This window comes from Porites lutea (genome assembly GCF_958299795.1).
Source record: "Porites lutea chromosome 5 unlocalized genomic scaffold, jaPorLute2.1 SUPER_5_unloc_2, whole genome shotgun sequence".
In the NCBI taxonomy this organism is placed as follows: Eukaryota; Metazoa; Cnidaria; class Anthozoa; order Scleractinia; family Poritidae; genus Porites; species Porites lutea.
In genome coordinates, this window is record NW_027332289.1 from 73,267 (window position 1) to 145,355 (window position 72,089).

Here is a 72,089-nt window from a genome sequence, read left to right on the forward strand (position 1 = left end):
GGTCACTGTTGACTCTCAGCTGAAGTGATTTCCCTAAATCAAGAGCTTTTCAGAATTGACTTTACACGGCCCAGGACGACGTCTCCCAACATTGCAAAATCGCTAGAACACTGTTGTCCAATCTACTAAATGTCGTAAAGCACAACCTTACAGTAATACTACAGTGCCTTATTAACGCTTGTATGTTCGTGGACTGCCGTAAAATCTAGTCGGTCACTGAGTCCCGCCATTTTCAGTAGGAATGGGCCGTCCTCTGACGAAGTCGCCAGTCACCCGATAAAGTCATACTTCACAGGGCAGGGATGGCAGATTTCTCGTATTGACGCCAATGATGATCGCGCAATCTATTATTAGAGTGTTATTTTATAATTTCAGGAAAGGCCGATAGGATTTAACTAAATAAAATCTCCAGCAGATGTACTTAGTGACGTGATGTTTCCTATTAAATTGTCTTTTATAAAGCCGAGAGCAGTCGATGGAGGGGATCGAGAACAAAACGAACTTCATTTTCTTTTAATGCTTTGTAATTATAAAGAAGTTAATTTCGGTCCATTTGAGAGCTACTGTGTGATATAAGTTGGATTATTGAAAAGATGATAGAGGTGGTGGTACTCTTTTTGAATTATAGCGTTGGTTCTTTTATATCCCCTTCATCAGTTACGTTATACTTTCATCACTTGTCCAAGTCTTATTATAAAGCTCTGCAAGTATCGATTTCATTTTCGTATTTGCCACTTTCGCGATTGAAAAGGAGATGAACTGGAATTGGTCATCAACGAAGATATATGCAAAGCTTCCCCCTTTAGCTGAAAGATTTGGGTCAAACTTATGTGTCAGGAAATAATCCTTCATGATACTCCTCCGTATTTCTTGTATATGTTCAGCGTCTAAAACAAAAATTTTGAAGTTAAGTAAATAGTAAAAATAAAACTACTTCTTCTTCTTCTTCTTCTTCTTCTTCTTCTTCTTCTTCTTCTTCTACTACTACTATTACTACCACTACTACTACTACTACTACTACTACTACTACTACTACTACTACTACTACTACTACTACTACTACTACTACTACTACTACTGAAATACTGCTGCTACTACTACCACTACTACTACCACTACTGCTAACGATGGTGATGATGAATAAGGAAAGGAATGATTACTGGGCAAGCTAAGAATGATTTGTCTTATGATTAAAATCGTATAACTAAAGAACCAAATGAATCAGATTTGGCAATGGTATGGGGTTCTATCAGTGAAGACAGTACTCTTGATACCTACCTAAAAAGTTTTTGAGCCAAAAATACAGATAATTTAATTGTAAGAGAAACTGGCAGGGTTCTTCACCAGATAAAGTTATAGACTTCAGTGGTAAAAAGGAAAACAGTTCTGGAGATTAAATTTCCTTTCATGGAATTCAAACTAATTCTTTACCAAAATGTGTGTGTCCACCATATCCCGCGAATCATGTTGGAAAAAGTTCTGCACACCCACTCAAGGATGTCACTATGTTCTTTGGACTCCTAATGGCACCAAAGGTTTTCTTGTTGAAAGAGATGACAGTTACACAGAATTGCTTTTAAATTATCTCTACAAATTGACCCATTTTGTCCATGTTTGTGTTGTTTACTGGCCTCTCATCGCGGTCTTTATTAACACTATTCTCTATTCAAAATGATATGGACAATAAGTTGTATGCCTGTGGCATCTTTATTGATTTAAAGAAAGCATTCGATACAATAAATCATGAAATTCTTCTGCAGAATTGTATCATTATGGGATAAGAGGGATAGTCAACGACTGATTCTTCTCTTATCTTAAATTGCGTTCATAGACAACAAATGTTGGCCCCCGTAGTTCTGGAAAGGCTCCCACGGATTGCGGCTTTCCTCATGGTTCTGTTCTGGGGCCTCTACTTTTGTTGCATATAATAAATATCACAAACTATTCGGATAAGCTCAAGTTTTATTTATTTGCTCATGACACCATAATCTTGTGAAGTAATAACAACCTTAAATCCCTAGAAATAGAGGTGAATGTTGAGTTAAACAAACTCTGCGAATGGTTGACAGCGAAGAAACTAACTAATATTTTCTAAGAAATCTAATTATGTGATATTTCGAAATCACCAACGATAGATATTTTTGACAACGATAAAATGTCATATTCACTATTAGAATGTAAAGATTATGTAAAGTTTCTTGGTATAATTATTGACCAGAAACTTAACTGGAAAGTTCATATTGATCTAATTGCTCTAAAAATGAGCAAGACCATTGGCATGATAGCTAAACTGAGACACTTGGTACCCCTTGTACCCCTTTTAATTTTATTATTGTTAAGTTATATCAGTCTCTTATTTTCCCTTACCTCACCTATGGAATTAGCTCGTGAGGTCAAGCGTCATAGCCAACATTGGATAAGCTTCTTCTCGTTCAGACGCGGGCTATACGGTTGATAAACTTTTCTCGAAAGTGTGAACACGCTATTCCACTGTATCCTGCCTTTTCGTTTTCTTTATGTCGAATCTGTTTCTTGTTTAAAGTATGATGTTCAAACCAATTGCTAGCTCCTGCTCGTATTCAAAATCTATTCACCCATGTCTCAGATATCCATTCCTACAACACCAGATCACGAACTACCAACAAGTTTTATGTCATGTCTTCTTGTCTTGAACAATTAAAGAATTCATTTTCCCGATTTCGTCTGCCGCTATGGTATGCTTTACCTATGGTATGCTTTACAAGTTTTATGTCATGTCTTCTTGTCTTGAACAATTAAAGAATTCATTTTCCCGATTTCGTCTGCCGCTATGGTATGCTTTACCTGAAAATATTAAAAAGTCTCCCAGTAGTGACTAAATAATTCTCCGAACTTAAACTTAACTAAAAAATAAAGATGCAAATGAACGCACTACTTTTCCGGAGGGGGCCTGATTAGAGGTGGCTATTGTTCTTGGGTGTTAGATACAACATCCTGCCCCCTAAGTGGTAGCTAACTGAGCGAATCACTCACAAGACACTTTAGGATCTAACAAAATACTTAGTACTGTGAGTCGTGTTCTTGCAAAACGTGTAAGCTGCCGCCGTCGACGGGCGCCTATTTGCCAACAGAAAATGGCTGACTTGCCAGAAAGTCGCATTTTGCCTGACAAGCCTCCTTTTACACCAGTTGGTGTGGACTATTATGGGGCTTTTCAAGTTCGTTGTGGGCGTGGCCTCGCTAAGAGATACGGTGTCATCTTTACATGCTTGGCGATTCGGGCTGTCCACATCTAAGTAGCGCACAGTCTAGACACGGAATCGTTCACTACTATTTGACGTTTTAGTCTCAATAACATTTTCGAAGGCTCTAGCAAAGGCATCGTACTTTATTGGATCACCGTCGAATATTGGAATCCGTTGCTGGGGAATATTACTTTTCTTCTGCTGCATTGCAAGCATCTCCATAATCCGGTTTTGTTGCTGCTGTATTGCGTTTTGGTGCTGATGTAACTCAAGTATTTCTTGGAAAGCTTCCTCGCTCGGCGACGATGACGCCCCGGATAAATTAGATTCAACAACCTGTTCTTCCTTTTTGGTTATTAATGAACGTTGGTGCCATCCTAATGCCTCGTGGTTGAAAGTCGAACGACTAACCTCAACATTTGCCCTGCCCCGCATTGTCTTTAAACCGACATCCGGCGCTGGTGTTTTTCTGTCACTATTCCTAGACACTGCTCGGATAGGATTTGGTACAGACGATCCCGGGGTGGCTTCCATAATTGAATTAAAAGTTTTGTCTTTGGCCTTGGACTTAGCAATTTCGGTTTCCAGCGTCAACCGCTCTTGTTCTTGTTGCGGACGAAAGTTCTTCTCCTGTAACAATTAACGTTTCTTGAAAGCGACTGCCTCGGCTTTCAATTCTGCAATTCTAGCAGCTTCCTTGGCTCTTGCAATCGATAAAGACGATATAAGATATAAGATAAAGACGTGTTTAACTGTTCAGTGAGAAGCAAAGCTGTTCTACGCTAGATTTGTGACAGTGTCATTGGTGCCTTTCGATCCTTCTATTGTCACAGTTAAAAGGTCAATTTGTCGGTTGTCCAGTCATTTTCTCGTAGTTAACTTGCTTGTCGGCATTTCCTGTAGCATTTTGAAAACCTTGGTGGGAGAGATGAAAGTGAGCTCGAACGTATATCTGATGTTCGGATTAACATGCCTGGGATGAAATGAAAATAGAGTTTATATCTCGGAGGAGAGAAATCCTTGTGTTCTTGACCACCAACACGGCCCTCAATCGTTTTTATTGAAATTAATATCCAGACTACATTCCTTAACCGGTGGCTTCCTTCCCAAGCACAGTTTGTCTTTCAAGTCCCACGTGGAGTTATCTTTGCAGGGCTTGGGTTCATATTGCCACATAGGATAAAATGCATGGTAATTAAACTTTTTGTTTTTACAAAGACTTGAACACTCAGGAATGGTTGAAAGTCTTTAGCGCTGTCATTAGCTCTTAGCCTCAGAGAACGCATCGTCCTATCATATGCCCCGTGCACCCCTACATAGATGTAATTCAAAATGACACTCAAATGAAGAACTATCGACGCAGGAGGCTGATGGTTTAACCTAGTACCGTAGAAGTGTGTTTTGTTTAGAATATTGTTTAACTACAACATGGCTTGTTGGTCCGCATGTGGATGACACATTTTCGTTATGCGCCATGAATTTCCGTATTGATAGCGGAGCTCTCTCGCGCGCGGAGCACCATGGGTGAGAAAATTTGGTAACCTATGCATCCGAGAAATTTTAGTAGTCACGTGACCGTACGTCCGCCCGACCGCCCGTCCGTCCGCACCACAGGCACACCGACAATGAAAAAAATAACTCAATCAACAGGTATGACAACCCAAATGCAACTCAACGTTTAATTTGGAATGACCCGGATTTTTAGAGAAAAAAAAGTCGTGTTTTTTTCGACGTTATTTTTTATGTGTACACTCATGTGGATAACAGAGAAAGAGCTAGAGCGAGTGAATGAACACCAAGGCGACGAATTTCGTTGGAAGAAGAAACGTGTAAAATTAGTAAAATTAGTAAAGTATTAGTAAAATTAGAAATACTGGCGGCCAGCAAGGTGAAAATGACAGCAGTGAAAAAATAACATGAACACAGGAAACAAAATCTTTGGTAAGCACATAGACAATTCCTCCATAAAAAGAATGTTTGATTGACTAGGAAGTTTGACGTTTTAGTGGTACAAAACGGCATTGTAGTCCAGTCGTGCAAAACAACGGCAAAGAAAAGGCGTGCAGCACGTGCAAATTTGCCTTTTTGATTAATTAAAAAAAAAGGGTGCTGCACGTACAAACTTGTTTTTTTTTTTTGCTAATTAGGAAAAAAAAAGTGAGCTGCACTTGCAAATTTGTTTTTTGCTAATTAGATCTATTGATCTTGATGCCATTTTCATTGCCGTCCCCGTTTGGCATTACACGAATTCATTTTTTTGTTTATAAGTATTACTAACCAGAGCTTCGCTTTTAGCCGTGGCTAAATATATATATTACTATTATTGCCGAATGATAGCTGTTAGTCGTGCTCAGAGTTTCGAAGTCATCGCGTTAAAATCGAAAATGTTTTCACAAAATTAATAGTAATCGACACAGTTCAATCCACCTTTTATAATAACGGAGCAACCAAGGAGTCACCCTAAAAGCGCCTCAAACTTTACAGCCAGGAATTGCAGCAAACTGGAAATTCTTCGACTTCTTTCCAAATTCTTATATTTTTGAGCTTATCGGCCTGATTCCACTATAAATCAGATTTAGGACCTCTTTAGCACTCGAAATTAAAATAAAAAGACAAAAAAGGCTACACATGAAAAATTTTAGCCAAAGTTTGGCAGATGTTAAATTACATTACCCGCGCGAATGCGCGAATGACGCCATATATTCATATCTTTTGCATCGTGATTGGACGTTTACTACTATAACGATGTAATATCTCTACATCTGTGTCATGAATGTGGAAACAAAACTTTAATCACCTGACTGTGAATTATTTTTGTGTAATTTGGGCTTATTTCGTCGCCATTTTATACAACTTTTGTGGTTCAGTGTTTCGGTTCTTCGGTGTTGTTGACCTACGCGAACCTCGAATGAAAACTCACCATGCAATTTCATAAGGCCCAATAAATGTCCCACTGTACCACAAGTCACGGTGTTTTCTTATTATGCGCCCCGGGAAAGGTACTTGGGTTAAATTGCGGCTGGCCTCTCGGAGCCCCTACATCATTATAGTCTATTCTGTGACCAGTTATAGACCCATCTTCGTCACTTTTGGGAAAATGTTATTTTCGCGATCCCAGTTTAGTCAATTTTTATTCATGTTTCTACCTTATTAATCCTTTAAATAGGTCATCCTAAAGTGAATTGACACATTCAGTTTTAAACTGAATGAAGAACACTTTACTTTTCACCTATAGTGCAAACGTCGTGGTACGTTTGCTAACCGAAAATATGAAAAACTTTCCCACCCCAAAAATCCGAAAATGTGTAACTCCATTCTAGAAACTCTATTGAAACTATTGAAAAGGCTACCCCATTTTAATAAAATCCAACTAGTGGTCCATTATCAATGCTGCGTTCTGATTGGTTGAGCTACTGCTATGCAATATGTTATAGCCCACCAGTAGCAAAAGCGCCGGCTTTTTGGCGGCAAAAAAGGATTAAAGTCTAGCTTTAACCAGCTAAAGTTGTTTTGTCTCGATATTTTTGACCAGCTAGTTGGATTTTACTAAAACAATGGGCCTCAAGGCCTCATGGCCTCTGAGTCAATAGCCCAATCGGCCTTCGGCCTCATGGGCTATCGACTCAGAGCCCATTCGGGCTCGAGGAATAATTGTTAAATAGTCAATTATGTCGTGAAAATGCGACCCCATCTAGCGGCACATCCCCATTAGCCTCTTATGAGAAAGTACCCCACCTGGTTATGCGCTCGGCGTCTTCTTTCCCAGGGGAGTCCTACTTCCCTTTTTGTTTGGGAGACGAGGAGAAAACGACGTCTCGTACATTTACTTTACGAGTCGTCTGCTCGTCGAAAAACAAAAGATCCTTCGGAGTCCGGCTGCACCGATTGGTCAAGCAACAGATCTGACTTACCGCGCTTGCCACCTTTGTCTTTCCATGACAGAAACCACGAGAGGATCGAGGAATTATTTAAACAGCAAGCTTAGGTTTTAAAGCTAGGTCTTAATGGACTGCAAGGAGTCTCTTATTTTTCTTTGCAAAGTTACTGCACGTGAAACCCAAGCACACGAGCCGTACTAAACGAGGGCGTATCTCTTATTGCAATTTAACGTTGTGGTTTGCAATCGCGCTGGCTGAGATACGAACTAGACGGATTTTAAGAGAAAAGGCGGGCTGCAAGCAGTCTAGCCCATCAGATGTGGGTGCTGTTTAAGCGTCGGTAGTACTGGGCAATCATCCCGTTCCCGTAAAGCTACAGAGAATCTTTTTATTGAGAGTGTTCGTCAAGGTGTTACAAAACGAAAGTTGGGGGACGAATTAAAACATCTTGGTTTCAGACCGTTTCGCAAACAGAAGAACAATTTAAGTAATAAGTTTAGAAGCACCTGAGCTTGCCTGCCTTTCCTAGAATTTTCGAACATGTAAAAAATGGTATAATTGCCCATTTTAAACGGATTTTTACCCTAAAAAGGTCACCTAGAATTTTCTGGAGCCCTTCTTCTGGCTGAAATCTTAAAAAAGGTAAGTTTTGATCGCTATAATTTTCGGATCACAAGACTTTCAGCTAGGAAATCGGAACAGAGGAAAAATTATTTGGGGATGAAAGTATGCCTTCATCTACCGTTTAAATACCAAAATACTTTCAACAATGCTATGTTTAAGCGGTTTTGAACTATATTCTCGTTTGGTGCCCTGAAAAATCAAAGAAATACCCCAATTTCGCGGCCACGGTCAAAAAATCGATTCAGCTCATCTTTTTTGCCCAGGGCAAGGCCAAGATACTAACTTTAGAGGGATGAGACTAGTTTTTCAAATACGCTTTCCAACTGTAATAAACGTTCAAAAAATGATTTGACCGTGTACTGCTATGGGTGAGCTCTTGGAGACAATCCGGTTCTTGCTAAAACATAAGAACCGGACTTCTCTTACTATGCGTGTTCACAGGGGGTCTTGTTCTTCTAGAAAATACCCATATTTTTCGCCTTAGGTTATTCCAGAAACTCATAAGGGGTTGAAACGTGTAACTCTCATGTTTGCTTTGTCCGATGCTCGTGATTATTTATTTTCGAAAGTACCATATTTGGAACGATGAGAAGAGATAACTGACCAATCAAACTTCGTAAACAACGTGACGTAATTTTACTTCACGTTCCCGCGCCCGCTTAAAAAAATGGCCGAATAACAGGGGAAAAACTCCCGAAAGGCGAGAAAGCTTTCAAAGGTCGAAACCAGGAATCTTACCGAAATACTGAGCAGGATATTATTGCCTGACCACCCGGGCCAAACGTAACATTGTGAAACCCATTGACGTCCTCGCAACTTCTTGAATTTGTCACTTCAAAAAACGATGCCTCGTTGACCCTCTGCACAGTAAACTAAAAACTGAAAATTGGCTTTTAAAATTATTATATTACTAGTCTAGAACAATCGAAAAAAATTCATTCATTGACCAGCTAGTTGGATTTTACTAAAACAATGGGCCTCAAGGCCTCATGGTCTCTGAGTCAATAGCCCATTATTCATTAGTGTCCAAAACCTGAACCTGACGTCTGCGCGAAAAGTGATGCGTGTAATGAAAGTCAAAAGCATTTAAGCTTAAATTCAGCTTGGATGTTATAGTCACGATCGTGTGTTAAGCTAATTTTGTGAATGAACAAAGTCAACACAACAGACAGAGAAGCCGTTTCTTGAAAATTTTTATTCAAAATCCAAAAGGTTAATCCTTTAATGCAAATCGGAAAACACTATCTGGATCGTGGATCCGTTCACGCAAGTGAAATCGGCTGAGCCCATGGCAAAATTCAACACAAAATCCAGCTCAAATATGGGCACATTTTGTAATTTTACTTTAGCGTCGAAGAGAAAAATTTATAAAACGTCTATGAAACATTTAAAAATACATAAATTCCCTTTCAAAAACGTAACTGTCTTGGCCATAGCTATAGAGTGCAAATGTAGCTGAAAATTCAGTAAAAACTTCGCTGCCTTGGTTGCATTTAATAGACCATGCGCTCCGCAGTGAAGAAAACAAGGTTGAATTCCTCGAAGGACGATTTCTTGATGAAAAGCTTCCCTTCCTCCACAAAAAGGAAGCTGAGCATTCTTTTGAACTTTCTCTTTCCATTTTTTGTCTTTTAACGGTGTATTTTTAACCTTGAAAGGCAGAACTCTTCTGTTAACACATCTGCATGTTGATCGCGCGGCAGCCATTTTGTTGAGAATGGATATCCGTCACTAAGGTTTCCAAATATGGTAGAAGTGAATATTCACGAGCATTGCACGCGAGTTACACGTTTCAACCCCTAATGAGTTTCTGGTTATTCCTAATAAAACAAAAAATGAAATTTGACAATATGGTCGCAGCCCTCCAAACACATGTAAAAGTAGCTTTAAATCGTCTCCATAGAAAGCCATGTGGTAGTGCCTGGAATCGTTTATATTACTGACACGGAATCCTAAAATATAGCCTGCGAACGGCAGACGTTTCTCCTCGCTCATCGCCACTGAGGGACGTTTAGCGAGGAGGAACGTCTGCGACTCAGCGACAGAAATTCCATACATATGACGTAAATCAATGTTTACATAATAAATCCGGTAGTTATGGGGTTCTAAATGCAAATTTGTTCAATTTTACGTTTCTCCTGGTCGATTTCGGAAAAGTGTTGTGTTCATCTGCGAATGAGCTCCGGCAAAACTCAAATGCTTCTTACAGAGAAGACTATATTCCACACATATTGACTGTTTTGTTAGAGATTCATGGCGTTTACATTTGACCTTTGCCTTCTTTTGTCTTTTGCGTGTCATTCGTAAACAATAGCTAGAACAATGAAACTACTCCGTCGACCAATTAGCGCTTCTGACCGGATTCCGGACAGATTCTGCGTCATCAGCTGAGTCGCAGACGTTCCTCCTCGCGAAACGTCCCTCAGCGGCGATGAGCGAGGAGAAACGTCTGCCGTTCGCAGGCTACCTAAAATATAGTTTTGAAAAGATACAGTTTTGTTTTTTTTCTGGGATCTTGTAAAGTTTTTGAGCGAGCGACGGTTAAATTTCCATAAAATCGTAATTTTTACCGAAACGTTGGTTACGAACACATAAGCGTTACGCAATAAAAAAATTACAAAATTGACTCGTTTGCTGCCATTTTCTGCTAACATAGCAAAGTTAACTTAAGCAAGCATGTTGTTTTACATATTGTCTTCATTCGAGGCTAAAACGTCTTGAAATAAAGTTGTAATAAAAACGATCACCCCGTGTGCGTCACGCTTGCTATATTCACCGCGTACGGACAAGACGTAGTATTTGGATATAAAAAGCGTAGTCTCACAGCCATAGCTTCAAATATGACATTAGAATTAATTCTAATACTAGCATTAGAGTTTCTGTACTGCTGGTATTGTAAATACGACTACGTACAATTTGTATCTGTATCACGCTGTCTCGCTCATTTTGTTAATATCACCAACTACGCTTAGCTTCCTTCTGCGCTTTAATTGAACTTAACGTAAACGAAGGAACTAATTGTAAGCGTCCAAATCACAGCTTCTTGTCTATTTTTCTCCCTAAGCATTATATCAAAGGTTAAAAACCAAAAAAAGGAACTTTGAAAAACTGTTGGGCTAACAAGTTTTCAAAAACCACATTATTTTAATCCGTGTCACTTTTCTCCAAGTTTGTCCATCCGTGCTCACTTTTGTATTTTACTGCATGTGTGATTAACACCTTCCTTTAATGTTTTGAGCCGTTATTTTCATGTTTCACTCCCTTTGGTGGCAGTTCCTACTGTTAGAATTTTGATAAAATTCGTGACGTGACAGAGTTAGTTTTGTCTGTGGCGCAGGCTACATCCAACATAGAGCTCCAACATGTTGAAACAAGTTGCCTATAGTGTTGAACGAGGCGGTTAAATGAGTGGACGCAAGACCCCGGACAATTGCTTCACGAAGCGAATAAGGCCCTGTCCATACGTATCCGGATATTTTTTAATCTGCAACATTTTCTTTCCAGATTAAGAAAATTTCCACGTCCACACGTATCCGTATTCAAATCGAATTTGCCCGCCCATACGTATCCGACACGTATCCTGCTTCAGTCTAGTACCCAGGACTCCTCTGGGAATATTGGGAATAGAGCATGCGTCGAGGTTGCCATCTTGAATACAGTATTCAGTCTATTCACTGCAAAGAACTGGGCTCGATCTTGTTACGTCACCGGATAAAAAAAATTCCGGATTTAGCGTCCGCACGATTTCGGATTCATAGCGTTTTCAAAAATTTCTGCTCTTCAAAAAGTTGCGGATCCGTATGACGGAAAGGAAGCCGTATCCGGAAAGAAACATTTGCAGATTCAAAAATATCCGGATACGTGTGGACGGGGCCTGAAATACTTAGACAATACTTAATGGAAAGCGCGGGAGTACGGTATTTACGCACGAGTTGTTGACGTATCAGAAATCGAAAGAGTAAGTGCAGGGAACGAGCTTGAGAGTGAGATTTCCAATACAAAAACAACGAGTACGAAGCACTTTCCATATTGAATTCTGTTTATTATATTATATATTATTTTATATATATTTTCGCGGCCTTTTCATTTCAAATCTTTCAAAAATTCTGAAAATTGCCGTTACACACACACACGCCGCGAAATGACAACGAAATGGAAGCATAACAGGCCAGAGCCCCGATTTTAGTGCGCGCAGGAGGAGGCCTAATCTCCACAGCAACCACCGCAGATCGGTTTCCAATAACAGCCAAGCGTTACTTTCGTAATTAGTTTTCAGCATTCCTCCAGACACCTTTGGAGAGTGCCGGACACATTGCCTGTCAAGGAACTTTGTACTTCTGATTAAACGAACCAGACATCTCAAGGAAACGCGAAATTTGATCAGACTATTTGGGATTATAAATTCATTTCACGGTCCAAGTCGATCTTCGCGGCTGGCTTCGCAATTGATAACTATAGTTTTCTCGCCGCATTTGGATTCAAATAGGCTTGATACGCTTTCAGTGGCTTTTCAAGTGCTTTCTTTTAAAAAAAAGTGCTCCGATGGCTTATTTAACTTCTTTCAAGAGTAGTATGCCGGGTCAACATTGGTGACCTTCGAAGCGAAAACGGCGAGTCGGCGTATCAAGCTTTTACTGTGGAGCCACAAGTAGGAATACACTCTCTGCTGGCACATCTTTCTCCGGTTTGGAAGGAACTCTGCGTGAAAAGGACCCTGACAAAAGAAATTTTTAAATCTTTTCTATTTGAACGTTTGAGAAAAGCCGTCAACAATGCACATTTTATAGTCGCCGGTGTAAACGAATGCGAGAGCTCGAGCTCTACTTCACATCTCCTTCAGGAACAGCAAGACCGATTATCTGATTCAATGGACGACTTTTTTTATCAAACGGCGAAGGATTCGTCTTTTTTCTCTGGCTTAAGACGATGTAAGCGTCGATGTGCCTCCAGTGACAAATCACTTTCCAAAAAGCCCGCCAAGCACTGTCGAAATTCCGCCAAAATCTTATTCGCTGGCAGGAGCCCAAGACGCTGGATTACACATTCCAGATATTCTAGCTTCCACTTCAAAATCTTCGTGTTCGCTTGGGCGATCTGTATAATCAACGTCACAGATACAGTATGGTTTCTATATCAGTCATTTTAGCCTCCTTCAAATGTCAATCATAATCCAAAAATTATTATTACAGGTTACCTTTGTATTGTTACTTGTTTTTTACTTAATAGGCCAAATAATGGGGCTACCCTCTCCCTCAGAGCTTACAGGCGGCGCGCCCAAGATTCTGAGGTGATGGTAGTCTCTCTTTTAAAATGTCGGTCATTTATCCAAATTATTATTGTAGGTTATTTTTGTTTTGTCATTTGTTTCTGAAATAGGCCAAATGAATTATGGGGCTACCCTCTCACTCAGTGCTTACAGGCGGCGCGCCCAAGATTCTGAGGTGATGGTAGTCTCTCTTTTAAAAAGTCGGTCATTTATCCAAATTATTGTAGGTAATTTTTGTAGTGTCATTTATTTTTGAAATAGGCCAAATGAATTATGGGGCTACCCTCTCCCTCAGAGCTTTCAGGCGGCGCGCCCAAGATTCTGAGGTGATGGAAGTCTCTTTTTTAAAATGTCGGTCATTATCCAAATTATTATTGTAGGTCATCATTGTACTGTCATTTGTTTCGAAATAGGCCAAATTATGGGGCTTCCCTCTCCCTCAGAGCTTACAGGCGTCGTGCCCAAGATTCTGAGGTGATGGTAGTCTCTCTTTTAAAATGTCAGTCATTTCTCAAATTATTATTGTAGGTCATCTTTGTAAAGTCGTTTGTTTCGAAATAGGCTTAATTATGGGGCTACCCTCTCCCTCAGAGCTTACAGGCGGCGCGCCCAAGATTCTGAGGTGATGGTAGTCTCTCTTTTGAAATGTCGGTCATTATCCAAATTATTATTGTAGGTCATCATTGTACTGTCATTTGTTTCGAAATGGGCCAAATTATGGGGCTACCCTCTCCCTCAGAGTTTACAGGCGGCGCGCCCAAGATTCTGAGGTGATGGTAGTCTATCTTTTAAAATGTCGGTCATTTATCCAAACTATTATTGTAGGTTATTTTTGTTTTGTCATTTGTTTCTGAAATAGGCCAAATGAATTATGGGGCTACCCTCTCCCTCAGAGCTTACAGGCGGCGCGCCCAAGATTCTGGGGTGATGGTAGTCTATCTTTTAAAATGTTGGTCATTTATCCAAATTATTGTAGGTAATTTTTGTAGTGCTATTTATTTTTGAAATAGGCCAAATGAATTATGGGGCTACCCACTCCCTCAGAGCTTACAGGCGGCGCGCCCAAGATTCTGAGGTGATGGTAGTCTCTCTTTTAAAATGTCAGTCATTTATCCAAATTATTATTGTAGGTCATCTTTGTAAAGTCGTTTGTTTCGAAATAGGCCTAATTATGGGGCTACCCCCTCCCTAAGAGCTTACAGGCGGTGCGCCCAAGATTCTGAGGTGATGGTAGTCTCTCTTTTAAAATGTCAGTCATTTATCCAAATTATTATTGTAGGTAATTTTTGTAGTGTCATTTATTTTTGAAATAGGCCAAATGAATTATGGGGCTACCCTCTCCCTCAGAGCTTACAGGCGGCGCGCCCAAGATTCTGAGGTGATGGTAGTCTCTCTTTTAAAAAGTCGGTCATTTATCCAAATTATTATTGTAGGTAATTTTTGTAGTGTCATTTATTTTTGAAATAGGCCAAATGAATTATGGGGCTACCCTCTCCCTCAGAGCTTTCAGGCGGCGCGCCCAAGATTCTGAGGTGATGGAAGTCTCTTTTTTAAAATGTCGGTCATTATCCAAATTATTATTGTAGGTCATCATTGTACTGTCATTTGTTTCGAAATAGGCCAAATTATGGGGCTTCCCTCTCCCTCAGAGCTTACAGGCGTCGTGCCCAAGATTCTGAGGTGATGGTAGTCTCTCTTTTAAAATGTCAGTCATTTATCCAAATTATTATTGTAGGTCATCTTTGTAAAGTCGTTTGTTTCGAAATAGGCCTAATTATGGGGCTACCCTCTCCCTAAGAGCTTACAGGCGGCGCGCCCAAGATTCTGAGGTGATGGTAGTCTCTCTTTTGAAATGTCGGTCATTATCCAAATTATTATTGTAGGTCATCATTGTACTGTCATTTGTTTCGAAATGGGCCAAATTATGGGGCACCCTCTCCCTCAGAGTTTACAGGCGGCGCGCCCAAGATTCTGAGGTGATGGTAGTCTATCTTTTAAAATGTCGGTCATTTATCCAAATTATTATTGTAGGTCATCATTGTACTGTCAATTGTTTCGAAATAGGCCAAATTATGGGGCTTCCCTCTCCCTCAGAGCTTACAGGCGTCGTGCCCAAGATTCTGAGGTGATGGTAGTCTCTCTTTTAAAATGTCAGTCATTTATCCAAATTATTATTGTAGGTCATCTTTGTAAAGTCGTTTGTTTCGAAATAGGCCTAATTATGGGGCTACCCTCTCCCTAAGAGCTTACAGGCGGCGCGCCCAAGATTCTGAGGTGATGGTAGTCTCTCTTTTGAAATGTCGTTCATTATCCAAATTATTATTGTAGGTCATCATTGTACTGTCATTTGTTTCGAAATGGGCCAAATTATGGGGCTACCCTCTCCCTCAGAGCTTACAGGCGGCGTGCCCAAGATTCTGAGGTGATGGTAGTCTCTCTTTTAAAATGTCGGTCATTTATCCAAATTATTATTGTAGGTATTTTTTGTAGTGTCATTTATTTTTGAAATAGGCCAAATGAATTATGGGGCTACCCTCTCCCTCAGAGCTTACAGGCGGCGCGCCCAAGATTCTGAGATGATGGTAGTCTCTCTTTTAAAATGTCGGTCATTTATCAAAATTATTATTGTAGGTCATTTTTGTTTTGTCATTTGTTCCTGAAATAGGCTAAATGAATTATGGGGCTACCCTCTCCCTCAGAGCTTACAAGCAGCACGCCCAAGATTCTGAGGTGATGGTAGTCTATCTTTTAAAATGTCGGTCATTTATCTAAATTATTATTGTAGGTCATTTTTGTAGTGTCCTTTGTTCCTGAAATAGGCCAAATTATGGGGCTTCTCTCTCCCTCAGAGCTTACAGGCGGCGCGCCCAAGATCTTGAGGTGATGGTAGTCTCTCTTTTAAAATGTCGGTCATTTATCCAAATTATTATAGGTAATTTTTGTAGTGTCATTTATTTTTGAAATAGGCCAAATGAATAATGGGGCTACCCTCTCCCTCAGAGCTTACAGGCGGCGCGCCCAAGATTCTGAGGTGATGGTAGTCTGTTTTTTAAAATGTCGGTCATTATCCAAATTATTATTGTAGGTCATCATTGTACTGTCATTTGTTTCGAAATAGGCCAAATTATGGAGCTTCCCTCTCCCTCAGAGCTTACAGGCGGCGCGCCCAAGATTCTGAGGTGATGGTAGTCTCTCTTTTAAAATGTCAGTCATTTATCCAAATTATTATTGTAGGTCATCTTTGTAAAGTCGTTTGTTTCGAAATAGGCCTAATTATGGGGCTACCCTCTCCCTCAGAACTTACAGGCGGCGCGCCCAAGATTCTGAGGTGATGGTAGTCTCTCTTTTATAATGTCGGTCATTTATCCAAATTATTATGGTAGGTAATTTTTGTAGTGTCATTTATTTTTGAAATAGGCCAAATGAATAATGGGGTTACCCTCTCCCTCAGAGCTTACAGGCGGCGCGCCCAAGATTCTGAGGTGATGGTAGTCTATCTTTTAAAATGTCAGTCATTTATCTAAATTATTATTGTAGGTCATTTTTGTTTTGTCATTTGTTCCTGAAATAGGCCAAATGAATTATGGGGCTACCCTCTCCCTCAGAGCTTACAGGCGGCGCGCCCGAGATTCTGAGGTGATGGTAGTCTATCTTTTAAAATGTCGGTCATTTATCCAAAGTATTATTGTAGGTAATTTTTGTAGTGTCATTAATTTTTGAAATAGGCCAAATGAATCATGGGGCTACCCTCTCCCTCAGAGCTTTCAGGCGGCGCGCCCAAGATTCTGAGGTGATGGTAGTCTATCTTTTAAAATGTCGGTCATTTATCTAAATTATTATTGTAGGTCATTTTTGTTTTGTCATTTGTTCCTGAAATAGGCCAAATTATGGGGCTTCTCTCTCCCTCAGAGCTTACAGGCGGCGCGCCAAAGATTCTGAGGTGATGGTAGTCTCTCTTTCGAAATGTCGGTCATTATCCAAATTATTATTGTAGGTCATCTTTGTACTGTCATTTGTTTTGAAATAGGCCAAATTATGGGGCTACCCTCTCCCTCAGAGCTTACAGGCGGCGCGCCCACGTTTCTGAGGTGATGGTAGTCTCCCTTTTGAAATTATAATTGTAGGTTTTTTTTGTAGTGTCATTTGTTTTTGAAATAGGCCAAATTTTGGGGCTTCCCTCTCCCTCAGAGCTTATAGGCGGCGAGCCCAAGATTCTGAGGTGAAGGTTGTCTCTCTTTTAAACTGTCAGTCGTCAACCATAGTATTATTGAATTTTCGTTTTCCAGAGTTCATAGTGGCACCTTTGTTTTTTTTTTGTCCCTTTCAGTGAATCCATAAACGGATTTTAGATCTAAGAACGGATTTTGCATTCCTTTCGGCAATTCCAAATCCGGATTTTTGATCTGGTGAATCCTTTTTGAAAAAGGATTCATTGGATTTGAAATCCGAAGAATCCAAATCCAGATTAACGGATTAGTGATCTACGCTGTTCCATTCACAGTGGATCCGAAGTTAGTCAGATGATCCAGCGGTATTTCCAGTTGAAGTATTCCCATAGTGGCCGTAGAGTTTCCTCGTTGCTGTCATTTGCCGCAAAACATCTGAAAACATTAGAAGATTGTTCCTGGTACTTTAAAATATCCATATACTAACCATTTGTCTCTAAAGATTGCTTGAAATCAGAAATAAGTAGTAACAAATGAACTGCTATCTAACTACAAACTCGCTTGTAGACGCAACAGGCACTCGATCGTGTTACAAAAAAATCCGAGCTATGGAACTGGATCAAACTGGCCGACATTCTTTAGATAATATTCAATTTTAAGGTGCTTCTTTCTTTGTCTGTTTTGTATGTTCCATCGTCGTTATTCGAACTGCCGACCGCTAAATTCTGCACGGTATAATCGCATAATTTTTCAAACAGTAGAAAACACGTCATTTTTTGAGAGGCTGTCGTGCATAATTGCACGCGTTGGCGAAAGGTTACCAAGGTTACAAATCCAATTTCGGATTTCACGTTCCTTTCGACCGCGAAATCTGGCAAATCTAGGATCAAAAATCTGTTTTTGGATTCGCCGAAAGGAACACACCCTTTATAGTTTTACGTGATTTGTGGCAAAGACAAGACCAGGCTAACAAATTTATTCTACTTTATGCGTGGTGCGACAATCACCGTGGCTGACTGGCCTCCAAAGTTCCTTTATAATTTGGACGCTTCTCAGGAGTTCCTTCACTGCTTGTAATCCAGAATTGGCGATTCTCAGCAGCTTGAAGCTCTTGCATTGCATCAGTTGTTCCTTGGACGACGACATTTTCTTGTCCCGAGTACAATATCGATTCTCGATTCTCGACTCTCGATTACCGTATCTTGCTCGTGCAAGGTTTCGGCAACGGGACCAGTACTAAGACCATTGCAGGAAAACTGTTTGGTAGAAGAAGAGTGAAATGGTGGCTTCGACGCGTTACCTGTCTGATGCTCGGTATATCACTGCCAAACTGAGCAACAGAATGCGCGAAAAACCCCTCCGGTACTTGAAAAAAAAAAGAAAAAAAACCTGAGCGATGTAATTTAGTAACTTATTCATGGTGTTCAGGTTCCGGTTTATTCAGCTTATTGCCAGTTGTAGGCAAAGTTCACGCGCACATTATCGCACTCTAACTGGGTCGATTGTGAGGAAACTCTTATGTCAGTCATTGACTAAAAACCCCCGCGTGTTAAGCCTTTGTGCGACGGACGTCCCTTAGAAATGTAAATTGCCCACACTAATCACCAATTCTACTTGCAAAGTGTTGCTGATTGAGTTGTGTAATGTATTCTAGAGTGAAAATTTAGTACTAACCTCGCAGACAAGGATGCAATGAGACATTTATTTGCGTAGTTGTTCCTACTATCCATTGGGCAAGCATCCCTTTTATTTTCTTTCGATAGCCTGTCCATGCACTAACCTTTGGGCACAGAAACTAGCTGCCTCTCGCTGTACCAAAACTTGATAGTTTTGGCGTTCAATATTCTTAACGGGTGCTCAGAAAACACCGGGACTGCATCGTGCGCCTTTGGCGCTTTGGCACCCTGCGAGCTTTTGTTCATCGCGTTTTGAAAGATGGAAATTTTGGTATTCCAGCGTAAAAGAAGACCGATAAAACTTGTCTTTCATTGACTACAGTGAAACGCCCGGAAATGAAGGATGTTTTGAAAGAAACGGGAAAACTGATAAAAGTATATATTTGTTTTGATAAGTGAAATTAATGAGAAATAACCATAAACTAGTTTTGTTGTTTTGTTTTTTAAAAGCGGTTTGTCTGGTACCAGATTTGTACAATTACTTTCAATCAAACATGGATCGGGTTTCGTTAATTATGACAGAATGTCATTAAAAAGCATTATGTTGACAGCTACAAGGAACATGCTTGCCTTAAGCTGGGAGTATCCCGCCATGTTTTAAACAAAGGGCCTCTGACCAAGCCGGCATTCTAATCCGCCACAAATATGTGAAGCACCGGTCTTTCAAAGTCGCCTAGTACTTAAAATCGGGGCTCTGGCCTGTTATGATTAGCTTATTACTAAAAACTTTTATGAAAAATATAATAAAGGTAAGGATATGATTTAATCCAAGAACTACAAGTGATCTTAACTGTTTGTTCCAAATGCACAATTGAAAATGAATGAATTTATTGAAGTCTTAAGTAATAAAGAAGAAAATGTAACTCCGATAAAAAGCACAGCTTACGTCACGCTCTGTGTTTCCCCCTCCGCTGTTGATTTTCCGGCTCTCTACAGTTTTCTTCAGCGACAGTGAAACAAACGAAACTATTCTTCCCCAATTTCCGACATGTTTTTTAACTTTTATTACGAGAAAAACTATTCCAGAAAAACTTTACCCTTTGAATGTCTGCGAAGCGACGCTGCAAGCTGCGAGAACCTATAAAAGGCGGGAACTTTGGCGCGAAACTCACAAATCTCTGTGGCTTCTGATTGGACGAACCACTTTTCTGACACCTCCAATAAGAATTGCGAACGATGTTTATTCACGTATCATTTCTTTCTCGTGTGAAAATCCTCGCGCAATAGCATATTTCCAACGAGATTCAACTAGGCCTTTAAGCTGCAATTTAGTTTTGCGAGAACTTCACCTTTTTGCACATGTTTGTTGGTTTATAGGTGCATAAACAATGAAATTTCTCTTTTTTCAAAAATATAAAAGGGATTAAAAGCGGTCCTTTTTCACAAGGGTTTCTTGGAAATATAAAACCCTTGATAATTAACTTAGTCTATGTTTACACTATGCTGGATAGCTTTTCACTAATTAAGTTCAAAAATTGAAAAAGGTGGTTAATTTGAGCAGTTTGTGCAAGTTTAGCTTATTGCAATCAACAACAACGGAAATTGGCAAAGCGTTTATGATCTCACACATTCTTTGTCAATTTTGGGGTTTTTCTCTAGAACTATTCGGTGTATAGGGCTCAAATTTTCAGCAATAACTAAAACTAGTATGCTCTTTCAGTAATAGAAAATTTTATTTTATTAGCTTCATCAGATAACGATAAGCATATGTTAATGAGGCAAAAAAAACATTACAGGTGTGAAAAAGGATTCACCTATAACCTGGGAAATGACTATTTCCTAAGTTAAAACGGGCTTGGGTGTAAATCAATTTTTAAAGACCAAAATAATGTAGTGGAAAATTTTGTAATATACGGCGAACTACACAACATGCGAAAAATCACAAACTGACCATCTTTATGCAAAATAACTACAACTTCCATCAAACTTTATTCGAAATACTAGCTGAATACCTGTCGGTAACTCTCTTCTTAAAGTTTAAAAGAACTAGATGGGTCATGAACGGCAAATTTTGTCCTTCTCTTTTAGTTTGGTTTCGGCGGTTCGATGATACTTTCACTGTTTGACGTCACTGTGCTAAAGGTTCTTGCAGCATTTGAATGGCCATAACAGTATCAAATTCACCACCAGTTAACTCCTTGACCAGCTTCTTTACCAACCCACATTTTATTTCCCAAGTTCCATGTTGGGTTACCTTTGCAGGGCTTGGGTTCATATCGCCACTCAGGATTAAATGCACGGTGATCAAACTTTGTGTTGGTACAAAATCTTGCAAAATGAGGAATAGTTGAAACGTCTTTACCGTGGTCATTAGCCCTCATCCCGAGATAATACATGGACTTAGGGTATTCTCCATGAGCGCCCAAATGGGAGTCACAAACATTCAAGATCTTACTAAATCGAGCAACAAATGACGTTGGAGGCGCGTGATGTAACCTAGTATCGTGGAAGTATGTTTTGGGTAGAATATTGCTCAGCCACAACATGACTTGTTGGTCCGCATGTCGAGCTTTCCTTCTGCGCCAAGAACTTTTGAGTGATATCTTTAGAGAATATCATAAATGCCTCATCCAGCCATGTGATTCCTCCTTCACAGTGAAAAAAGCCCCAGAATAGATTTTGTTTCGGCCTCAATGGAAGCTCAGAAAGAAGCCTTTTTAAACACAGGAAGTAGTCATCATCGATTCTAAGTAGGTACTAAAAGTTAATTTTCGCCGCTGCCCATTTGATTTGGTTAAGAAGGCGGAATCCAAACTGCCCACGGCCTCCTTTGAGAAGCTGAAGCTTAATATCCTTGTATTTATCCTTTTCGTTTAAAATAAGGTTACGTTGAATTCGGTCTTTTATGAGTCCATCAGTCATGAAGACACATTCAACCTGAAGAAAGAGAAATTCAAGTTATACCCACTAGGTTAGAACTGCCCTTATGTCCCGGCTGTTGTGTGAGCCATCTTCAGGGTCTTCCTCATGTAAATCTTGGATGGAACCCTCTCAGAGTCCAAGAGAAAAGCCCTGGGACTCCAGCCTAGTCCCTAGGCGTTATATTTTGCCCGTTGTCAGCGCGAAGTCTGGGAAAGAGCGGGAGAGTCTCGCTATTTCGATGACGTCACAGTTCACGGTAGAGTCCAAGACCCAGTTGGTCGAAAGCCGATTAGCGCTAACTCAGGATTAAAGTTTAATCTTGGTTTCTTATTCGTTTGCTCAAAAGCATTTTCCAGGACAATTTTCACTATTCTTGATAGAGCATCAATTCATTACATTACAGGCAAAAAGAAATAAACCGAATGTGCTTTTTAAGTTTTCATATCTGAATTTATACTTCGCACTAACCCTGAGTTATCTTAACCCTGCTTTGAACAACCCCAACCTCGTCCACAGGGCGCTTTTTCCCTGGCTTTGGGGGTGGGGCGGGAAAAGGCCCTGGCATCGACTAGTCACATGACCACCAAACAACCAGAATTCGTGGGTGTACTAAATTAGCATACGATCGTATACGATAAACAAAACATCGAAGATGGCGTTAGACCAGAGTTTTTATCAGTGCTTCGCCCGGTCGGATTTTCCCTGAAACGGTAACTTTCCATCACTTAATTTTAACCCTCTTCTAGTAAAGTGTTTCGAATCTATCCTGAAAGACTAGGATGTTATTGTAGTCTTCCCAACTGGATCTGGCAAGTCGATGCTATTTCACGGCTGTCCCGTTCTCGCCACGATAAAGAACAACTAAAGTTACTCTTGTAAGCACAAAGCCAACCCGGCAACTAATGAGGTTCGCGTGGCGAACGGAAACCATGGTCTTGCTTGCTCACAAAGTGGCAATAACAAAACAATCCAAACATTAAGCTTATTCAAAAGCGATTACCAAGGAAGGAAATACGCGCTTTAGTCAAAGACTCATATTATCTTTAGAAAAACACTAAGCTGGAGTCTGCTAGTCACAAAGCAATTCTCCATAGTTGATGCACCTTCAGTTTAAGCTGCACTTCATTCTTTTAATTTTGGACCTGTAAATCACTATCCGTAATAATTTAACAGCCTCAAAAGTATATAAGAAAACTAACAAACTGGAACCAGCGTGATACAACATTGCAGAAAAACATTACATTCACGGACTAAAGAAAATGGCTTAGTTATTCAGCTCCAAATGGCACTTTGGAAAAAATGAAAACCCTTATTCAACCGTAATAAAAATCTTTGCGCTTGAAAAGAGGTCAAAGAAACTGCTCTTGCATCAGAGGGCAAATCCTGCCCACCAGGAACAAAAACCACGGTAAATCGAAGTGTGTGCCATGATCTCTCAGTGCGAAACAAGCGGCTAAAATCACATTTGCTCAGTGAAAATGTAGAACCTTCCAGAGCATAATCTACCCAGCAGACAAAAAATAACTTATTATAACAAGCATCCGTTTGGCATGAAGTAAAAGTCGTGTTGGCCTATCACTCCCTTTTATTGCGGCTCATCCACATTGTAATTAGTTTTAGTTTTTAACTTAAGCTTAACTGATGATTTCCCGTGTTTAAATAAAGATTTACGTACATACATACATACATCGAAGTTTTCGAATGGCATATCCTTTGATAGACGCTTCGACGGCTGATGCGAAGACGGTGAAATTTCCTCATCATGTCAAAGTATTTTCTTATAGCAAAATAAAGCGTTGTATAGTCTTAACTTTGTTTTTTTTATTTTATTTCACTGACGCAAACTTTCTATTTCTTTTTTTTCAAAATAAGGTTCCCTGTCGACAAGGCAAAGAATCTCTTGCGATGAAGGAACTATTCAAAGTATTAAAGGATCACAACGACAAGTTTATTGAGGACCTAGTAACATCTTCCTACCAACAGTGTTTTTTGACTGTGGCGGAGGGGTCTTTGAGCGATTCTGAATCAATGGATGTGGAGGAATGTGGAACGAACAACTTAGGCTGCGTTCGTGTCATCCAATCCTCGTTTAATTGTATTGTTTCTGAAGCAATAGATAAAATGATGGGTGCGAAAATAGGGATTGATCGTTATGACTTGGATGGTAACAGCCAAGAATCCCAAGAAGAAAGAACAAGTGACAGCATGGAACCACGGCTAGGTGACAAGCTTACAGTCCTCATAAATGATATCTCGATTGCAATGAGGAGGCTGGAATACGCCCTTTACAGGGGCACTGTTTATAAAAAGTGTGAAGGTGCCACTTACACCTACTCCTACAAGTGTGATGTGAAGGCGTTTGTGAACAGTCTAGCTGCAAATGAGTCATTTAAGGCAAGACTGCTGAGAGACATGAAAAAAGTTATCGATATCCTGGCTGACCCTGATTTTGAAGTAACTCGTCCCATTGTTGTCGACTACAACCTCATAGAGGTAAACGAAGGGAAATGTTGGTCTGTCTCGAAAAGACGGTTCTTGAACAACGCAATTCCAGCAGAGAAAATGGGCCCTGTGACTCCCAGGGCTTTCTCGCGTTATGATCCCTCCAAAGTCCCGCAGCCTAAATACTTCCAAGACGTTTTGAAAAAGAGCCTGACAGAAAACGAGATTGGTTTGTTTTGCGAAGATTTCTTGAGGCTGCTGAATTTCAAACGAAAGAAGCACAAAGAGAGAGGGCCGTACCTTGTCGGTGAGCCCGACAGCGGGGAGACAAGGTTGCTTTACCCAATACTGGGGTTGATTCACCACAGCAACGTAGCAACTGTAACCAAGCAAAAACTGTTCAACAAGGCAATGATTGGCAAGAACACCGAGGTGATATTCATTGAAGAGGCCACTCTGTCGACCCTCGATGTGGACGACTGGAAGATACTCACTCAAGGGGGGTACACAGCCTGCGATGTCAAGTACAAAACAGCCCAGTCATTTTTCAATCGATGTCCCATGTTCATGACAGGCACAGCAAAAACTTCAATTCAAGGAGGAAGATCAGCAGGCTATGGACCGAAGGCTAAGGTATTACTGCTTCAAAAGCCTGTCAAGTCCAAAAAAGAAGGCCGCCCAGTGGCTGCGCAAGCACCCTATAGAATGTGTTGTGTAGGCTGCATCGAAAGCGAGGGTAGATACAGATGAAGAAGAAAGTTTTGATGACGACGACGAAGACGCGGAGAGAAACGCACCAAACGACAAAGGCGCACTGCTGGAGACGGAGAAAGAGGTTTTAAGAAATGTGCAGTTGACGGACCTCTTAGCTGATTTACGCTCAAATCCCCGAGACGAAGAGGATACTGCAGGAGACGATAACGGGGACCAAATCGTGGATGCCGATGATGACGATGAAACCATACACGCCTTAAAGGACTCGCTCGCACAAACTTTACCGGGGTCTTTGGATAACCGTCACCTCAGCATCTCACTGAAAAAAGTGTTTAGAGCAAAATGAAGAGAGGATGCGGCGGGAGATACAACGGCACGAAAGATTTCAACAGCGTCTCAGATCGAAGGGCGTCTCCGAAGAAAATGTACATTTAGTACCCCACGATCCAAACGAGCCTCTTCCCACACCGATAAGAAATTATCTGGGCACTCACGAACAGATGAAAGCCAGGGCGGATCGAAAAGAGAAGAAGAAGAGGGCAAGGGAAGCATTCCAGTCACCATGGTTGAGGAATACAGCGAGGGAGTTAAACGAATGAATGGTCACCCTGGAATCAAGTATTACGCCTGACACGAGAGACTCAATGGATGCACCACGTGAAATCCTAGAAGAAAAGCTCAACGACCACCACAACAACTTAGGAACTCTTGGATGCCAGGAAGCCCTTGCGGAGAGGAAATAGGTCTGCGCGGAGCTCGGACTGTTGAGAAAGGAAGACCAACACTTGGTAAAAACCCTCTCCGAAGCGTTGCCAGTCCCGAGCTCGAGCCAGACAGAAGAAATGGAATGGGTATTAGAGCAAGAAAAACCCAGAACGCCGAATTCCTTTCACCACGACAACCTGGAACAATATGGCACGCAGTCGCCGTGCACGTTCAGCTACGTTAATGGATCTGAGGATAACAGCGACAATGACGAAGGGACATTTTTCATGACTCCAGTCCCTAGCAATGCAATGTCAGACCGAACCATAACCACTGAAGCCAGTAAGCGCAAGTGTTCCTCCTCAAGCCAGCGAGTTACGAAAAAACATTGCCAAAACAACAAAATAAACATGTATTTCTCGAGTCAACAGTAATTTATTTCTTCTTACAACAACAATAAAATGTTGCTTGTCATGTACTGAACCATATTGCTGATTGCCTTTGTCTTTCTTTATATTTCAAGGATATCTTTTATTCTGGGGTAGATGTAAAGTTTTAGGATAACTTAGAAAGTGATCCGAATCTTCGCGCTGCACGGCTCAGCAGTGAGTAGACTGTTCTTCCCTATTGAAAATGAAATTCGGAATCCCTGAGAATCGCTTTCCATTGACCGTAACCGAGTAGCTCAATGCCTGCTTTTAGATAATTGTTTTCTTCAGGGGTGAACATCAAACTCTTTCTTCTCGCCGGGAGATCTGTCACTATAAACGCATTTTCCCGCTTTAGTCTCGGGACACCTGAAAGACGCTTGGCTGGTGTTTCTGTGATCGTTTCTCCCTCGTCGTTAGAGCAATTATCGGTTTTGCTACCATTTTGACCCTCAGATGACGCAGAATTGCCTGAAAGCCTCGAGCGCACGTCTATTTCTAGCTCGGATTTGTTTTTTCAGTGCAATCGTTCTAAATATTCATGTGCTTTGCTCGCCACCTCGCGCGATAGCTGCTTCTGATAGTGAACCCTTACAACAACAGAGCTATGTTTCTGGTCCTCGGAGATTCTGCTCTGCGCTCTGCTGCTCAGCTGCCTGCAACTCGCAGTCTTCACAATCTGTCGATAGAGAGTTGGGTGAACGTATTTGCCCGTTGCATCGAAGACCAGTTTACTCATTAGCTCTCCCAGTTTATTGTGCTGCCCTCCATTTCTTGTCACCAATACAAAGGGGCAGGTCGGTCTGAGTAGGGGGCGAATGTGGTTGATGAAGCCATCCAACACTTGCATGCTCGTCTCAGTCAGGTAAAGAGAATCGAAGCCAAATTTTCCAGCCGTTTTGAACATTTTCTGGTCTATAAATCCACCGTTAGTCTAGGCTTTGTTCACCATTTCCACCGTTAAGTACTGATATGTCATGGGGCGCGAGCCCTTGCCCTTTATAAATAAATAGACGGCCAAAAATTTGGTAGCAAAAGATAAATCTGTTGGCAAAACAGCACCCGGTTTCTCCTTGCATGATTTCAGTACGCTTTCGTAGCGCGGTAAGTAGCGCCCCAAGACTTCCAACAGTTATTCTAGTGTGGCCCAGCGCCCCTTGGCTTCTAAGGCATCGATGTCCAGTTCGCTGGTCCACTGCAAGCGCATCATTTTGGAAATGGTTTTGCGCACTTTTTTCAAGTAAACTTCTGTTGAAGCCAGCCCTCTCAATACTGATTCCGATGCTCCATTCACTTTTCGATAATCCACAGTCTGTTTCTCTCTTTTCGATAATCCATAATCTGCAATGGCATCCAAGTAACCTATGCGTCCCGCGTGCCCCAGATTCCAATCACCCTGCATGGTATCAACAAACTTGAAAAGGAGATTCGGTGAACATAAACTAAAGTCCACAATGTCAAATGTGAGCTCCTCTTCGTCTTCGCAACAAAACTTGAGAAACTTTAAGCACTTGCTTAAGATCTGTTGTGCTTGTTGATCACTTTTACAGCCCCCACCACTGCCAGTTAGCCACGAAAAAAAGTTCTTGGCAATGTTGTTTGTAGGATCAAAAGAGGAGAAACCGGGTGCTGTTTTGCCAATAGATTTATCTTTTGCTACCAAATTTTTGGCCGTCTATTTATTTATCAAGGGCAAGGGCTCGCGCCCCATGACATATCAGTACTTAACGGTGGAAATGGTGAACCTTGTTGGTTTCATCGACATTAAGCGTATCGATTTCAGCACTGTCTGGCTTCTCATCGAAGTAATAGTACCAACTGTGTTTGTTCTTTACGTATTTTCTACAGCCTCTTTGCGTATTGAATCCATCGTGGTTGCAAATTTGCACTGGGCAGTGAAAAAGATCATCACAGTCATCCTCTTCTAAGTGAAGTCTCCTTGGTTTAGGCGATGCATTTGCTAACTTTGACCAGTTGCCATCCTTGCCTGGTATTTTCATCTTAAGCATTAGCTTGAAATCGATATCTTCCTAAAGTGTGCATGCACTTATACTAGCAAAAGGGTCCCCAAGAGATCATCCTATTCGCCAATGAGATTTTTGTTAGCCCATCTCTGCCCACACTTGGTCATTCTTGCCCTTACCACTTTGTTTTCTTACCCGTATTTGGTACACAATTAATCAAAAGGAACAAAGACACATGCCTGAACTTGCGCGGGCAAGCCCAAACAAGATTAAACATGTAGCGGGCAAGTCTCGTACCTAACTTGATTGTTGAAGGATATATGTTTTGATAAATTTGTATAGCGGAGGTGATGAACAGTAGTTTCAGATAGCCTACGGTAAATAGGAACTATTGTTCCCTATTCCTTTTTACACTTTGCGCAAAATGGAGCGCTAGTTCCTTTGTCACAAATTCGGAACCTGTTCCCATTTATACGCGGAACATAACACTCATCTTGAGGGAAAACAACCACCTCGATTAGGAACAATTCCGTTCCTGTTGGGCATGAATAGGTACAATTTGAACAGAACGGGAACAGGGCGTTCCGAACAGCAGTGGATTGCCAGTAAATAGGAACAATTTGTTCTTTACTGTGTCGAGCGAGGAATTAGATTGGGAACATTTGTTCCCCAATCATTTCGAAAGGAACATGAAAGGAAATCGGAACTGTTGAAAGAGAACCTTTTGTTCCTGAAAGGATAAAAGAGGAATCAGCTTTTTCTTTTGACTAGAATGAAAAGGAACTTTGTGTTCCAATTTGCTGCTAACTGACCAGATTGTTCCGAAACTTGCCGACCTTTGTTCCTAGTGGTTGTGAAGTAGACAAAAGTCACGCATATCCAAATTGAAGCAAAGGTAAGGGCAATAATTATGACTCGTTTCTTGTTATAAACCACTGGTAGTCATTGGGTTGTTGAGACCAGAAAGACGGGCGATCTTATAGAGCTTAGCCGCATTAAACCTGGATGGACTAAGAGACCCCTGAAAAACAAACCAGTATCGTGCCACATATTTACTTATCCGACCAGTGTAACGAAGCTAAAAGCGTCCAGACCGTTCGTCAAATGCCCTGGGTTATTATTTTAATTGTTGATGAATGTAAACCCTAGCAATAAAAAAACCCCAGCTTTCTTTTCGTTCAATATTTAATTCTAGATCTTGCCTTTTACTATGTTTTTTTTTCGAACACTGGATGTACAAACACACCTCTCACAACCCCCCCCCCCCCCCCAACATTTGCTGGTGAGCTAGTGCCAACACAGGCAACCCAGACGTAGCCTACAGTGTCAACGTGGAGAAAATCTGGTCGATCAGAGCTACAATATTCTACTGAAGAATAATTTTAAAATATGTAATATTTCAAAAAATATATCTTTTCCTTTATTTCTTTGTGTATTAATTCAAACTACTTTGTATTTAGCGGATAGTACCTAAGCTTACCTACGAGTGTAAAATTCGACAAAATGCCACTAAACCTGCGAGGATTGACAAGGAAATGTTCAGTTAAAGGTATATTAGCTATGTTTTGTTATATTTGAACTGCTAGGCTATTTTAGTTCGGTAATAGGGTTTTTAAATGTGGCGGCTCGTAACAGTGTCAGATTCGATAAGAAACAAAGAAATTTTTAAGGGAAAATAGACCAGGACAATTCAATACACAAAGAGATAATGATACAGATATATTTTCACTACTTTTTTTTTACTAGAGACCTTAAAATCATCTAGACCTATTTCAAATCTGAGTCGTTAAAGTCGACTGGTGTAAAAACGGGACGCATTAAAGTAGAGGATAACATTGAAAAAAAGCGTTTTCTGAAAAAAAAGTTCCGAAAATAAAATAAACAACACTGACTCTCCTCTGTCTTTTCTGGAGGATTTGGGCATAAATGTGCCCTAGATTATAGCGTCCTGTTTTTATACTTGACGCATTTAACGTCTAACGACGTACTCAACAAAAGACGTTAATGTAGGTCATCCTGAGGGCGTTAAAATGTATCTTTCTTAGTCGATTTAACGTTTTTATACTCGCATAAAAAAGGCCAGTTTACTTCGATCTTTCTGACAATTTATTACCAAAGTAACTTAATCGTAAAAATGGACGAAAAAGGTTTAACACAACATTTCGATGTCGCCATGACATCATTATCAATGCGTTGATGTAAATGCCGGTTCGTGTAGCCGACATACTTTGCATCGCACAGATCACATTGGTAATTATACACCACTCATTGTTGATTTATTAAGGATGGTTTAGGCTCACCCATATTAAGAACATTAACAATTTTTTGGCTCGCAAATACTGGTTGAAGGATGTGGCCAATTGTTTTGCTCAGGTGGGAGAGTTTTTTCTTCACCTCATCGGCCGACTTTTGATCTTTGAATGGCAAGATCACTCGGTGACTGTTATTTCCGTCGGGCAATCGAGCTGACTCGCTATCTTTTCGCCCCATGCAAGGGAATCCTGTATCCGGGAAAATTTTGCCTATGGAATCCGTAGTACTGGGTTTTGGAATCCGGAATACGCTCAAGAAATCCGGAATCCTACTAACGATAGGAATCCGGAATCCAAGTTCTACCGACCAATACTGAAATCAAGTAACTGGAATCCGGAATCCAAGACTATCCTTGATTCCCTTATATGGAGTGAATCTTTAGTCTTCACCGAACCGATGAAGTGAGAGATGGTGGAATTAATAAGGCTCTCAGGGTATTTGAGTTACGATTGAATGTGAACGTTTTAAGTCAATGTTTACGATACTCAAGTACCCTGAGAGCCTTATTACTTCTGCGGGGCGCGAAGTAAAGGATTCGCGACGCTCAGGAATGTCCCAAATTTGCTTTTTTGGGACAAGATTGGGCAAGCAAAGGCCGTGGATCTTCGGTCTGAATCGGCTATTCGACGAATTGAGAACCGAATTACTTCGGGATATCACGAGATCACTTCGAGTTCTTTGGTGTATTCTTTATTTCTTTTTTCATTCGTGGAAGATAGAATTATTATTTTGGCTTGCCCAGGGTTTGAACCGGCTCACGTGTGACCCGTCAGGTCAGATGAGATCCTAACTTGAGGGATTAACCGATTGCGCCGCTGCTACTCAAGGTAATGTGAGATGTGAAAAATAACTATAAGTTATGCACTAGGTACGGGATAAGGTTGGGCACGCAAGTTGGTACCTTTTCCGTTTGTTTCGGGTATATGACGTAGTGACACCGGAATGAGTTCGAAATATCTCGAGATCACTTCGAGTTCTTTAGGCTTCGAGGAATATTTCAGTCGGAGCATAAAATACTAAAAGGAATTATGACGCTCAGGAATGTCGTAAACTTGCAGTTGGTTGCCGAAGTGCGGGCGGAAGTTGTTGGAGATGTCTCGAGATCAGCTCGAGTTTTTTAGTTCATCTGAGGAATAAAGAAATCTTATTTTTGGCTCACTCGGGGTTTGTAGTGACTCATCATCGCCCCGTTAGATCACCCAGGAGATCACGGAGACGAGACCGTAGCAAAAAAAAATCAAAGATCGGTGATTTGTGAGTTTATTTATTCATTTATTTTTTAATTTGGGCGAACGGCAAATTGATGTTTTACCAGGGATATATTTGCAGAACGTCGAATAGTCAGTGTGCGAGGATTACTTATTTTAGGCTTATAGTAAACTGAGTGAAACCGGAAGTAGAGTTTGGGCATTCTTTGAAAAGTGATTTTGTGCAAATTGTTTTTTTCTAAGTGTAAAGACATTTAGCAATACAAATTTGGAAATGCTAATGCCTTTTAAAAGGAAAAAGCTTTCAGTTCCCATTAGCGTAGCTAAAAAATGGTTCATTTATGTTACATGTTGAGGCTCCCTATTGAATGTGAAGAGAAGAGGATCGAAATGCACCAATCAGAGATTGACAATTTGAAGCGAATGTTTCCTGAGAGGTCATCTGAATTTGTTGAATCTTTGATCTTATTTTATGATTGGTTTATTGTGTAGGGAGAAAGGGATGATTAGGGACGAGTTTAACCTGAAATCAGGCTCAATTTTCGTTTCGCTTTGTAAATAAAGTTCCGGCGGGCAAGGCGAAACGAAACGACAGCCTGTCAAAAACCTTCTACGAAATGTCTACTGCCCACTTTTTTAATTGATTGACATTTGCCAAATCAGCCAACCAAAATTACTTCCGTTTCTTGTTTTTTTAGTACCCAAATTTTCTCGCTGACTTAAAAAATAGCTTTAATCTTTTTATTTTTTTAACTAAAAATAAAACAGTCATCAGCACAATCACATTGCACTTCTTACGAGATTAAAGACGATCTCGAAGGTTATTTCTGTTGGCGTCTAAGGTAAAAAGTTTTTGAAAAGACGGCGACACCAGATGTTCTAGTTTTAATATTTTGGCTAGGCGCACTCGAATTTAAAATACTGAAATTTCTCTTTTCCTGGTGCCTTTATATTTTCCTCGGCAATTTTCCCAGATTTTCAGTACATAAATCTTTAAAAATCTTGCAGAAATATATCGCAAACTTTTTCAAAGGATATATATAAATTATCTCAGAACAAACCAAACGAGTTTTCAAGTGTCTTAATTTAGTCCCGTGAGTCCACTTGCAATTTGCGAATTTACAAGAGAAACAAACGTCTAAATTTTTTAAATCGATGTAATATATCATATTATCACTTTGGAAAGACGAAACGACACTACTTAAACTACATGCTCAACTGACCTATAAAGAAAACGAAAAACAATATTACCTTCTAATTCTCCTTTTAGGGAGAGGGGTAAGTAGAACATTGTGCGCAGTGTAAATAAAGGGATGGCTTGCCTTCTTTGACTATTTTAATAGAATCTTTAATCTAATCTTTTTGCAATTATTTTAATAAATGGTCATAAAGTTGATTTCTAGTGTCTTAAGGAACGTGTCTGGTTTTATTGCTAGCAATTATTAGTCGCGTATTTCAACTGATCCTTGTTAAGTTATTAATTGTTTTTTTTGTGTGTGTGTTTTTATAATAACAAGTCAAGATGCTCCCTTGGGGTTTTTACCGCACAGCTAATTTGTATGCAACGGTGGGCTTGTGAACTCGCATAATTACCTGACTAACGGCGTGTGAAACGCTGATACTTCAATAGTTTTTCATTTCCTCGAGATAGATAGGAGAAAACGCGGTTCTACAATAGTCAGACAAAATTGAAATAGAGACTTTTTAGCTCCACTTTGTGTATATGTGTGTTTGTTTTGTTTATATATCCGAGTTTTAGCGCTAAATGAGAAGACATAAACTAAATTGAAATAAAGACTTTTCAACTCCACTTTCTGTATGTGTTTTGTTTATATATCTGAGTTTTAGCGCTAAATGATATAGGAAGCAGTTTCTTGCTTTGCTAGGTGATCGCTCCTCTTAATCCTATTTTCCTTTTAATAGACGGTCCGTAAACCGGCGAGCACAAGTTACTTCACGGGCAAGTCGAGGCAAGCCTATTGTGCCTATTGTGCCTATTGTGTTCTTTCAAGAAACGACTATCCACTTCATTATATATGGAAGAAGGCGCGTAATTAGATGGAGGAACGCATTTTTTCCCTAGGTTATAACAATGGGTGATGTCATGGACTCGACCGTCATGCATATTAATAAGGGGAACGCACACGAAACGGAAGGGAACGCACCAACGAGGCTTAATTTCCAACCTAGTATACTACTAAAGTTGCTATAAGATTAATTAGTTCAATCGAGCAGGATAAAAACCGGCATAATCTAGATTCATACAGCAAAAATGGAAAACAAAATTACAAACAGTGCAAAAATGTCCAATAAAGGGTGGATAAAAGCAAGATTGCAGTACTTACAGCGCGGTTATAAAGCTAGTGAAGCGACATCACGAGCCTCCTGTTTTTCTTTACTTTAACGCCTTTTATGGCTGACTTGCTTGATTCTGTATGGTATAATTGTCCATTTTAACGGATTTTTACCCTAAAAAGGTTACCTAGAATTTTCGGGAACCTTTTTTCTGGCTGAAATTATCGAAAAGGTAAGTTTTGAACTCTATAATTTTCGGATCACCAGACTTTCAGCTAGGAAATCCGAACGGATGAAAAATTTTTAGGCGATAAAAATATGCCTATATCTACTGTTTAAATACCAAAATACGTTTAACAATGCTATGTTTAAGTGGTTTTCAACTATATTCTCGTTGGGTGCCCCTGTATTTTTACAGTTGTCTTGGCACCGCTAGTCTAGGCGGGCCAAGAATCATACGAATAGAAAATAACTGCAATAAAAATAACTTAAAGGTAAAAAGAAGCAGAAAGCAAGAGAGATTCATCAGTTTTCAAATAAATATGGAGCGGTTAACTAATTGAAAAATTTATAATAATCTTACGAAGAAAAACATATGAAAAAGATGCATTTAAAACTCTATGAAAAGAAAACAAAACATTAGCTCGCTGTTTTAGAGGCAGGATTACAAAAAAATTGGTTCTGCTTTTTTCACTTTAAGAATAATTTCATCTATTTCATAATAAGTATCGCCACTCTCCAGTATATCAAGCAGTGATGCAGGAATATTAAATTTGAATTTGTGTTTGGAAAGTGTGCGCAACATAGTCGGTATCTCATTCCACCAAATCTCGAGAAAGAGTTTTTTTGGATTTCAAGATTCGATTTTTTTATATAAAACTTTTGAGACGTAGACGACCTAGTGCCATATGAATAAATACGAGAAAGTGGAAGGAACAATTCCTGAATGTTTGTAGGTACTAAGTTGTTTCTCACGTCAGACATTGTTTCTGCTATGAGCTGATAGTAGAGAAAGTTGGTAATATGTTTGTACTGATAAAGAGGGGAATGGCAGGATCAGGAGGTTTAGCGAAGTGAATAAAGTGAAGAGCGCGTTTCTGAAGGACTAGAAGCTTGTTTAGTTGTGATTTGCTTGCTTGACCCCATGCAATTAGACCGTATGGAAGATAGGGTGCTATCAGAGAGTGATAAATGGAAATAAGTGTGCTAAAGGGAACAAAATGTCGCAGTTTCGATAATAGCCCAACAGTTCCACTGAATTGTTAAAAGAATTGTGTCAGTGTGGTTATTCCAAGAAAGTTTGTAGTCTATCAGAACCCCTAAATATTAACAAACTCTCTACACTTTTATTGTTTATGTTTATTAGTACTAGGATCGTATATATACAATTTAGGTGTAAAGGGGAGTTTCTTTTGGTGTGGGCGAAAAATAACAAAGTTAGATTTTTTAAGGTTTAAACTAATACCCCATTCACACTAACTAAACATGTTTAACTAAACACAGTTTAGATAAACACTGGTTTAACTAAACGTGTTTTACTAAAAAAAACCGTTCACATCGAAAACGTGTGTAGGAGTTACTTTCAGCCTCGTCCTGATGTTTGCAGCCTCACTTTCATAATGTAAACATCCGCAGTCTAATGAAATACAAACTTCATGTTGAGGGAGTTTTTAAGTGAGTTAAAATTGCGTTTGAGGATGAACGGTCCAGCTATGGTTTTAATTTTTGGCCCAGACAAAGAAAGCTCAAGAACGAAAACTTTTTTTGTAAACTGAAAAGGGATGCAAGAAGGACATTACAGGCATATGTACGCTGCCGACGCGTCGTTTCACAGCTGTTTCTTTTGTTGCTTACTCGCAACGTTTTCCCCCCCCGTTCCCGTACGAAAAATATGGGCGAAACTATTTAAGAGCCAGTCTCTGTAAGATCCTCATATCAAGTTTTGCCCACAAAAATTTAGACCATTAAATTTATTTTTCTTCATTGCTAGCTTTAATTGTTCTTCTGTATTACACATGTAAAGAGAAACGGATTTGTATAGGTAATAGCATGATTTGTAGTGATATTTGGCATAAATACCACTAGTGATATTTCGAAATTGTTATACGTAATTTCACGAGCCGTTAGGCGAGTGAAATTTGAGACAATTTTGGAATATCACGAGTGGTATTTATGCCAAATATCACGTACAAATCATGCTGTTATTTGTTTATACTACTACCCGCAAAAGGTTTGTAATTTTCACATGTAGGTATTTCAAATTGAGCTGAAATACCACTGCTCTAAACCAATCAGATTGCAGAAATTTCTCATGTAGTAATATAAAAGGGCAAATCGGGTTTATGGCTCATTTTGGATAGATCCGCGATATTCAAGTAGTGGCCGATAAATTAAAAAAAAAATACAATACCGTATAGAACTTGGTAATGGCATAACGTTGTTGTTTTAATTGGCATATTATTTACTTTTAATATTGATGTCTTCTTGGCAGAGCAAAAGGAAAAACCAGGTGGATCAAAGCTTTCCGTTGTAAAGAAGGTGTTGTGGATAAAAGGAAGTGGCGCAGACTGCAGCTGAGTTCTTATATCAAATTAAATTATTAAATACTAGAGTTGTATCAAATTTGATGTGACCTTTGAACAGCTTGTGACGGAACTTAAATCGTTAGTAATGAAAATGGAATCCTTTGCCGTAGGCTACAGGTCAAGTCAAGTATATTTCAATTTAATATGACTAGCATTATCGTGCTTGAAAATAAACTGTTTATTTTTAAAAGGTTTGAGGTAAAACTATGATTTGTCACTAAGATCGATCAACTTATATTACGCCGCGTCTATCTAATTCTTTTCCTTGCAACCACTCTAGCTGATCAAAAAACTAAGTTAAATGCTATCCAACAAGTACGTATTAGCCAAGATTAGAAATTAGTTTATTGCTTTCCAAACACTAGTTTTTAGTTATCAGACATCTAGTTTATTGCTATACAAAGACTAGTTTTTAGATATCATACATCTAGTTTATTGCTATCCAAACACTAGTTTTTAGATATCGTACATCTAGTTTATTGCTATACAAAGACTAGTTTTTAGTTATCAGACATCTAATTTAAAGCTATCCAAACACTAGTTTTTAGCTACCAGACATCTAGTTTTAAGCTATCCGAACACTATCGTTCAACTAGTTTATGTCTAGTTTATTCCTATCTATCGTACTATTGATGCATGTAAATTGCTAGTTAACTTCTATCTAATGACTGGTTTCTAACTATGTCAATGATGTCATTATTAGCAAAAACGTATCTGAAAACTAGCTTCTTAGCCGATAAAAAGCTAGTTTTACTCTATCTTATGTGTATCCAAAAGCTAACTATTGCAGCGATGTAAAAATTTCCTTTTCAAGATAGTATTTGGATAGCCTATCTGCATGGTTCCAAATAACTAGAAATTAGTTATTATTAAGATAGGTTTAAGATAGTAATTAGTTATAGTGGCTACACAGGGCGTGAAGATAGGAATAAACTAGAAACGAGATAGCTTGTAGATAGTTTCATTAACTAGCTTTAAGATAGAAAAAATATAGTGTCTCATTTCGTAAGGGTGTGCATTCCTTGTAATGAACTGTTTTGTTGTTGTCTTTTTTTCTCTCTTCATCTGGAGGAATGGAAAACTCCTTGAGGTAGTTAAGGATTAATCCCTCGCTACTCTCACTCTCTACTGTATCTTTCTAGTGTTTTTTTTACTGTTTCCTTAAAGCGTTTTGAACCTGTATTAAATGGGTCAAACTAACCCGTCATTTTGCCCCTTCCCAAAGGGTGACCACAGCAATTATAAAGGTTGGACTGTGAATTGCCTTATGTGAATGACAGTGTACCTTCCATCATGGCCCTTGTCTATGGACACCTTTCTCCTCCTCCATGTTGGTGTAACACTTGGGCCATTACTCTTTGGAAGATAGTAGCGTTGTTGTCAGAGCTTACTCTAAAAAGTTATATCACCAAAGCAAAGTCACTTTCTTGATCTTTGATACATATTGTCTCTTTAGCAGGTATTAGGTACATACAGAAACCCATAAGGGGTTGAAACGTGTAACTCGCGTTCAATGCTCGTGAATATTCGTTTTGACCATATTTGGAAATCTTACTGACGGATATCCATTTTCAACAAAATGGCTGCTGCGCGATCACCATGCAGACGTTTTAAGACAAGAGTCCTGCATTTCAAGGTTAAAAATACACCGTTAAAAGACAAAAAATGGAAAGAGAAAGTTCAAAAGAATGCTCAGATTTCTTTTTGTGGAGAAAGGGAAGCTTTTCATCAAGAAATCGTCCTTCGAGGAATTCAACCTTGTTTTCTTCACGGCGGAGCCCATGGTCTGTTTTGAAATGCAACCAAGTCAGCGAAGTTTTTGATGAATTTTCAGGTACATTTTTTACTCTATGGCCAAGACAATTACGTTTTTGAAAGAGAATTTATGTATTTTTGAATGTTTCATAGACGTTTTACAAATTTTTCTCTTCGGCGCTAAAGAAAAATTACAAAATGTGCCCTGATTTGAGATGGATTTTGTGTTGAATTTTGCAATGTGCTTAGCCGATGTCACTTGCGTGAATGGATCCACGATCCAGATAGTGTTTTCCGAATTGCTTTAAAGGATTAACTTTTTGGACTTTGAATAAAAGTTTTCAAGAAACGGCTTCTCTGTCTATTGTTTTGAGTTTGTTCATTCATAAAATTAGCTCAAAACACGATCGTGACTACAACATCTAAGTTTAATTTAACTTTTAAAATACTTCTCACATTCATTACAAGCATCACTTTTTGCGAAGATGTCAGGTTCAGGTTTTGGACACTTTCGATACGCAGCTAATGAATTTTATTCAAAACATTTTTCACTGTTTATTCTAGACTTTTAACATAAGAATTTTAAAAGCCTATTTGCAGTATAAGGCCTGGTTCAGACGCCGTACTTTTCATGTGCCGCACCTAACTGAATAAGTTCGACTTGCAGCGACACTGGCGCGACATCTGATTCAGACGGTGTACCGTGTGTCAGACCTAAGTTAAGTACGACAAAAGTTCGACAGACTCTGTCGAACTTGACGCTTTTGCCGCACCAAGCTAAAACTGCCGTACCAAATTGATTCAGACGCCACTCTTTTGCCGTACTTAACTCATCAGTTAGGTTCGGCACAAAAGTGGAGCGGCGTCTGAACTGGGCCTAAGTTTACTGTGCAGAGGGTCAACGAGGCATCGTTTTTTGAAGTGACAACTTCAAGAAGTTGCGAGGCCGTCAGTGGGTTTCATAATGTTACGTTTGGCCTGGGTGGTAAGGCAATAATATCCTGCCCAGTGTTTCGGTAATATTCCTGGTTTCAACCTTTGAAAGCTTTCTCGGCTTTCGGGAGTTTTTCCCCCGTTTGTCGGCCATTTTTTTAAGCGGGCGCGGGAACCTGAAGGAAAATTACGTCACGTTGTTTGCGAAGTTTGATTGGTCAGTTATCTCTTCTTCTCGCTCCAAATATGGTACTTTCGAAAATGAATAATTACGATTATCGGACAAAGCAAACATATGAGAGTTACACGTTTCAACCCCTTATGAGTTTCTGGTACATATTATTGGCATCAATGTTCAATGACACTGGCATTTTCAACTTTTGAAGGAAATTCTTTTTAACCCTTTAACCCCTAGCAGCGACCAGCATCAAATCTCTCCTTACAGTATCACAAACAAATCAAACAGAATAAACTAAAATGATCACCAATGAACAGAGAACAGTGTAAAGAATATGCAAGGTGATTTTTGGGGTTAAAGGGTTAATCTACAAAAAAGGCAGGTGATAAATAGAGCTAAATTGGGTTGGAAGGCATAATACAATGGGTACTATTGTCATTCATGAGGTGGAGGTGTTCACTGTTGACCCTTCCAAGTTCTGTAGTGGCTTCCAAAGAAACATCCTGAGATACTAATAAATCCTCCTGTCATTACTATTTCAAATGGTTTTTATTTTATACTACGTGTAATTGACCTATTCCAAATCTGCGTAGATTCCCTTCAGGTGTGGCCTACCATTGATGTATGTGCAGTAATTTACTTTCTCTTCAAATTATAACTTACTTGGTTTTTTAAGTGAAGCTAAGACCTGTTTGGTAGTTAAATTAAAATTTGATAGATGTTTATTATACTTACTCTTCATCAAGGTAGAAGCCGTGAAAGTCTTCCTTTTTAGAAAGGAACTTGTATATTTGCCTTAGTGTTCTCTAGAAATGAAAGAAATCACATCCCTTTCTCAGTTTGACAATAATATGCTGGTCAAAAGACATCCTAGGTTACGACTCGCGGGGACAGGAGCCAGAATTTAGCACTAAAAATTCAGATGTCTGCTTTGGTTTCGTTTTGCTGTCATTTATGTCTCACTCAAAAAACAGGTGGCTTGAAAAAATTAACTCCTGCAATGCAAAAAAAAAAGAAGACGTTCCACGCTTATTGTCAGTTATTGTCACCACCTCAAATGCCCATGTAATGGTACAGTAATTTATTACATGCATCATTTTTTGTGGCGGCCGAGGTAGAAAATACAAATGAAATCTTCCTTAATCTTGTTACAAAAATTTCTTCCTTGTCTATTAAAACCGTGCAGGTTTTTTTCTCAAACAAAGAAATAAGTAAGATGAAATAAAAGTGACCTATTCAGCCTAAAGTGTCACGAGTGTCGTGTATCTGACCGAACGATAGTAATTTATGCAGGATTTGCGCACCAAAACTATTCAAACCAATTTTACGCCTCATTCTGCAAGTCCACCTACTTCAGTCATTTCAGTTTTGTAATGTATAATTTTCATGTAATTTTTTTTAATAGCAAATAGTGTTTGCGTCATTCGAATGCACGTTTCTTTTGATACTTACCCTGCATGCCACAGGAAAGGCAATTGTATGAGCGGCAGCCCTGCGTCTGGAGCGATGTCTTTCGCCAAGAGCTTCTCGCTCATTTAATCTTTGCTCAATCCTTTGCAGGACTTGTGTTTGATTTCTTCTAGCTGCCTCGAGTTCTCGCCGCAGCTTCTCATTTTCTGCGGCGAGTTTTCGGTTACTTTGGATTAGTTCCTCTAGTAGCACAACACAATCTTCAGCCGATCGACCTTCCATAGCGAACCGATTTCTAGCTGCACAATAACAATAAAAAATTCCGAAGAACTACAAGCTTTCTCGCTGTACAGTCAGCTGTACAATAACAATTATAAATTCCGAGAAAAAAAAAGTATTGATGCAAGCCGTAAGCGCTAAAGATCTAGCCTTTTGAAACTGACAAACGAACTCTTAACAGTTGAAGACGAAGGAGTTTAGAGGATTTGCCCGCTATTTTTCAAATATTTTTAAACTTGGTCCCCTGTTGCGCCAGCGCCTCGCTCTGATCTTTTGTCGCTGACCAGTAACACAATGGCTCAAACTGGCGTCACTGGCGGGAGATCGGCGGGAAAATCACAGTGTTAAACGTCGTTGAAAGCGTGTGGGCTTGTAATTTTGGAATTAAAAGGTAATTTTTACGTAGTTCTATTCATCGTTAATGTATAAATAGCGATGCATGTTTAATACTTCCAGAAAAAAAAAAAAACCAACAGAGCGATTTATTTAAGCTAATTTAAGCTGACATCGATTTTCTGTCAGTATAAGCTCTACCATCAATAAGGTTATTTATATGCATCTGGTAAGCAGAAAACGCTCAAGCGTACACAAAATTTACCCAGAAAAGCGAGTTGCGTTTCTCTTGTACTCACTCATCACTTTCTCATATAAGGGGTATCTTCCTGGAGAGCCTATACTCGAAAAACAGTAATTATTTCACCGTCATCAAAACAAAGGCAGGTTGCCAGAGGCCACCAGGCAGGACCAGGTGCTGATCATGTGAGATTTTATTGCTTATGGTGCAGAATGCGAGTGACGGCTTTTAGTCAGATCTTTGAGTTTCTGCACCCTTTCCAGTGAACACATATTAAGCAGCAGATTTTGTGTTCCTTGAATGACATGGTGCTTTCAATGACTGTGATGTGAGATTTTATTGCTTATGGTGCAGAATGCGAGTGACGGCTTTTAGTCAGATCTTTGAGTTTCTACACCCTTTCCAGTGAACACATATTAAGAGCGACTTTCTGTAAATACCACGGATAGGTGTGCAAGATGGAAAAATCGAAATCCCCTAAACTTTGTCACAACAAAGCCCTTTGGAAACTATTTTAGAAAATACAAGACTCAGTTCGTTTGACTTAATATTTTCCAAAATAATAATTTTTTTTAATTTTCACCTTCGAGAGGCCTTCAAACCACCGAAAAATGTGCTTGATACCCTCGCTTCTTGAATGGAAACGGAAACTAATACCATGACTTTTCTTATATAAAACAATTTTATAATCCTTCCTTTCTACCTAAACGTTGTTACAATTTGAAAAGATTTCAATCTGATTTTTTAATATTTTTTCAAAATTACCCTCTAAATCAGCATTATCGCGACCATCAATTTCGCCAATTTTCAACAGCGAAAATCCCTTCCTGGTACATGGCTTTCATTAGAAAAATGGTGTTCCAGAGAAAGAGCAATGCTTCCCCTATCAATCTGTGAAATAAAATTCTGGGGCAATTCAAAATGCGAGTTTTTACAACTGGAAACATTTACGGTACTTGCGTGATTTACGACCTCTGAACTTGCAGTTGTGTTGATGAATACAAGCGAGAACTTCGACAGCACTTGAAACTCTGGCGCAAATTCGCCCCTTTTCCGCCAGTTTAAACACCAAAAACGATTTTAGATTTCACAGTGGTAAATTGTGAAAAGGAAAAGCAATTTTATTGTGCGAAAATGTGCTATGAACTTCTTGACTACAACACTTCCCTCACGTGCGTATTTGCTTACTTTTGCCGTTACATATAATTATGTACAAAACGGCTAATAGTGTCGGTAGCTATTCTTTCAAATGCTCTCATTTCTCATGAACCAAATCGTTACAGCTATAAAAAAGGAAAACATTTTAACCTACCTCACATTATTTGACAACAAACCCGAATCCTTTACTGCCTTTAGCGAAACGAGATTGCGTGACAAATTTCGTTTCGCCACAAAAAGTGAGCAGTTTGATAGAAAATGTTAAGTACGACTGAAACGCGCCGGTAAAAGCGCCCCTAATGACTCCGGCGGGAGGGGGTCGCTGGGTTGGGAGGGGAAACTCTGAAATTGAGTAAAGGGGACCTAACTCTAAGCATACCGCCTGCTTTTCAGTTGTGCGTTTCTCTTGGCAATAAATTTTGCCCACTGTTTCGAGCAACTCTTTAAAGGAGATTGCAAGCCGGTATACTTGGGCCCGGCAGGAACGCTCAACGGTGAAACCAAAGATCGTGCCTTCAAAAAACTTATTTTAACTTACTGAAAGCTGTTTTTTCTTGACTGATTTAACTTAGGAAAGAAGAAAAGGAACCTCATAATAAGCGTATGTATAAAACTATCAAGAAATCTCGAAATTCTGGATTTTGTAAGAGAACAAACACTTTCGAAAAATTTAGGAGAGAGTCCGTGGACTGGAAATAACTCGCTATCAATTATCCGAAGAAATCCGAATATCTCACTTTTCAACCCCACGTTAATACGCTTCATTTTTGAGGGGAGCCAACATTAGCAGCGCCACTGTTATTTTTTTGCGCCTGGGTATCTCACGTTATGCTTACGCGTATCCGCAAGTGTGTCTTACATCTTACGCTTACGTAAAGGTTATATACCTGGAACGATGGGGTATGTGATATATTCACCTGGTACCGCCCCGAGGCCTACGTGTGTAAGACTGTTCCTTTTCAGATTTTCAATAGCAATGCAAAAAACAATAGCTTTCAGTTAGTGCGAACGACCTTTCCCTCTTTTTTTTTTTAATTTCCTTTTTTCCCTTTTTTTTCTCAAAAAGCGCGGGTTTTTTTTTCAAGGTGCGAGGGGCGCGATCATTGGTTCCATCGCTCGAGCGTTCCAGACGGACGCAACTATACGGCTTGCTTTAAAGATTTGCTAAAAAATATAAGCGAAATATACCTCCAAGGCAGACTCACAGCTAAAGTGCAGACGGTATGCTTAGAGCTAGGTCCCCTTTGCTCCATTTTAAACAACCCCCCCCCTCCCCCCACCCCTGCCAGATTCATTAGGGGCGCTAATACGGGCGCGGTTCAGTCGTACTTGCCATTTTCTGTCAAACTGCTCACTTATTTCTGGCTTGACATAAGCCTATATTTTTCCCAAACGTTGCTCAGAAATGCAAAACTTGCTCGAGGTTGCCAAAACTACAGAAAGCTTTGCTTTTAACACCAGAGGTGCTCTAAAATTATCCAGGTTTTCGAGCCCCGACCTGTCTGGTCTGAAATGTTCTGCGTTTCTTCGCCCCATCCCGAAACGGGATGACATTTCACACTACGAATTAGCGCTTTTTTCCTCCTCAACGTCATTTTTCTAAGGATACAAGTAAGGAATTGATAATCGTATTTCAAAATGTGTAAGCAGGCGTTTATGGACAGTAAGAGACTTTCAAAGGCCCACCTCTTCATAGTCTCTTGTGGAAAATATTTTGTTTAGTCTTACGTTTTCATAATCGCTCTAGCGAATAAGTAAGTGAAACTAAGGATTTTGATTATTTACATGTTTCGCTTTTATGGCTACAGAAGGTGCCGGGTGAGTTTCTTTTTCGGAATGGTATCTGTCTCCGCGGTATAACCTTGGTCTCAAAGTTCTTTGTCACGCAATCTCGTTTCGCTAAAGGCAGTAAACTGTAAAGGATTCGGGTTTGTTGTCAAATAATGTGAGGTAGGTTAAAATGTTTTCCTTTTTTATAGCTATAACGATTTGGTTCATGAGAAATGAGAGCATTTGAAAGAATAGCTACCGACACTATTAGCCGTTTTGTACATAATTATATGTAACGGCAAAAGTAAACAAATACGCACGTGAGGGAAGTGTTGTAGTCAAGAAGTTCCTAGCACATTTTCGCACAATAAAATTGCTTTTCCTTTTCACAATTTACCACTGTGAAATCTAAAATCGTTTCTGGTGTTTAAACTGGCGGAAAAGGGGCGAATTTGCGCCAGAGTTTCAAGTGCTGTCGAAGTTCTCGCTTGTATTCATCAACACAACTGCAAGTTCAGAGGTCGTAAATCACGCAAGTACCGTAAATGTTTCCAGTTGTAAAAACTCGCATTTTGAATTGCCCCAGAATTTTATTTCACAGATTGATAGGGGAAGCATTGCTCTTTCTCTGGAATACCATTTTTCTAATGAAAGCCATGTACCAGGAAGGGATTTTCGCTGTTGAAAATTGGCGAAATTGATGGTCGCGATAATGCTGATTTAGAGGGTAATTTTGAAAAAATATTAAAAAATCAGATTGAAATCTTTTCAAATTGTAACAACGTTTAGGTAGAAAGGAAGGATTATAAAATTGTTTTATATAAGAAAAGTCATGGTATTAGTTTCCGTTTCCATTCAAGAAGCGAGGGTATCAAGTACATTTTTCGGTGGTTTGAAGGCCTCTCGAAGGTGAAAATTAAAAAAAATTATTATTTTGGAAAATATTAAGTCAAACGAACTGAGTCTTGTATTTTCTAAAATAGTTTCCAAAGGGCTTTGTTGTGACAAAGTTTAGGGGATTTCGATTTTTCCATCTTGCACACCTATCCGTGGTATTTACAGAAAGTCGCTCTTAAGCAGCAGATTTTGTGTTACTTGAATAACATGGTGCTTTCAATGACAGTGGCCATAGCTTTCTAGAGATTCAACAATTATGATGTGTGATTTTATTGCTTATGGTGCAGAATGCCAGTGACGGCTTTTAGTCAGATCTTTGAGTTTCTGCACCCTTTCCAGTGAACACATATTAAGCAGCAGATTTTGTGTTATTTGAATAACATGATGCTTTCAATGACAGTGGCCATAGCTTTTTAGAGATTCAACAATTATGATGTGAGATGTTATTGCTTATGGTGCAGAATGCGAGTAAGGGCTTTTTGTCAAATCTTTGACTTTCTGCACCTTTTCCAGTCAACACATATTAAGCAGCAAATTTCGTATCACTTGAATGACTAATTGCACACAAATGGTGCTTTCAACGATAGTAGCCATAGCTTTCTAGTGTTTTGACAATTATGATATGAGGTTTTATTTTTCTTTGACACAGGGTTATGCAGCAGGCGATGGAGTGTCCTCCGATATCAGGCGAAAAGACTTGCTTCAGTTTTCTTTCAGGAATTCACAGTTACTGCTTTGGTACTGAGATGAACTTCAGCGACATTGTGTGACATAAAGAGAATAAAAAAAGCAATTCATGATAACACCAGTTAAACTTTTTATTAGTAGTATTATTCATTAGTTTCAAACGCTGCTAATAATTATATTTATGTAAAAGTAGAAATCATCTTGCCACTTTTTACCCAGCTATACTGTAAAGCGTCAAATGAAAGGCCTGGGTGTGTTCTGGATTTTTCTTATGAGCTTCGCAACAATTGTTATTACAGTTGAACATTCCTGTTGATGGGAGCCATCACAACTTGTTTTTGTCCCTCTACATCCACTTCAGCTGAGGCGAATCTTGAAAATATCCTTTGGACTGGCATAAACGCCGAGGGTCCTTCTGGATAGAATTTGTTTTTTAGACGCTGATTGGGTTGCCATATAGAGTAGTCAGGATTCCTCATGCGAGCGAGCGAGTGCACGTGGTTTGTCTTGACCCAAAAGGTCAACTTAATGTCACTTGAAATTATTAATTTTCAAGAATCACAAAGATGTTTTGTTAAGCTTTAATTAAGTATCCGAAAAGACTCTGAAATACAAGCGTTCTTTCTGCGTTACTTTTACGAATGTTTAAGTTCAAATTAAAGATGAGGAAAGATCTAAGATCATTTAAATTTGCTTTAATTTGAAATTAAAGGTGCTACATTTTAATAGCTAATTTTGGAATAAATTAAAGACAATTAAAACGAGACCTAAAGGTTATTAGTCTTTAATATAACCAAAAGGTCAATTAAAGGTAAACTAAAGGGACAGAAAACCTTTCGGAAATGTAATTTCACAATTAAAGGTAATTAAAGATGGAACAGAACTTTTGGTGAGCTTTAATTTTTCACTAAAGACACCAAAATGAAAGCGTTCTTCCTGTGCCTCGGGAAATGCCTTAATGTCCGCTTGATACAGGGTGTCGGCCTAATACAGGTTCCACTGTAGTTGTTATCCAAAAATTGTCTTCTTTGTCAAGGACAAACAAAACTCAGATGATTACAATTATCTTTGACTCAAAGCCAACATCCGTTCTCTGTCACATGGGAGATTTTGGATGTGGGGACGGAGGATTGATACCGGTCATGAAGGTGAATGGCAACAAGGACTGTGACAAGGTAAGAAGTAGCCTGTGTCGGGGCTCTTAGATACTAGGGACATCAGAGCCTCTGTATGGGTGTTTCCGACGAAATCGAACGCGAAGATCGCCATTGATGAAGAGACGATCTTAAAACGACGATCACATTGCAATTTAAATCACCACCTTAGTCATGCAATGACGGCAAATAAACCAGCCAAAAAGTGTATTTTGTTTGGCTTGTTTTCTCGTCTCTGTCGTTGCTGTGGTTGCGCTGAGTTTGCTTGTAGTGTTTTTAATACCACGCAAAACAATGCTCAATACGCGAAGATTTGATGGAAAACGTGCGCCGAAATCGACGTGACTTCCGCAGGCATCCACACAGAGGCTCACATCGTGAAAATAAAACAGGCCAAACATTCTTACTCTGCGTTGTACACATTATTAAGTTATCGTTCCGTTAATTTGACAGCCAGTTGCTTGTTTCTCTTACAGCAAACTTTAAACTACAGCTCCACTCTCTGGAGAAAGAAATTAAAGAAACCTTTGAGAGAAAAGCAACCTTTGAACTTTTGTTTTTAAATGACATTTTTTTCTATTTCTTCCTCCTTTCTTCCACAGCAAACGTTTCACTACCATAGCGTCTTTTGGAGCAACAAAGAAACCTTTAACCTTGACGGAGGGAAAACTGGGTTTGACTCACAAGAGACTAAACTTCCCTCCTACTGGAACACTTCCTTCTCCAAGATCTGCCTCGGTATGAAGATCGGCCAACAGATCAAAGGATACACCGGGAAACCAAGATAAAAATCGTTGGCTGTGTTTCTCTCAGTTGCTTCTCAAGTCAGTATACGCTAACAAAATTATCTCATTCTGAGATTGTATGTGAGTGTCCAGGTTTTACTTGTTTGTTTTTTTTTAGTCATTGTTGTTGATATATAATTGAAAGAACATTAGGAAGAAGAAAAAGCGCTGAAAGTGTAGAAATTCAACAATAAAGTGTTTGAAAATTATGTTATAATAAAAAGCATCCGCGAGTTGTGTTGTAAAGAAATAATGATCATTTGAATGAAATATTAGCTTAATATATAATATTCTTAAGGAAAGGTCATTTTCCCCATGACCGTTGGTTCATAACAATCGACAAAACTAGCGAAAGCGTTATCTGGATTAATAAAATAATAAATTACTTGGTCATTGACTTGAACAGCAATAGTTTTGAAGTTTAATATATCATCATAAAACACGTAAAAACTAAACAAAAAACAAGGAAACGCTATAAATCGCAGCAGGCTACTTAAACTAAACCCACGCAACAGTAAAGTGGGCATTATAGACACTACCACAAGAGGAAAAAATGACAAAATGTAACTACCTATTGTTAACTTGTCAGGATTAAAAGGACTTTTTTTATAGATAACAGAATAGAATGATCTTCATTATCGAAAGCCGCAGAAACATCTAATAATAAAAGAATCACTGAATGGTTACTGTCAATGATACAAAGAATTTTATTCTCCACTCTGACAAGAGAAGTCTCAATAGAGTGATAGAGCTTGTAAACTTACTGGAACCATTAATGTGGGTGGTGGGTAGAAACATAAGCTGTTAACTGTACTGCCACAGCCTTTTCAATAACTTTGGACACAATTTTCAAGTACTTTCAGGTACTTCCTTCTTTTATTAGAAAATTTACAAAAAGAAAGCGTGTAACATATTTAGCTAGAGATGGCCTTGCACCAAAACATGAAGACTGAGGATAAGTCTGCCTTACGACAAATGCTAAAAAACTAGAGTTCAATGAGAAATATAATGCAAAGTTGATTTCAAATACACAATCAAGCGATGTTTGTTTTCGGTGCCATAAACAAGGTCACTGGGCAAATGACCGTCCGAAGGACATGGACCAGAGTGACTGGTCAAGCAAAAGTGCTACTTAAGTGGCAAAAAGGGCCACCCTAGAGTAGCATGTCCAAACAAAATTAAAAAGGATGACCAGTTCAAAACAAAACTTAAGTAAAACGAAACCCCCAGTAGTAAAGCCCGCATGGTACCAATTTATCTGTCAAGGGCCTTGATGATTTTCAATTCTACGAATCCATATCTTCTGAAAACTCATAGTAACTGTGATCCCAAATTTTAAAAACAAAGAACAGCTGGGTGGTTCAATGCTCGTAAGGGGAAATCAATGGAAGCAACTGGCAGCAACACCTCAGTCTTGGATGGAACCATAGGAAAAAGGCCATTATTAAATGATTACTGGGCAAGAATGATTTATGTTACGATTTACACCGACAACTAAAGAACCAAATGAATGAAATATGGCAATGTTATGGGGTTCTATCAATCAAGACTGAGTACTCTTGTAACCAACATAAAAGTTTTTTAGGCAAAAATACAGATAATTCAATTGTAAGAGAAACTAGCAGGGTTCTTCACCAGATTAAAATATAGAGTTTAAAACAGTTCTGGAGATTAAATTTCGTTTCATGGGATTCAAACCAGTTCCTTACCAAAATGTGTGTGTCCACCATATCCGACAAATCATGTTGGAAAAAGTTCTTCACATCCACTCAAGGATGTCACTGATGGCACCAAAGGTTTTCTTGTTGAGAAAGATGACAGTTACATAGAATTGGTCTTAAATTACCTCTACAAATTGACCCATTTTGTCCATGTTTGTGTTGTTTTCTGGCCTCTTATCGAGGTATTATCCTATTTTGTCACTACTTGGTTGATTCTTATATACGTTCATTTTCACATTTCCTGTGTCATTTCATGATCGAGTCATGAGGATGGTCACTGTTGACTCTCAGCTGAAGTGATTTCCGTAAATGAAGAGCTCTTCAGAATTGACTTTACACGGCCCAGGACGACGTCTCCCAACATTGCAAAATCGCTAAAACACTGTTGTCCAATCTGCTAAATGTCGTAAAGCGCAACCTTACAGTAATACTTCAGTGCCTCATTAACGCTTGTATGTTGGTGGACTGCCGTGAAATCTACTCGGTCACTGAGTCCCGCCATTTTTAGTAGGAATGGGCCGTCCTCTGACGAAGTCGCCAGTCACCCGATAAAGTCATACTTCACAGGGCAGGGATGGCAGATTTCTCGTATTGACGCCAATGATGATCGCGCAATCTATTATTAGAGTGTTATTTTATAATTTCAGGAAAGGCCGATAGGATTTAACTAAATAAAATCTCCAGCAGATGTACTTAGTGACGTGATGTTTCCTATTAAATTGTCTTTTAAAGCCGAGAGCAGTCGATTTAGGGGATCGAGAACAAAACGAACTTCATTTTCTTTTACGCATCGCTCTATGTTTTGCTGTGTAATTATAAAGAAGTTTCAGCCTCCTTTCCCCTTTCTTACCAACGACATACAAAAAGCGAACCTGGAACAATAAACGAAAACTCAGTGTGAAATATGTGTTCAATAAATGGAAGAGCAGGTCAGTGATGTGGAACAGGAGGTTATTACTACATTCAAGAAGGTCAAGGAGACCAGGGATTGTCCTATACACTATATACAATGTATAACGTAATTTGCACTCAACCCTTTTGTATCTTGGTGGCATACTCGGAGGTGGGCTGAACTGAAGAGGATGCCAGTTAAACTCACAGTACCCTTAAGGATTTGATAATGTGATAAAAATAGTAATGTAATGGCTGCCCCTTTAATTTCGGTCCATTTGAGAGCTACGGTGTGATATAAGTTGGATAATTGAAAAGATGATAGAAGTGGTGGTACTCTTTTTGAATTATAGAGTTGGTTCTTTTATATCCCCTTCATCAGTTACGTTATACTTTCATCACTTCTCCAAGTCTTATTATAAAGCTCTGCAAGTATCGTTTTCATTTTCGAATTTGCCACTTTCGCGATTGAAAAGGAGATGAACTGGAATTGGTCATCAACGAAGATATATGCAAAGCTTTCCCCTTTAGCTGAAAGATTTTGGTCAAACTGATGTGTCAGGAAATAATCCCTCATGATACTCTTCCGTATTTCTTGTATATGTTCAGCGTCTAAAACAAAAATTTTGAAGTTAAGTAAATAGTAAATATAAAACTACTACTACTACTACTACTACTACTACTACTACTACTACTACTACTACTACTACTACTACTACTTCTTCTTCTTCTTCTTCTTCTTCTTCTTCTTCTTCTTCTTCTTCTTCTTGGCGGGAAATCGCATGGCGCAACGTCGCGCAATTATATCGCGCAACTGTTTTGAAAAAAGAAATTTCAAAGCAACTCAGCAAAAAGATTTTTCGACAGAGCCTTTATAACTTTTTATTACAACTTACGAAAGCTATTATGTCAACAAACAACAGCAGAGAGATTTTAGCGTGTAGATGACAGGTTTTAAGCGGAGAGCAAAGAGAAGGTGAACGGCAGAGAGCAAGAGTCAACTCCTGTAGAACAAGCGAAGACGATCGCCAAAGAGAGCGAGTTAGAAGTAGAAGAAGAAGACAACATTTTAGCGAAGAAAGTCGGCAAGTAGAAAGAGTCAGAGCGAGAAGAAGGAGAGAAAATTATAGTGAAAAACGCCGGCAAGCAGAACGAGACAGAGCTAGAATGAACAGACAAAGGCAACGCGAAAGAGAAATACAAAGGCAAAGAGAACGGCAGCAACATAATGACATGATGACAGAAAGTGTTGTGTTAATGTCACTATGGCCCCGCGTTATTAATATTTTGATTTCAAACTGAAATTGTAACAGAGCAGAAGAAAAGCTTTGTTTATATTGCAGTTTAATCCATTTGAATTTTCCGTGGACCATTTAAAGAAAGTTGGCCCATAAGGTATCCCGGCTAGATTTTCGGTTTAACGTCGGTTACTGAGTAGCCCTAAGTAATCTTTCAATTCACATCGATTCCTTTCAAATGTGTAAACATATTTCGGCTAACAAACTGATAGTGTTGAAATTGTTTCTGCTGAGAAAACCGTTTCATGATCAGACGGAATTCTTTTCAATATTTTTTTGCAGCTTACAATGAAAAATAGTCGTCAAAGTGATGTCGTTGAAAGGCTTAAGCCTCCTGTTCCTGAGAGGCCGAAATTGGTGTCCAGGAACCTGCAAACAAAATATGTCCTGGATGAAAACCTGAAAGAGGAGAACAGCGAAAGAAATAATGAAGAAAGTGGAAAAGACGGTGGTTATCATTCCAGCGAGACGAAGGAAATTAAAATCGATCTGGACGACGGTGAAAGAAGACTTCTAATCAGCGATGCTCCTCGATCTGAGATGGAACCTCTCTGCTCAAGCCTGGAAGACGAAGATGACAAGGAGGAAGGAGAGAGTGACGATGTCAACACGTCATTTCTACAAAATGAAGAGCGAAAGGGACCGGTTACGTCGGTGATGGTGTTACCTTCGATCAGTATTGCCCATTTCTCCAAAAAAAAAAGAGCTCACTCCTGCTGAGCCTTTAAGAAACGTCGAAGAAAAGATCACCATCGAGAAAGAAGAAGGCAGCTGTGAGGGCAATGAAGATGATGAAGAAGACATTTCTGGGAAAGAAGTTCTATGTTATGCGTGGCAGATTGCTAAAGGGATGGTAAGAACTTTTTCGACTGAAGAATGTCTTGAGCAATTTAGTTATCGTTTGCAAATCACAAAAATCGGCCTCTTCACCGTATTCAAAATACTTAACTACTAGTTTTTCTGTGTCTGCAAGTATTATGCTATCCGGTCATGAGACGGCAGATTTTTCAAGCATTCAAAATGCTGCGTTAATTATAACACACCATTATAGAGCTAACTACTATCTTGTTGAATTTTTCGTGAAACATAGCACACATAAAATTTATATTGAGCCATTTGATTAAAAAAAAAAAAAAAGGTCAAAAACGAGTTTTTTTTTTATATCCCGAGAAGCCAAAAAATCACTTAGAGCCGTCGTGAAGGTACCTATTGAAAAACAGGTCTGTTCGTATTTTTGAAAAGGTGTCCAATGAATACAGCCATATGACCTGAATAAGGCTAAGCTATCAGTTATTTAATTTGAATCATACAAGCCTGACATTCAGGGACGTTGCCAGCTTTTTGGCTAGTTGTAGGCCTGGCTGACTTTCATTTCCACATATCCTGAAAATTGTACGCATGACCAGGACGTATGACCTCACCAACACTTTGAGCTCTTGTGTTTTTTCAGCTGACTCCAACAACGCATAATTTATTACAATGCAGGCAGTAGAGTGATCAAACCAAAAATTTGAAGGCCGGGCCTACAGGGCTATGGGCTGGTTACGCCCCTGAGAAAAGAGGGGAAGTAGAGGAAAGAAAAAGCAATGAATAAATTTGTTTTCGGGACTGGAAGACTGAGCAGCAAGGACTTTCTAGATAAATACTCCCGTAATCGAATCTTGGAAAGCACAATAAACGGTCTGCAAGTGGAACTGATGATTGAAGCTAAGGGATTGCTTTTGTAAACGGCCACCATGATGGTATATGCTAACTATTGTAAGCTCAATTGATATATCTGGTGGCTCAGCTGTATATTTGGCTTTTGGGTTTAGCAAATAACACCCTCCCGGTGATCCGCATAACTCTGCCTCATCCAATAATTGCTGTTTATTCATTGGTATGAATGAACCTTTTTTAACGAAAAAATCTAATCTCTAAATGAATAATGTTCACTGAGGAATGCCGTTTTGGGTGACTTCGAAAAAGAAATCAGCATTATAGTAAGAACCAATAGCTTTCTTTTTCTTTTTGGGGCGTGGCAGTCTAAGGAGGTCTTTATTCCACTCACCTTAAGTCTCCCTGAAAAGTAGCATTTAATTAAGTGTCAACAGGTGTCAACGGGCTTTCTTCTGGGGTTGAAATCTTAACTGAAAACCTTATTTTTCAGCCAATATTCATCCCTTCGAGTTATCGAGGGTAAAGTTGTATGAAAGTGATCTGAAGGAAAGCAAAAATTACTTCGAGTTAGCGGGCGTTTCTAGTTAGGAGGGTTCGAGTTACCGACGGTAAATCACAGTAAAGGAAATCCAGGGGAAACCGATTCTGGTTCGAGTTAGCACAAGGTTCGAGTTAGCGAGGGTTCGAGCTGGAATCGACTGTAGTTCACTTAGTTTGTTCAACTTTGACGGCTTTTTGTGCTGGAAAGTTCACGTCGCGGGGGTTTCTTGGCCAATTCCTTAATTTGTTTCTTGTTTTCCAACAGCTGTGACGGAAATCCTCCCTCCATTCTTCATGAATAGGCCGAAGATCACTTCCTCCCGCTTTCCAGTCCGTTTGCCAGGCACAGCGTGCAGAAGCCTGTTCCAGGCTCTCGATAGTAAGGGTGGCACCGGCAAAAATAAGGCAAAAAAGCGTAAGGCACCGGCAAAAATATAAAAGCGTGATCTAGGAAAAAGGGGTGGTGGCGGGCTATTTTTGAGCCTGGAGCAGATGTTTCATTGCACCTGGTTGCTTTTCCGCCAAATCGTTAAATCGGCAGTTCGTGTACAACGATATCCCGATTAAACTGCTATCCCCCTGCCATGTCCTAAAATCGAGCTTCCATTTTAATTTCATATTGGGATCTGGTAACTAAAAATTCTTTGAGAAATAGTTTCGTTATTTCTCTGCCAGGAATACTTGGCCAGCAAAGGATTCATTCATCGTGACCTGGCAGCCCGTAATATCCTACTTGGCGAGGACAGAGCGGTGAAGATTGCTGATTTTGGTTTGTTACGTCACGCAAATGAGAGTGAGATATACGAAGTTACGAGCGTACACAAGCTACCAATGAAATGGATGGCACCTGAGGCGTTGGAAAGCGGCATTTTTACTTTCAAGACTGACGTGTTAGTATATGTTAACGAGGTCACAGTTAGGCCATGCTTAGGCTTCCCGTGATGCAGTGTGAAGTTGAGGTTTTAGATAACATAGACCTTACAATGTACTGTTTAGAACTGTCTGAAAAAAAAAAATTACAATTTTGATCATGACACTATCTACAGTAGCGGTTATCACTATCTAAAGAAATACTCAAGCGTTTGGAAAACATTAGCCTGTTCCAGGCGTGAAACTTGAAAATAAGATATATAAACAGAATCTTTGAGCCACTGAAGTTAATCTGAGACCATCTTGGATCCTAGATTCCAAGCTCCACATCCCGCATTCCAGATACTAGATTCCGGATTCCAACCCAGTGTATTCCAGACTTCAAAAGGCCCAGATTCCAGAATTTCATAGTAAGCAGGATTACAGATTTTAAAGTCCATGACTCCACTCAAAAATTTCCTGGATTACCATCCATGAGGCGAGATAAACAAAATTGATATTTCTATGAATTTAATTCTTGCTATTTTTTTATCTGCTTCCTTTTAATGCAGATGGTCTTTTGGAGTTGTTTTGTGGGAACTAGCCACCATGGGTAAGCTAGTTTTATAAATCTTTGTATACTGATTCAGGTAGAATAATACTCTAGTCATTTTGTTATACCTGAGGAATCCCCAATGACAGTAGTTAGGGAAAAGCTGACTGTTCAGTTTTAGGAAAGCAGTCACCGGAGAATAATGTCATGATTGCTAAACAACTAGAAAAAAATAATAGGCTGACTTCCGCCGCTCTCCTAACCGTCTTTACAGGGGAGGAGCGCAGGCTCATAATAATCCAGTCTATAAGTCATACCCTTAACCACAACTTGACGTGATATCACGTGTCACTTGGCAAAAAGAATACTCTGTAATGGTAAACTTGTACATTACGTTATTTTAATCCCTCCTGGAGGTTGGTAAATTGATAGTACATGATGGTCATTGAACTGAGTGGAGAGCAATTTGGTCAGAAATCATACGCGTGATTTCGAGCGCGAGTTCGATTTGAGATCAGAATTATGATTTCAGACTAAAATTGCACGACAGGAAGCGAAATTATCACTTTATTACAGCCATTTTGAAATCGCAGAATTCAATCTGTACCAGCAGTGATTGGCCGTGGCACCAGATAAGTTAGCTCGTTATCCCCCATACTCGTTAACATATATTCTGAAGCCATGCTAAGAGATGCTTTAACTGGTGTGAATAAAAGTATTCGAGTGGGAGGTCATCTCATTAAGACAGTGAGCTTTGCGGATGATCAAGCAACCTTAGCCAATTCAGTTAAAGGTCTGCAACTTATGATGGGTAAAATGCAGTAAAGCGCGGGGCAATATGATATGAAGATCAATGTTAAGAAGACTAAGCTGAAGAAAATCAGTAACAGGCCTGGTGAGGAATTCACGATATTTCTTGAGGGTAAACAATTAAGCCAAGAATCGTCGCACTTTAACTACCTTGGGAGCCTCATTACACAGGATGGATCCTGTGAAAAATAAATTAGATCGAGAATAGCCCGAAAACGCGTTTACTAAGAAAAAAGAACTGCAGACAAAAGCCTTCAGCGCGCTAGCCTTTGTCTGAAGAAGAGAATTATAAGGACTGTCATCTGGGGTACTCTTCTGAATGGAGCCGAATGATAGACCTTGAAGAAAGAGGACGTGCGATGGCTGGAGAGCTGTGGGATGTGGCTTTGGAGAAAGATTTTAAACATAAATTGGTCTGACAAAGTCTGTAACGAAGAAGTATTGAGGCGTGTCGGTGAGGAGAGGGCCATCATATCTGTTATCAACAGAAGACAGAGAGTCTGACTTGGTCAAACCCTACGACATGGTGATCATGTCCCATTAATTATTGAGGGAAGAATACCAGGAAAGAGACCACCTGGAAGACCTCGAGCGGGAATGCTGGATAGAGTGAAGGATGGCAGCTCTTACGTAGCGGTCAAGATGCTTGCCTTAGATCGAGAACCATAAGGAAGGACTTGCCTGTGGGCAGATCAAATAGACTGTTAAAAAGCGGAAACAAAAGGGCTTTTACATCTCATTTTGTATTCGAAACAGAAATGATACGATATAAAGCAAGGTGCAACGGTGCGACGTGGTTTAGAACATAAATAACGCGATTTAGAACAGATATGATTGTGTGATTCGTAAATAAATAACACTGCTGAGAGCCAATCAGATTGCAGGGATCACCAGCGATTTCAAAATGAAAAATAAGAAAAGCTTAAAAATCTTTGATAAGACAGCATTGATCTTTATTTTGTTAGTTTAGGGGGTACTCCATACCCTGGGATAAGTCCTATGAGGCTTTGCAGTTTACTTAAATCTGGATATCGGATGGAGAAACCCAACACGTGCAGCGATGAAATGTAAGTCAGAATAGAAATAATAACAGACATCTAAATAGAGGGCACGATGTAGAAATACTTACATAGTCCTTCAAACAGTTTTTTTTTTCTAAAATTGTCAGCCTTTTCCAAGGAGTGGAAACTGCAGCGCGCCCCTTTCTTTTACGTTACCTCATTCTAAAAAGAACCTATAGAACATAAGTGTCTTCAATATTCAAAGTAAATGGAGACATATCTTTGTGTAGCGGGTTTTTAAACTATGGCTTCCTTTTTCAACAGATACAAATTGACGATGGACTGCTGGAAGGAGGATCCAAATGAACGACCCTCATTCGTTCAACTAATACCGATACTGGAAGAGATGATGACAGAAGATACCCCTTACTATTATTTCAGACTACTGGATCAGAACCAGCCATGTTACCGTGAGGCATCCGCTACTAACACCAGTAAAACTAGTACTCTTGATACCAAGCTGTAATTTCTGTAGGGGCTCTATGGTTAAATATTTGTCAAAGCACCCTTTTTTTCTTTAGATTGTTATAGGGGTCTTGGAGCGGGGGGAGGGGGGGAAGCTCCAATATGAAAGCATAGGGGAATGCTCGACGGATAAGTAGATTAACAAGAGAGGATAAATGGGACAGAGAAGGCATCCCCTATACACACCCTATTCCATAGGTAATTCGTCTCGAGTTATTTTTAAGACCACAGATCCCAAGGGGGATTAGACAACAGCCAATCACGAATTCTTCACGAATTGAGGCAGAAAAAAATGGCGGAAGACGCGGAGAGCAATATTGCTATTCGTTTTGTCGAGGAAAACGACGTAAAGAGAGATTTCTGCTAAAGCTGTGTCAGCGAAACGGAAATTAAAAAAGAATCGCCCTGGCTCTCTTGTACAGAGCTAACAGTACTGCAGGGAAATCCTTAACACAGTGAATATTCTCTCAGGATCATTTATAATTTACAATTTGAAAAGAGCATTTTCTGGTTTGATTTTTATTCTTTTATTAGTCTTTTATTATTCAACAGAAATAACACTTGGGGTCCTATAATAACAATAATAATAATTTAATAACTTCTAGAGCGCTATTTACATTCGCTGATCAACAGCGCTCAACAACTTAAAAAACTACAATAAAATTCAAATTTGTAAAACCAGGGGGGGGGGGGGTGATGAACTCGCCAATCGCTCCTATAGGGATCGCGCGGCCGATGATCTTGGCCATCGTGACGTCACGAGAAATTTATCTCGGGAACTTTAGATGGTTTCATCGAGCGAAATTGTTTCGTGGTTTCAAGTGGTAAAAGTCGAGACGTTGCGATGAAACGACCGAAGGTATGTGTTTATCTATTAATGCTATATAGTAAAATTGCAATTTATTCTAGGAAAGAGCATTTCCATCGTAAAAAATCAAGAACTTCCCGAGATCGACCAGATGGTACAACTCATACCGGGGCGTCTTTAGAGACGTATAACTAAAAAGCCCAGCAGAATTTAGTCTCGAGAAAAACAAATGACGTTAATATGGTATAGGTCTCTCAATTAGTGATAAAAGTGAGTCATCTAATAAGTTAGCAAAAATGATCAGTGGGATAAAAGTCGCAAACCTCAGGGATGTTTACAAAAATTGCGAAAGTGGCGTGGACAGGTCACGAAACATAGCGTCATGATGTTCATACTAGACTATTAAATTGTGTAAACAATTTATTAAAACTAAACAAATGTAAGAAGCAAGTGGTTTTTTTTTATAGAATATGGGCTATGATCTTCAAGGGTTTTGGAAGGATTTCGTGTTTGGGTCAAACGTATCAAAATGTTAACTGAATCTAATCGTCGCGCGATAACCAAGGATATTATTATAGCTTATTATATTGCAACTTTTCACTATAAATTACGATCATTTTGTCAAAACATTCATTGCTCATGATGGAGATAAGCTCACATTGCCTTTCTCTTTGCTTCTTCGCCCCACAAACAAAGGAGAACATGGTTTTTATCCAGTAAATAGTCAAACAGAATCTATCACTAGGGTAAAGTGCCGTAAGCTAAAGTTTTTTATCAACATCAACATTTTTAGGGCTTTATGCAGAGAATCCAGGAGGAGGAGCCGTAGAAAGGATGGGTATGTAGCTGTGCCTTAATCGCTTTACAGAGTTAATAGGAAAAAAAACTAGAAAAAGCCAAGAAAACGGACACTAGTAAGCATTTTAATGGTGTAATATTGAAAATGTGTTTCCTCGGGCGTCCGCATCTTAAAAATGAGGGGAAAAAAATTTCTAAGGATATAAAAAATTGCAGGATTTTCATGCGATGAATATCATCACCCTTCTCACACTTTTACCATATAAAAAGAGACTTTTTTTATGTTACATTTTTTCGGTTTTCCTTTTTGTGTAGTTCAACTACACGAGTTCATTCATTAATGCTTTTAACTTACTTGGACTCCATGCTATTGTCAGTTACATCAAGAGTGACATTGTCCAGTTCCAACAATTCGGGGCCTGCTCGTACAGTTTTATCACCCAGCTGATGTAGCTTTGTGGTAATTTCTTCGTAGGCGTAACTCAGTAAAGACAATCATTCCATGACTATAGGTGTTCCATTATAATAGCTCTAAAGCCTTTCTTTAAAATTTGCTGTTGTACTGCCTCTGCTAATATATTTCACATAGCCTTGCCATTGCTATTGTATGATTACAGTTAGGATGACAGGTATTCATTTCGCTATTGGTTTAAGATTAGAAACCAGTCTTTGGATTATCTTGATAGGTTGCTTGAAGTTACAAAAATTTATAATAGACCTATTCGGCTAACTCAATGTTGTACCCAATTCAAACCCTTTGGGAATAGAACGTTTTGTTTCAGGAATTTCCATATCATTTAAATGTGAATGCCACATTATAATGCAAATACAATACACAAAGAATCTTATCCCCGGGAGATTTGAATTGGGTACAACATTGAGTTAGCCGAATAGGTCTATTCAAGGGAGAAATATTTTTTTACCATTGCTAGGGGGAGGGGGGTGGTGGTGTTTGTGGTTTTACTCACCTATATTAATGTGAAGTTTAGGGAGTAGGTGAGGAAAACCATTAAAATATATGATTTAAGAGATGCTTAACAAATAATTAGGGATTTTAAGTGATAATATTGCCTTTATTGATTTATTTTGTTTTGACTTTTGTATATATAATAATCTCTTTTTATCTGACTGATTTTATAATTAGGTGCTTCCTTGGTTGGGAATACTCTGTAGATGATGAGAAAAAACATGCAGTGTATGATGGAGGAGGTGCTGCTTACTGGATGTCTGTAAAGATCTAGTATAATAGATTCCACGAAGAGAGTAGTGCGGTGCGAGAAGTGGAAAATGTTAGATGGAGTGGATTCCATGGAGCAAGAAGAGACCATACAGGATACGAGAAATTAGAAGAACCAGTTTCCTTTTATTTTTTATATACTGAACAAATGTGTTTTCTTTCTTGCATAACAGGTCTGACTTAGACTTGTTTACATTTAAAAACTTTGCACATTGACTTTGATTAAAAGAAACGGTTTGTTATCAATAAAATTTTCTTACACTGGTGTTTTTCTTTTACTTCTTCTTTAACTTTTTGGTCTCTTCTAGAATTTAGTTAGCCAAGCAGTCTAGCTGCCCTGCCATTAGTTGCAGTTGGGCAGCTATCCGTTTGGCCTCTATTACTGTGTTTTTAATTTCTTTTGCCTTTTGTCTTAACCTTTCTTCTTTTCCTTCCAAGTCTTTCTCTTCTCTTTCAATTTCCTTTCTTCTCTCCTCAATCTCAGTGGCTGCCAGTCAGCTCCTTACTTCTATTTCTTCTTCCAGGGACAGCTGTAAAAATGAGTAACCCACCTATAATAATCTGTCTATTATTGTTAATTTATCTTACCCCCGTCTATACAATAATAAAATATGATGAGCTCATCCTTTAAAACATAAAGCATCCTATCTCAACAAACTGTTGAAAGCCTTGTTTCATCAGGTAGGGGGAGGGGAGGTGAGGTGAGGTAGGGTAAACGCAAATAAAAATTGCCATAGGGGAATGGGGCGGGTTTCAGAGAAAAGGCCTGTTTCCATACGTTTTGACGTCATTATGGTACCATTCGGCTGAGCCCTATGTGCCTTTTGTTATTTTAAGATGCCTTTTGCTTTCCCAGAAAACCATGAGATTGGGAGTCTTGCCCTATCAGCACTTGGCTAGTGTCACCAGGGGACTTCTGTAAATTATATAAATGAGTTACAGTACTTTCTCATTTCATTTTTGTTTGTATAAAGCTTGTTTTACTCATTTGATATCTTAAAATTTGAGGTACAATTTGCTCCACACAAAAAAAGATATTAATGCAAATGTATATCATCATATCTCTGGGAGTATTCCAAATGTTTCTGCCTTTTATTTGAATGGTACTTAGCTCCTCATACAGACCTGCCAACCCCTGATAAAGGAAAATCTGTAGACTCATGAAAAAAAATTGGGAGATTCTACAAAAACTAGTTTCCCGATCAAAATTAAACGACCCCTTTTCCATTAGGGGAATCAACTGTTTATTTTAATATAACCTTGCTTTAGTGTGGTCAGTTATGTAACAAATTAGATGCCGCTTTTTCTTTGATGACTTTAAGAGGCCAGAAAATAGGTTATCACTGTGACAAAACATACAGCAGAGTCATTTCTTTGGGCTAAGACAACTTCTTGGCTAAAATAGTCAAAGCTTATCCAGGCACAAGAATTTCCCCCCAAAATTTATGTTTTCATTCAACAAGGTAATATTTCAATTTAGAATATTTCCCAGAAAACCATGAGATTGGGAGTCTTGTCATGAGACCGTGAGAAAAGTTAAAAAATCGTGAGACTCACGGCAGAATACGCTCTTCTCAAGTATGGTGATATGCCTGTCTAACCTCGTTTTTGAGTAAAAAATCCTTTGAAATGCTAATCAGAAGATGTTTTCGTATTTGAATTTCAAAAGAATTTTTACCTGTAAACGAGGTTAGACGGGCATATTACCATATGTGAGAAGAGCGTATTGTGAGAGTTGGCAGGTCTGTCTCATATGACATTTTCTATCGAAACCTGTATGTAGCAGGAAGAAACTTTGTATCAAGTGGGCACTACAGCATTCTCTGAGGTGTCCGCTTAAATTATACAAGTTTCACTGTACATTTTTGACTCCATTCGCACTAACTATTGATGTGGAATGATGTGAAATTGCTTCATGCATAACAGATGCGGCTGCATGTAAATCTTATTAATTTTTTTTGCTATTTATGAAAACTTAATGTAAGCTTAAAGGTATTACAGAGAAATATCCTTTGCTTCAACAAGATGGTACAACCTTCAAGTGTTAAAAAAATATATATTCCTGGTGTAATTATTATAGATACATAGTGTTGAGGGAAGTCTTTGGTTTCCTTTTCCTTAAAACCGAAAAATAATTGACTTACATTGTGCCGGGGTAACCGAGTCGAGGTCATCTGTTTATATCAATATAAGCGCACTCGAATGGACTGATCATTTTTACTGCCAATTTACCCTACCCTTCTGCCAAGTTTCGAATTTCCACACCAAAACGATTTTCTAAAACATGCGATGTTAATATGCGATCATGCAAATTTCTGCGACAAATATTCCACTTGAAAAAATTGGCTTAAACTGTTTACGGGGTAATTATCAACAGAATATAATACAATTAACTCTCCTTCTCGGAAAGAGCTGTTGCAACTATACTTTCCCTCTAACAGAAACTACTTTAAAGTTTACTTATCCCGAAAAGACAGCTTGAATAGGTGATACTATTGGCATTATGGAGAGATAACAGCAAAGTAATGAATACAATTGCATCAGTTCTCCCTCTACCTTAGCGGCTACGCTGGCACACTCGAATGGACTGATCATTTTTTCTGCTAGTTTATCTCAATTAACTTTAGAGACAATGCTTTCCAATAGAAATAAACCACCCTTATGCCAAGTTTCGATGTTCAACACCTCACCGATTTCGAGAAAATGCGATATTACTGTGCGAACATGCAAACTTTTGCGGCACATTATTGCACTCGAGGAAATTGACCGAAACTGTTTACAGCTCTCATACGCGTTATTTGTCGGATTAATACACAATTCACTCACCTTCTCGGAAAGAGATGTTGCAACTGCACTATCCTACCGTGACAAAAACCATTTTGGAGCGTCAGTATCCAGGAAAACCAACTTTAAAAGTAGCATTTGGAAATGGCAACGGCGCCATTTTCGAAAACTCCTCGAAATTGCGCGCTTCTCTCTTCGTGACGTCACGATGGCCAAGATCGTCGGGACAAACAAACTAGGGAACTTAAGAACCACGACGAAGTTCACGACGACGACGTCTGTTGACTGGGAAAGGACTGGAACGAGAACGTCAGTTTCGGCGGGAAAAAGGAAGCTTAAGATGAAGTCGATCGGTAGGTCGACGACGACGACACCGAATGTAAACAAACATGTAGAAGTAGTACAACTGTGATGTTTGTTCGCAACAAAGTTTTTTCGCAAAGGCGTCTTTTAAGACGATGCAAGATCTTATTTTATAAGCCGTACGTCTACTTTCATTGACGATGAAGAATTTTTAGTGTTGTCTGACCTTTTCGAATGGAAAAATCTCTACTTTCCGTACGAAGGTTATTCAACTTTCAACCTGAATAACATGACCGAGTCCGAGTGTCTGTCAGAGTTTAGATTTGGAAAAAGAGACATTTGTTTTCCATAGAAAGTTCATTTCCTCTATGTTAAAGATATATGATTTGCCTGACCTAAATACGTACAAATAAATTTGTCACTTACGAGTTCGGTCGCTCGGCCTGCACAGCTCAGTGTTGTCTTCGAAGTAAACACAATTCATCAGTCAAATTTTCAATCAACATCGCTTGTTAGGAGAAAAAAGAAAGGATACCTGGATGTACGAGGTGAAAAAATACAAAGCCGTTGAAAAATCGCTTTAAAACAGGGAGTTATACCTGCCGAAGCTTGTGGACTGCACGACGACGTGATTCTACTGTGTTTGGCGTCGTCGACGACACCACGACGACGAAATTTGTTAACCGCGCTTGCGCAGTGCACGGTATCTCACTTCCGGTCGTCGTCGACAAAGTCGTCGTCGTGGTTCTTAAGTTCCCTACTACCTAGTTCACCACCCCCCCCCCCCCCCCCTGTGTAAAACTAATTACATGTGCATGAATATTACTTGCTACTTGCTTTATTGTACAAACAACCGGTTTCAATAGGTGGTTTTCACGTTACGTCATCGCCGCCATGCTGGTGGACAGTAAACAAAAGATCGCTCATTAGCTCGCTTTGTTTGTCCACCAGCATTTGTTCATTTCACCATTGTTATTGGTGTCTCCCGAGATTGCATGAAAACCACTTTCAATAGACCGGCGAAATTTCTCATTTTATTAAAGCACTGAGGTTACGATAACTTCGAGTTAAACTGATCTCACGGGTTGTCAAAGAGTCGAGCAATTCCCTTTTCCCAGGTGAGCGCCGAATCATTTCGCTTCACTATTCAGAAATGCTCTCGATCTCTTTACGCTTTCATTGCCTTTCGCCCGACGTGTTTTGCATGGCGCTTAGTCATGCGAAACCTCCACTAAACATCCACGCTGCGCGCGAGGTAACTTTATCCCGATTCTAAAAATAACCCGAGACGAATTACCTATGGAATAGGGTGTGTATGGGGGATGCCTTCTCTGTCCCCTTTATCAACGTGACAACGTCTTTTTGTATATAGATATATCTTTACGCTCAACCCTAAAGCTACGCCCAAACGGACGCAACAACTTCCAACAATGTTGGACAATGTTGCGAGTGGTTGGCCAACAACGTTACATCCGTTTGTAGGGGGTTAAGTGATACATTTATGATGGCCATGGTTAGAAATATTGGCTTTTTGTCTTGCACAGCCAAAAGACCAAAAACTGCAATGTCTACGTCTAAGAGAGACGAGCAACCCTGTCATTTTCATATGGGAGTTCTCTCACCCAGCAAGGAACAGGACTGAGATGACGAGCACAACTATTTAAAGCGCCTATCACCTAAAATTTTTTTATTTTCTTATCTGAAACTACACCTTATTAAAATAACGTCTGCGAAAAAATTTTGCGATTTGAACCAAAGACGATATTTTTAGAATTTTTTAAAAACGTTCAAATTTGCCGCCATTTTGGCACACCGTTCGTCTTAGTCTTCTTTCGGGGTATGACGTACTTTAAGGAACACGTGACTTTATCGACAGGAAAACATTAAAAGTTCTGGTAGGTTTTTCTGCTTCAGAAGAACTTTCTTCTTGCGAAGACATTGTGATTCAATCCTTACTTGTAATTGACCTTTTTTGTGTACAGCTGGTGAAGGAAAGGTAATTCGAGTTCCTAAATTTACGTCACATGATGTCATATATGAGCCTGCTAGTTTGCGTGATCAGAGGCGCGGGTGTGCCGCAAAAATGTGGACTTCAAAAATTGGTTAAAAAATCGCGTTTTGTTCAAATGGCAAACTTTTTTCGGAGAAGTTATTTTAATAAGGTATAGTTTCAGATAAGAAAACTGATTTAAAATTTTAGGTGATGGGCACTTTAATGGGTTATTACAATAAGATCCCTAATAATATTTAATTTCATTTGAAAGATATCGAGAAAATACTGAATAGCAATTGTAATATAACAATTGTAGGGACTAAAATGGGTTCATTCTCTACAAATGACTATTAAGTTGTTAGTAGTTCGGATTGCTTCTTTTACTTTTTTAGTCTGTCCACACTATACTGGAAATAGATGTTCGTGTCGACATGAAAATGTATCCGGTAGTATGAGCGACAACCGTATAGAACTGGAACAAGTCGTCCACACACATCGAACATCGTACCAGAGCGGCCGGTTGGCCGAGAGGCCAGTTTCGTGTACTAAATCACAGTGCTCTCTCCTAAAAATATACTTTCATATCAGGTGGGTCCCAGCCTATGCTCGCTGCTACTCATTTCACTTGAACACATGTTCACACTGCGACGAAAATTAGCAGAAATCTATCCGATATGTGATGATCCACTTTTCAAGATCGGCGGCGGCGCAGTTTCGCTCCTTAACAGAAATAGCCGGAAAATCACCGCTCTTCTATGTGAACTGACAAAAGCCAAGAGAGGATAAAGGGGGACCCTTTATCCTCTCTTGACAGAAGCAAAATCAGGTATTATTTTCGTGTCTGTGCAAGGACTTTCCGGCATAGTGTGACTGATCATTGCCTTCAGAGTTCCTCAGACGCCACATAACCTACCACATAATTCCGTGGCTACAATTCAATGTTACGAACGTTTCAATTGGCTAGGTTAGATTACAACATTGCCACTCGCTATAAACATGTCATATCATGTCATGTTGGAGAAACGATTTATTGACTCAAAAATGTGTGATCAGGAGTAAGGTGATACAAGGCACTTCGGTTCACCAAAACAATATTGCGGCAGTAGAAAAAATTATTGTAGAGACCTTTGCTGGTGTTGAATAATAATTATAGTGATTATGGTTTAGATTTTTGTGTTCTTTCAAATAGTGTGATTAGCAGATTACTTGGGAAACCCACGTCTGGGTATGAAAAGTGAAGATTCGGATGATCAGGGCAGTTCGGAAAAAATAACATTCCATTTCCGACCAATGCTGCCAATACAATAAGCAATGCAGGAACCTTTGTTACAATTTCTACAGCTAAGGTCTGGTTTGGAAGTCAGTATATATAACACACTATTCTCTACAAGCACACAATCACGGTCAGAGACGGGAAAGAAGTTATCCACCTCGGCGTTCATCCGATACCCATCCTCGACCTGCATAATTTATATAATTCTTTTACTTAATGGCTCATACGCCAGGAATGAAGTCAGCACCAGCAAGAACGTTTCAATGGTCAATTTATACAACTATACATTTATTCATTTAATACATATTGCGTATTCACATAATAATATCGCTTCATTTTATAATGACAATAATAAATTATTGAATGGCAGGAGTAAGATAAAATATTGTAGGGGCTTCGGTATGAATGGGGTCACTTTGATATATCGTGCTATTATTCCAACTCATAGCCAGGCCAAGAAAACCAGAAGAAACGAAAGTCATCACTCTTCTTCCTCGTGTTCTCAGGACATGACGTGAATGGATATATCGACAGTGGCCTATTTCATAAACGAATGTCCAGCTTTTGTCAGTTTCTATATATTTGATGTCATTCTTTAAAATAAATTAAAGGCTTTTAAACTTTATTTGAGTTTGTGGTCATTTCTGAGTGATACGCTGACTATCTCGAGAAAAGCAATCTCCCTGTTCCCACAGGACAGGCTATTCAGCCTAATGATTCAAATTAGATGAAAAGGGAGACCATTATGTTGTATCTTTGTGTGCTAAAAGGTTAATCCGAATTACACATGTGCTTGATCACATGCCTGACATGTCGCAAAAGGCAAAACAGGTAGTGCAAGATCTTTTTCTCGTACCAGCTAACTGATAAATAACCAATTGTCTAGTCTGTGTATACAGCAACCCCTTAGGATTTTTCCTCAGGAGGGCTATTTTGAATGGACCGGCACAAGTCAAAAACGAGGGTTGTAAAAGAGCCGTCTACTTGGGCTCTCTAAGAAAGGGCATGACACATTTCGGAAAATATATTGGAAGTTGGTGCGACAATAAAAATGCTTGTGGAAGATGTGAAACGTCGAACGCTTGGCAAAATTCTTGAAAGAAGACAACCTCTCTGACCATGACTCCTAAAACGACCCGTTCTATTTATTCTTCCTTTTTATATCTGCCTTAGGATAACAATATTCTAATCTTAGTAATATTCTACTTCACCATAACCGTAAGTGCAACAACTTGACCACCATATTTTTGGCAAGACCGCAGCAGTCTTTATAGGGCAAATTACGTTTTTTAAGTAAACGACAGAACTATGCGCCTTAAAATACAAGCATTTACAGTAGTTCTGTAAAAGCAACCAAGGATTTGCCAAGAAGAATAAAGCTGCGACTGGATTTGGGAGTTCTCGTCAAGTATTTCCACAACATTTAACAAAGATATTTTTGTACTTGTATACCAATTACGAGCCATTCGTTGTAAACCAAGAAAGGTTCAATAACTTTGACGGTTCTCCACAAAGTATGTTTCTACCAGCACCCCCGAAAACCAAACGAATTCATACTCCAGTCATCCTTAAAAACGGACTTTCAATAGCATGGAGTGAGGAATGCGTGAGGTTCTCGAGGGGCCTTAGTTATGCCAACTGAGAATCTAACACGCCATATTTCCCATATTTCACGGGACCAGGAAAAATGTTCTTTGCGGGGCCTTTCTTAGGGTAATAAAAATCTGGTGGGCGCTTCAAAATCACGCCAAACTCGGACGAAAGGGTCGGTGCTGGTGGTGGTGGTGCAGGTTTTTGAATTGATGTATTCTCTGGAACTAACTCAAGACTCTTTGCTCGGGATAAACCCGGATTATTTGGTCTCGGCGAGCTTTTGCTCGCTTGGCTGAGTTGGCTTCCTGCGGATATATTGGGATCACTATGGACAGTCGAAGGTTTTGATTGTTTCCATGGATTGTGAAGGCCACCAAAGAACCCACGAGCACTCGAGAAAAGTAGCCCAGCTGTACGACTGACAACACCCGCTGACCTAGGCGCGTCAGCACTAGAATGACTTTCAGGGGAAGGCTCGGGTCCGTTGGACGTTTCATAGCTAGGACTGCCAGGCAGAAGTTCAGGTGTACTGGACCCTTTACGCTTGCGATGACGTCTCTTCTTACTCTCACTGGTATTGAAGGTATTACCCTACAGGAAATAGAGTACTACAGTTGGTAATCATTTCTAGATTAAGAGTGTTTCTCAATAGTGACCGTTGGATTCTAAGACGAGGACGACTACAAGGAAGAGATTTTCTCAATGGCAAGAAGTGCGTTGCGTGAGCCAACATCATTTTGGCGGGAAAACGTGACAGCCGTGGTCATTCTACTACGCGTTTTAGCGAGAATGTCATGGAGGCGGAAATAAGTTATCAAATGTTAGAAGTTTTATCATTCTGCGATCGGGAGAGGGCTCAAACTCCCTCAATAAAAATAACCGTTCTAACTTGCAATAAAACTTTCCAGGCCTACTATTTTCTGAGAAGAGGCAAAAAAACCTCTGAGTCGTCCATGCTCACGAATCTAAAGGTCTCTATTTTAGAATTGCTCCCTGCGAAAGAAATTCCAGCCTGATCAAAGCGGTGAAATATTTGTCGTGTGAGGAAGCAGCATGAAATTAGAGACAAGAAATCCTACTATCCTGTAAATACAGCCTACTCACATCGCTCCACGCCGTAGGTTCGGGCCATTAGGGACCTTAAGATCCGACGACGGCGACGGCGGCGAAGAACGTCAAAAAAGCAATAGGTTTAGTAACCAAAACAACACATTTGCACGTGCATCACGCTTTTTTGTACATTTCTTTGCCGTCACTGCACGGCTACGACGTGAAAATGCCCAATTTCACGTTGTACAGAGGAGGTACACAAGCGACGACGAAATTTCCTCTCTCTATCTGAACTTGGATATGGTTCTTAGGATTTGAACTTTAGAAGGATCCACCTGCATTTGACAAACTTAGTGACTTGGAGTAATCGCGATGAAGATTGAAAGAACGCGAATTTACTTTTTCAGCGACGTTTTCGCTGCCGTCGCCGTCCTCGGATCTTAAGGTCCCTATTTCCTAGCGACGGAGAGCGACGAGAGGCGGCTGTATTTGCAATGGAACAGTATACACCCTATTCTTTCCCCTTCTGGAAATAAACAAAGCTGGCGAATGATAATTAGAGCTTACTATAGAAACCTTCTAGTGGACTAACATTTAACATTAAAATTCAAACATCAAGGATTAGCTATAAATACACAACAGCATTGTGTGAAAACCTACCTTTACTAATTTGTTGTCATGGTGATCTGTATCAGTGCCGCCTCCGATACTCTCCGGTTCCGCCATCTTGACAAAACTGAAAAGAAGCTGTTCTTTTCCACCTAACCTAGGAACTAAAATAAAAACAAATAAATACGTTTGCACACTGTACACATTGGACCGACAATAGATGTTTCAATAACTTGTAATGTGGTGGTAAAAATGAATAAATGAATGAACAAAATATATTGCTCCGATATCACAAATAAAGGGTTCTGAAAACCTCTTGTTGCATAAATGCGTTCTGAAGTATAATTGATATGAAAATAATTGTTAATTATCATGCAGATTAAACTCACTTTCACGAGTAAACACTGCCTCGTTTTGAAAATGAGAGTTTTTGGAACTCTGAAGTGGCAAACTAAAAAGTAATCCAAGTTAAGATTTTTAACTACTAAGCGAAACGTAAGGACGTATGTGGGGAGACATTTCATGTTGATATCACGTTGATAAAATGCCAGATGAATATTCCTAGTGCGCGAACATAGTACTCACCTTCCGACAAGACAGTGGATTTGCTGCGCTTGCTATCTTCAATTGCAAGTCGAGGGGGGCCATGACCGTTCATAAGGTGCACTGACCTCCCGGGTGAGTTAGAAGTCATCTGATTATTGTTTCTCTTTGCAAACAGTAGAAACAGAAGAAGAATTAAAACTATTTCCATGCAAAGACCGATAACATGGCGCTCCATCACTTCCTTATTGAGTGGATCCATACGGGCTTTCATATCAGCAACTGCGTTGGTCAGGTTATCCAGCTTTGATTGCAGTTTAGTGATCTGTTCCTTTTGGTTGTTGATCTATAGAAGGAGTGAGTAAAGTTTACATTTAAAAAGAAGTAACATTGGCTCGATTAATATGTGCATGTAAACAAGGCATTTGCACAGGAAATCTTCTACACTGTAGAATGTAAACCAAACGCGGCGCTTGATGGAACGTGGCGAACGCCATTAAACGTAAATGGTTGCACTAAAGGTTCTACCATCGCTAGACCAATGTTGACGTTATCTTCAAGTGACGGACCAATAGAGAGCACCTGGGTGGGAGTAAGTTTGAAACTGTCTTTCACAGCAGTTAATTCATCCAACTCGAGCTTGTTCCATAGTTTTAATTCGTTGAGCACTTGAGATCGTTGACAAGGACGGAGCACGCTCAGTCGAAATCCGTGTGTTGCAAAGTAGAGCATTCACGCCATATTATTATTGTACTAATCTCGCCCAATCTCAAACGGAAAATTTTTAAGAGGATGATAAACAAAACTGTGAACGTTCATTTTTGCGAATTGAGGGGTAGAAAATGCACTGAAGAGTAAACACCAGCTAATAAGAACCTACATTATTTGAGGCCTGGCAAACAAGGCTCTTTTTTTGGGGGGGGAGGGGTAGTTATTAGTAATTTAGGCTAAGAACGTTCTTTATTAGGTTCTTCATTTCTATGAAGGAGATATTATAATTGTTGACTACCAGAAAAATAGAGAAACTTGAGAGTTTGATCCTTAAATATACAGTGTTTATTCACAACTGTACATTGCAAACCTTCATGCAAAGTTCATGAAGACAATTACAATCTGTACTTTTTATAAACTTTTTTTTCGTTGTATGAACTACAGTAATACTCCTATCTGTAATTACAGTTTGGTGTGAGTACCTTCTTGAAATATCACTTGGCAATCTTGAAGTCAAACTCCTTGGTCAAAATGTTTATCTTTACAGTATCTACCTGTAAGACAGATACAAGAACCTGCTTGATTTTTCTTGGCTAAACAGGTTCTTACA

General features: G+C 39.4%; 2 protein-coding genes, 1 long non-coding RNA gene and 2 pseudogenes across 3 annotated transcripts; 2 read left to right on the forward strand and 3 right to left on the reverse strand.

The window, feature by feature from the left end:
* Nucleotides 1-26,112: 26,112 nt before the first annotated feature.
* Nucleotides 26,113-27,985, reverse strand: LOC140925391 (uncharacterized; annotated as a pseudogene).
* Nucleotides 27,986-37,647: 9,662 nt separating this feature from the next.
* Nucleotides 37,648-40,967, reverse strand: LOC140925376 (uncharacterized). Its single transcript, XM_073375353.1, has 3 exons — nucleotides 40,669-40,967; nucleotides 39,952-40,022; nucleotides 37,648-37,742 (listed from the first exon to the last, which is right to left on the reverse strand). The coding sequence occupies exons 1-3, from the start codon at nucleotides 40,906-40,908 to the stop codon at nucleotides 37,655-37,657; spliced, it is 399 nt and encodes a 132-aa protein (XP_073231454.1). The 5' UTR covers nucleotides 40,909-40,967; the 3' UTR covers nucleotides 37,648-37,654.
* Nucleotides 40,968-52,125: 11,158 nt separating this feature from the next.
* LOC140925385 (fibroblast growth factor receptor 2-like) lies at nucleotides 52,126-57,809 on the forward strand. Its single transcript, XM_073375360.1, has 5 exons — nucleotides 52,126-52,693; nucleotides 54,715-54,929; nucleotides 55,461-55,501; nucleotides 57,222-57,318; nucleotides 57,577-57,809. The coding sequence occupies exons 1-5, from the start codon at nucleotides 52,691-52,693 to the stop codon at nucleotides 57,776-57,778; spliced, it is 558 nt and encodes a 185-aa protein (XP_073231461.1). The 5' UTR covers nucleotides 52,126-52,690; the 3' UTR covers nucleotides 57,779-57,809.
* Nucleotides 57,810-58,537: 728 nt separating this feature from the next.
* Nucleotides 58,538-60,659, forward strand: LOC140925383 (uncharacterized). The gene is made up of 3 exons (XR_012164394.1): nucleotides 58,538-58,636; nucleotides 59,379-59,423; nucleotides 60,528-60,659. It is a non-coding gene; the product is annotated as an uncharacterized lncRNA (long non-coding RNA).
* Nucleotides 60,660-68,119: 7,460 nt separating this feature from the next.
* LOC140925392 (uncharacterized) overlaps nucleotides 68,120-72,089 on the reverse strand; it is an 8,966-nt pseudogene continuing 4,996 nt past the window's right edge.

Bases quoted from the DNA above. Each gene is read 5' to 3' on its own strand.
- LOC140925376 (XM_073375353.1), bottom strand. From the start codon at position 40,908: ATGGAAGGTCGATCGGCTGAAGATTGTGTTGTGCTACTAGAGGAACTA. The intron at 40,023-40,668 runs GTAAGTATCAAA...TTTCATTTCTAG, and splicing joins CCTTTCCTGTGGCATGCAGG to AGAACACTAAGGCAAATATA. The intron at 37,743-39,951 runs GTAAGTATAATA...ATAACTTTTTAG, and splicing joins GGCTTCTACCTTGATGAAGA to AGTAAGCTCTGACAACAACG.
- LOC140925385 (XM_073375360.1), top strand. The intron at 55,502-57,221 runs GTAAGCTAGTTT...TTGTTAGTTTAG, and splicing joins GTGGGAACTAGCCACCATGG to GGGGTACTCCATACCCTGGG. The intron at 57,319-57,576 runs GTAAGTCAGAAT...CTTTTTCAACAG, and splicing joins AACACGTGCAGCGATGAAAT to ATACAAATTGACGATGGACT.